The sequence below is a fragment of the Sceloporus occidentalis genome, unplaced genomic scaffold, assembly GCF_023333645.1.
Source record: "Sceloporus occidentalis isolate IW3139 unplaced genomic scaffold, rSceOcc1.0.p SCAF_4, whole genome shotgun sequence".
In the NCBI taxonomy this organism is placed as follows: Eukaryota; Metazoa; Chordata; class Lepidosauria; order Squamata; family Phrynosomatidae; genus Sceloporus; species Sceloporus occidentalis.
The window spans coordinates 113,752,282-113,824,370 of NW_028316984.1; the positions used below are offsets into that span (position 1 = coordinate 113,752,282).

At 40.0% G+C, this 72,089-nt stretch overlaps 1 pseudogene; it reads left to right on the forward strand.

Annotated features, from left to right (window-relative positions):
- The first annotated feature begins 35,422 nt into the window (after positions 1-35,422).
- LOC149314518 (uncharacterized) lies at positions 35,423-43,042 on the forward strand (annotated as a pseudogene).
- Positions 43,043-72,089: the final 29,047 nt, after the last annotated feature.

The following is a 72,089-nucleotide window of genomic DNA, read 5'->3' on the forward strand; positions in this document are numbered from 1 at the left end:
GGTAGAGATGCACTGCAGCACTTCATTGTGACTTCTGTGTTAAGATTATGTTCTGGACTGTGTGAGGTTTTTAATTGTATGCTACGGTATAATATTTATTTACTACATGTAGTTGTAGCAATATCCTTTCAGAAAGGCTTTTTAGGCTGAAAGTCATATCACCCATCCATCCCAAATTATTATTATTATTATTATTATTATTATTATTATCATCCCTCCTCTCCCATAGGATCGAGGCGGATTACATGGATCTGTATAAAAGAAAAGTGTTTGTACTCTTTTGGGGGGGGGGAGGGTGCATTCTCAGCACCACTTCCTCCAAATTGATTATTATTTTGGCCTGGCTTCTTTTGTGTATTATTTTATAATATATAATATAATATTGTTTGGGATGAGTTGCAAGGCTATTAGATAATAAATTGAAAAGTTTTACTAAAACTCACCTCCTTTTCTTTCTCTCTTGGTTCCTATTCTCACCACCTTTTCCATTCTGCTTTTTTTTTTTTTTTTTTACCATCACAGCCACCTCCTTCTCCTCCTTCTTACCCACATTTCTAAATTAATTTAACATAAGATGGGTCCAGAGAAGAGTGGGCTTGTTAGTTGCCTGATCATTAAAACTACAGGCACTACCTTCTGTATTAAGGAACCCTGGTTCTTTCCTGCATGCAGTGCCTGTGATCTACTACTAATTTTTGCAGGCAACTCTTTATGATTGGGAATGGGAAGGCAGAAAGGATGCTGTGATTTGATAGTTCAGAAAAATATCTTGCATATCTTTGCATGTGTCTCTTTCACTTCAAGTCTCCTGCTGATGTATAGCAACCCCATGAATTCCATAAGCTTTTCTTAGGCAAAGAATTCTTAGGCAAGGAATCTGGCACATTTAGGGTACTTAGAAGAAGACTCTCAAAAATTCAGATTTAGAATATCCTACTCTATATTCACTGACCAGTCTTTGTAGTTATCCTCTTATTGTTCTATTTGATGTGGATCAGTGCCTGCTAGCTGGAACAAGTCACTCCTTATGAATAAGCAAGGCTCTTGAAGAGTGAGTGATACATATGTGTTCCTCGGGGTGGAAAGAAAAGAGAGATGCAAATGAGTGACCAACAGAATTAAAAACATTGGTTTGGGACCTCCTTCCACATTTAGAGTGAACTGTTGGATAGTACCATGTATAATCTAGCATGTGACATTAAGATAGTTCTTCTAAATCTTTTGAAATTTGATGCTTAGGCAACAGATTTAGAAGCAGTTACAAATCTTTTGACGTTTGCAAAAATGTATCACTTAAATATCAAAAAATAAATATGCACCTTTGTTCAAAGATTGGCTGTAGAATATATGGCGTGTGGTGGTGTGTATCAAGTTAATATAGAAGGGGAGGGAATGACATTTTCAGAGGAGAACTGGTTTACAAAATAACAGGCACTTCTTTCAAATTACTGGAATGAAAGAACCACTGATGTAGTCTATCCACATAGTTTATTACCTGAATCATGATTTTAAAATGTTTATTCACTTTCTGCTCATTCTTTTATTATGTACATTTTTCTCTTTTTTCTCTTTTCTTTCTTTCCACTTTTGCCTTGCTTAAACCTTTTGAAATAACATAGGTCAGAATTCATCTACATATATTAATTAATAAGATTTATCATTTGTTATTTTTTAATCTTTTTCTCTTTTTTTTTGAGTTCACTATGTGGTTGATGGGGATATAAAAACAAAAACAAAGTGATGAAGAAATCAAATTATAATGAACCAAAAACAAAATCAGACAATGTGAAAAAGGAGATCTAGTAAGAGGGCTCAAAAATTTTATTTGCCTACCAATGTGCTATAGAGACAGCTATGACAGAAGAGGGTCCCACAGTTCTCAATATTGATGAATGATGGTGAGGCAGAGGAATGATGGAAATGGCAGAGATGGAGACATTAATGCATCTGACTGGAGGGAAATGGTTTCTTGAAAGAAAAATAAATGGTTTCTTGAAAAAAACTGAACATTTCTAGAATATGTATAACAGAGGGAGAGGGATACAATGGTAGCAGGTTTTAGATAAAGATAAGAATTGTGTGTTAGTTGAAAGCTAAGATCAAAGTTTGTGGATTAGAAAAGTTATAGATTTGATCTAATTCCTTCGCCCTGTATGATAAGAGATATGATAAATGTGGAAGGTTAACGCTGCAGCCAAAGACAGCTGGAAGTCTTATATTGTCTTTACTGTTAGAATGTTTATTGTGTGTATACTAGCATGTGTTAATGTCTGTCGATATAAGCAGTAATTAGATTTCTTCTTTCTTCTTTCTTTCTTTCTTTTTCTTTTCTTTTCTTTTCTTTTCTTTTTTTTTTTTTTTGGTGATTGTATCTATGTTCGGTTTTAATAATAAAGTTTCAATTTAAAAAGATTATAAAAGAAAATATTTATCATGAATATATTGGGGAGGGAGAGGATGGATTTGCAGAGAATAATTAGGAATATCATGACAATGGAAGGTCTTTGATAAGAAATGGCCTTTATCAGGGCTAGGTAGGCAAAAAGTGTACAAAGGGTTCTATGATTGCTATATCATATCTAAAACTACAATTTTAAAGCCACTAAATCATAGATTAACATTTAATCATTTTTGTTCTATTAGGAAAGAAAACTGCTGTTTCCTTTTCATGTCTACATGAAACTGTTGCAGATGAGTTATCCTCTAGGGAGGTATCTATTTTCCTTGCTTAGACTTGGTTAGAGTGTGCACATAGTACCAGCACACATATACATGATTTCTAGCATGAGATATCCCATGACCCATAGAGACACTTTGTCATTGCAATGTCCAATGAGTAAATAGCTAGCTCCCATGTATATACGGTAAAATATGAAGTGTTTTCTTTGTTGAAAGGCTTATAGGTAAGAAGGCCAAATTTCTGCTATGAGTTCTCTCTTTCTTTCAGTAGGTCTGCCTCTGCATCTGCACTGCAGAAATAATCCATCTTGACATCACTTTAACTGCCATGGTTGAATGCTATGGAATTCTTTGTTGTGGCACCCATGATCTCTGATAGAGAAGGCTAAATGTCTCACAAAACTAGAATTCCCAAAATTTCATAGCATTTGAGTCATGGCATTTAGTGGCGTCAAACTGGATTATTTTTGACTCATCTTGCATGGCTGGACATGCTACTTTACCATAATACAGATGTTATCTACCAGATAAGTGAGCAACTGGCCCAAAGACGAGACATAAATGCTTATTACAGTGTTGTTCCTTTTAATTAACTACTGGCTAGTAGCTATGTAATAATCTTTTAGAGCTCATTCATATGATGAGTGTGTATCACACACAGTAACATCTTCATATGGGTTTATTGTCACTAAGGCATCACCATCTATCTGAGTTTTGTACTTAAATGCCCTGTGTGACATCACTGTGGGGAAAAAACCTGGAAAGAAATTATATTTTAAGAATATAATGACTTGATGAAGGCATCTATAACCAAGCAGATGTAGAATGATGCTCTGGGACCATTATTATTATTATTATTATTATTATTATTATTATTATTATTATGCTTTATTTATATAGCCCTGAAGATTTACACAGTGCTGTACATACAAACAATAAAATAGATAAAGTAAACCTTCCCATGGCATACAATCTAAGAAATAATAGTATAATACCAATGACCAATGTCATTGTCTCACTACTGACTAGTTATATTCATTCTTCTTAAAAATAACTTCCCAAGTTGTGAAGTAGACCCTGGGGAACAACAGGAGCAATAAACAGTTGCTGCTACTATAAGGGAGAATCACTTTAAGATGTTTCTTCTTCTCATTCAGTCAGATAAGATAGTTCCAAGAATTATCCTCAAACCATAAACTGCTGCAAAATTGACACAAATGTTATTTGCTCCGTATTTCTTTCAATCCTACTTTAATTAATTTTGTAAACCCAATGCCTTCTGTTTTTCAAGTCTGTCCTTAACCACTTCCCCAGTCCAATAATACATAAACATGCACCCACAGAGACACAGACACAAAAACAGAGTCATTTAAATTGAAACACACAGAGAGATTTAAGTACATACATGCTCACACAGCACTTTTAAGTTTGCCTATAGCCAGGAATGGTATACATGTGTTCTTATTTCATCTAAAAGTCTTAAATTAATAGATAAACTATATTAATTCCTCTTGTTTGAATTTCAACTTGGCAAAGATGTTCCATTTGATTTCTTTACATTGTAAATTGATATTACATATGAAAAGGAGAACTTTTATGGATTGAGCTTAATCCATTCTTAAATTATTTGGCTGCAGTTCATGTTGGTTTTGATCAATGTCACTATCTTTATTTAGATAAATAGCTGTTCCTACTGCCTATCAAACAGAACATATTCTTGATTTTATCTAGCTGAGCTTTTTTCTTCTTCTTTAAAAGCCTTGTGAAAGCAAGTAACATTTAAATAGTCCCACACATTGTTTTTGATTGGAAAAATATCAGCAAACAGTCACGACATCTGTATAAAAAAAATAGTGCTGTTAAACCTTTCGAGTAAAGAGGAAGATCAATATGTGTTAATTTAAATTGCATTGAATGTAATCTGTTAGACATCTTCAGGGTCTTTGAAATAAATCAGACCAGTAGAAGTCTACCTGATAGAGTTTTTATAAAAGAAGGTCTGCAGAAACCACACCAATCATGAATTTTGGCTCATAGAAGCATAGCACTTTATCACACAGGGGAAATTAGGGGGTTTAAACAAGGATTTTCCAGGGACAGTCATGCAATCATGGCAAAGAGTTTCAGACACATCACACTTACAGAGGATTTGTCCTGGGAAGAACCAGGAATGCTCCAGGAACAAATCATTAACGGGATTTCCCTGTGATGATTTGTTGCTGGGGCATTCCTAGTTCTTTCCAGGATAAGTCCTCTCTAACCGCAATGTCGTGTGAAAATCTTTACAGTGATTGTGCAACTGTCCATGGAAAGTGCCTGTTTGAACCCCCAATTTTCCCCATATGATAAACTCCATAGAGTCACAATCAAAGCACCCCCGACAGATGCCAATCTAGCCTCTGATTAAAAACCTCAAAAGAAGTGTTCCACTGATGAACAACTCTTACTGTCAAGAAGTTCTTCCTCATGTTGAGGTGGAATTTCTTTTCCTGTAGTTTGAATCCATTGCTCCAGGTCCTATTCTCTGGAGCAACAGAAAACAATTCTGTACCAGCTTCAATATGACACCCCTTCAACTACTTAATAATCATATCATCTCTCATATCCAGCTCCCCAAGTCTCTCCTCATAGGACAGGTTTCCAGACTCTTTTGGTTGACCTCCTCTGGACACGCTCCAGCTTCTCGACATCCTTTTTGAATAGGGTGAGCAGAAGTAAACACAATATTTGAGGTGAGGCCTGACCAAAGCAGAATAGAATGGCACTATTACTTCCCTTGATCGAGACACTATACTTCTATTGATGCAGACTTATCACATTGCCTTTTTTAGCTGCAGCATCACACTGTTGACATATATTCAAACTGTGGTCTACTAGAACTCCTAGATCTCTTTCACATGTTGTTAAGCCATGTGTTCCCCTTTCCTATATCCATGCGTTTCATTTTTTCCCTGCCTGTTTTTTTTCCTCATTGAAACTCCTTGTGTTAGTTTTGGCCCAGCTTTCTAATCTATTAAGATCATTTTGAATTTTGATTCTATCCTCTGGAGTGTTGTCTACTCCTCCTAATTTGGTGTCATCTACAAATTTGATAAGCATGCCCTCTGTTCCTTCATCCAAGTCATTGATAAAGATGTTGAATAGCACTAGACCTAGAACAGAACCCTGTGGCACTCTGCTAGTCACTTCTCTCCAGGATGTACAGGAGGCATTGCTGAGCACCCTTTGGTCGACCAATTACAAATCCACATAATAGTAGCCTTGTCTAACCCATATTTGACTAGCTTGTTTGCAAAAATATAATGAGGGAACTTGTCAAAGGCCTTACAGAAATCAGGATATGCTACATCTACAACATTCCCTTCATCTACCAAGCTGGTAATTTTATTTTTAAAAGAGAGAGAGAGAGAGAGAGAGAGAAAAGATTGGTCTGGCATGACTTGTTTTTGAGAAATCCATGTTGTTTTTTATGATCATGACATTCCCTTCTAAATGCTCACAGATTCTCTGTTTAATCAACTGCTCTAGAATCTTTCCTGATATTGATGTTGTAGTATGTTTTTCTTCTGATCTTAAAGCATCCCCTCCTTTGGTTTGAACTTTCCTTTGAGTTCCCGGATCTTGAGGAAGAAATCTCTTATTCTGTTGTTGTTGTTGTTGTTGTTGTTGTTGTCTTCTGTTTCTCTGCAGTGGTTTATGCTTGCACACTAATTGTTGGACTGTTGCATTCATGGTTCTGATTTTGTTTCTATCTTCATTTTATTTTGCTTCTGTTCTTTCCTTAACTGCTTGAACTGTTTCATATTTTTTTTCTCTTTCCTTTTGGCCACTATTAGTGCCTTTTTGCATTCTGCCTTGACTATGCTTTTGGCTTCTGATCATAGTTCTTCTGGTTCCTGGTTGATTATGCTTAATAGTGTAACTCTATTTCTTACATTGTTTGTAAATTCTGTTGTTATATTGTTCATATCCTATTTTGGTATGATGACTGTTTCATTTTCACCCCCCTCAGCTTTACTCTAATTTTTGATGTGATGTGATGATTTGTTCCCCAGTCAGAGCCTAGTTTTTCCCCACAAGTATAGAGCTTCTCCATCTTTTGTTTCCTATTATATAATTTATCAGGTTTTTGTATTGGCCATCTGGTGATGTCCATGGGTATCATTTTCTGCCTAGTATTATGAAGAAGGTATTTGTAATGAATAGATTGTTGGCCTCATAAAATTCTGAATCTTCCTATTGTTTTTTAGTCCTCTTTACTACTAATTTTAGCATTCCAGTTAGCTTTGATAGCTTGCAATCATGTATTGGTGTGTTGTCAATTTCTTCTTGGACTCCTCATAAAGCCTTATAAAGTGTTTAGCAAAATCTTTGTTAATTTTAAATTTATCATACCATGAAAAGGTGTGCCATCCAAATCTCCTTCCAAATATAGCAGTCTTTCTTCCTTTAAGATTATTCATTCTTTTAGCCACAAATAAACATTCATCATAATATAATTTCAAATCTGGGAGTCCCAAACCTTCCTTTGTTTTTGTGTCTTGTAGCAATTTCAATCTAATCCTACGGTTCTTGCCTTCCCAGTGTCTTTTCATTTCCTGAGTAGAACACTGTGCAGTTGTCGGCCTCAGAGGGAGCCATCAGGCAGACCCAGCAACATCAGGGACAGCCTGAAGGAAGAGGCCCCTCCCTCCTCAACTGTCATCTCGGCCTCAGAGGGAGCCATCAGGCAGACCCAGCAACATCTTGGACTGCCTGAAGGAAGAGGCCCCTCCCTCCTCAACTGTCATCTCGGCCTCAGAGGGAGCCATCAGGCAGACCCAGCAACATCAGGGACTGCCTGAAGGAAGAGGCCCCTCCCTCCTTTAACTGTCATCTCGGCCTCAGAAGGAGCGATCAGGCAGACCCAGCAACATCAGGGACAGCTTGAAGGAAGAGGCCCCTCCCTCCTCAACTGTCATCTCGGCCTCAGAGGGAGCCATCACGCAGATCCAGCAACATCAGGGACAGCCTGAAGGAAGAGGCCCCTCCCTCCTTTAACTGTCATCTCGGCCTCAGAAGGAGCGATCAGGCAGACCCAGCAACATCAGGGACAGCCTGAAGGAAGAGGCCCCTCCCTCCTCAACTGTCATCTCGGCCTCAGAGGGAGCGATCAGGCAGACCCAGCAATATCAGGGACAGCCTGAAGGAAGAGGCCCCTCCCTCCTTTAACTGTCATCTTGGCCTCAGAGGGAGCGATCAGGCAGACCCAGCAACATCAGGGACAGCCTGAAGGAAGAGGCCCCTCCCTCCTCAACTGTCATCTCGGCCTCAGAGGGAGCCATCAGGCAGACCCAGCAACATCAGGGACAGCCTGAAGGAAGAGGCCCCTCCCTCCTCAACTGTCATCTCGGCCTCAGAGGGAGCGATCAGGCAGACCCAGCAATATCAGGGACAGCCTGAAGGAAGAGGCCCCTCCCTCCTTTAACTGTCATCTTGGCCTCAGAGGGAGCGATCAGGCAGACCCAGCAACATCAGGGACAGCCTGAAGGAAGAGGCCCCTCCCTCCTCAACTGTCATCTCGGCCTCAGAGGGAGCCATCAGGCAGACCCAGCAACATCAGGGACTGCCTGAAGGACGAGACTTCTCCCTCCTTTAACTGTTTAACTTTTGTATTGTATTACAATTTTCACTGTACACCGCTATGATCATTGCGGAATAGCGGTCTATAAATAAAACGTATTATTATTATTATTATTATTATTATTATTATTATTATTATTAAAATGTCCCATTCATGTCAATTTTAGCTTGTTCACCCCTTAGTATTGCTATGCTTGTGCATTACATTCCATTTCATTAAAAAAACAACCCTATTTCTAGATTCTTATGGCTCAGGCTTCTCAGATTCCATGTTCGTATACTGTAATATGCATAGTGCTGCTTTGGACAACACATCTACTGCTTGACTTCCTATTTTGGGGGGTTCTTTTATGCCCTTGATTAACTCTCTTTTGTGATTTCCCTTCTTTCTATATCTCTGTCTGTGTTCTAGTCCTTCCTTTTATTTCATCTGGGGCTGCCTCTTCACAGGATTTTCTTGATGAGAGGGTGTCACAAAGAGGTTCACAAAGTGCTAACAAGTGTTAGTTATCGTGTTAATTGCTGTTTTCTCTGTGAGATCCTACATCAGAGTCCCCCCATCACTACGACTGAAGCCCAGTAGCTGTTTGTCAATCTATTTCATGCAGTCTTATACATGCATTTGTTCTAAACTAATTTGTTTCCCTGACCCAACCCCTTGTCTCACTCTTTCCTTCTTTTCCCTCTAGTTCTTTCCTCCATATGCTCGTCTCCTTCAAGTCCTGTAAAGTTACAACCAGTCCACCAGTCCTTATTAATTTGCCGCTTGGTTCTTCCTCGCATCTTCCCTCCCCCCTCCCCCAGTTTTTCTCATGCCTTGCAGTGTTTTTAGCTGCTGTGGCAACAATGATAGTGGCACTTGCCCTGACCATTGTCACTTCCCACTGTGATGTCTCCAGTTTATTGCACTGCTAAAAACCCCAGCATACCTCTCCTGAATTGAAGTCTAATTCGAAATGCAGCCGGATTCTATTGCCTGGATTTTGCCGCTGAATCCACCAACCGAATGCAGTCCGGGTCCCAAGAGTGCTCAGCAAGCCGCTTTTCAAAGTCAGGAACTTTACGACTTTGAAAAATGGCTTGCTGAACATGCCTGGGACCTGGGTTACAGCTGGGCTGAATTTGGCCTGCAGATTCAGTGGCAAAATCCAGGTGATGGAATCTGGCTGCATCCCAAATTAGATTTCACTTCAGGAGAGGTAAGCCAGGTTTTTTTTTAGCGATGCAATAAACATTTAGTTAAAAGGGAGATCAACCATATGCATAGCACCTGTTTGTACATACTGGACTCCATCAGAGCTTGGGAAAGTTATTTTTTGGATTACAACTGCCAGGATCTCTTTTAGCACAGAGAATTCTGGGAGCTGTCATTCTCCCCAGCCACACCCCCACCAAGTAACTTTCCCAGGATTTCTTCTCCATTTAGGTAGACACACAAACATGAGAGTCTGCTCCTGCATACCTATTCCCTAGCTGGACTACATTAACAGTGTCCAAGAGGACTTATTCCCAATTAAGTGTGCTTGAGGCTGCAGCTGCAATTTGATTCCACTCTATACAAATTATTGTGCCAAGTGACATCCATTAAGAATGATGTGCTATGCTATTTGCTGTTGCAAATAGACAAAGCTCTAATTTTTGACTGGTTTTCTGATGGACATATGTGTCAAAAACGTAAGTGTTTCTGGTTTGTACCAGCATCAGATGTAAGTCCATAGGTATGATTCTAGACAGTCCGTGATTTTCAAGACATGATCCAGATGGGCTTGTCAAATGAATTCATTGCTGGAAGGAGTACTTGTGATGTAATACCAATTTACTCTGTCATTCTCTAACCACATATTTGAACATTTCATATTCAGAATTGCTTCTTGCTCCCAGAATCATGCCATGCTACTGAAATGTACCAAGCAGAAATGGTACTAGTTGGGAAAGGTGTATTTGTACATTTTCTAGTTGTTAGCTCTCCTTTAGTTAATCTTGACTCATGGCGACCCTGTGGATGAGACCTCTCCAAGGTAACTTGTAACTTGGTTCATGCCTGTGACCTCCTTAATAAAGTCCATCTAGCATGCAGCCTTCCTTCCTTTCTACTTTGGCCCACCTTTCCAACTATTTGGTTTTTTTAAAATGTTATGCCTTCTCATGATGCGACCAAAGTACAACAGTTTCATTTTAGTCATCTTGACTCAAGAGAGATTTCCAGCTTGATCTGTTCTAGGACTCATTTGTTTGTCTTTTTGGCTGTTAATGGAATCCTTAACAATTGATTTTCTTCCTGTCTGCCTTCTTAATTGGCCAGCTGTCACATCCATACTTGGTAATAGGGAATAAAATGTCTTGTATGATTCTACCTTTCATGCTCAGTTGTATATCTGTCTTCTTCTGATTTCTTGGCTGCAGTCCCTGTTCTGGTCAATCTTTGATGCCAGGTATGAAAATCCTTTTATTATTTCTATTTCTTCATTGTCTAGGTTCAATTTATGTAGGCTCTCTGTGGTCATTATTTCTGTTTTCAAGCCTGCCTTTGCACTTTCTTCTTTGATCTTCCTTAGTAGGTGTTCTAGGTCTATGATGTTTTCTGCTAGTAGTATGGTGTCGTATGTAATAATAATAATAATAATAATAATAATAATAATAATAATAATAATTTGTTTTATTTATATACTGCTATTCCAAAGATCATAGCGGTGAACAGCAAGTAAGCTAATTAGCAAGTAAGCTAATTTGACCCCAACAGTCTGGGTACTCATTTTAGCGACCTCGGAAGGATGCAAGCCTGAGTCGAGCTTGGGCCCTTTTGCTGGTCTTGAACTTGCAACCTTGTGGTTTTGAGTGAATGGCTGCAGTACAGGCATTTAACCACTGCGCCACCAGGGCTCCATCTGTATATCTTAAGATGGTTGATATTCCTTCCTCCTGTTTTCACTCCTGCTTCTTCTGTGTCTAAGCCTGCTTTTCATATAAATCTTATGCATATAAGTTGAACAGGTAGGGTGAAAGGATTGCAGACTTGTCTGACCCCTTTGCCAATTGGTAATCATTCCGTTTCTCCTTGCTCTGATCTGACAGTAGCCTCTTGTCCTGAGTACAGATTCCTCATCAGGACTATCAGATGTGTTGGTACTCCCATGTCTTTAAGAGCGTTCCATAGCCTTTCATTATCTATGCAGTCAAAGGCTTTGCTATAATCTGTAAAGCACATGCTGATTTTCTTTTGAAATTTCTTGCTGCATTCCATTACAAACTGTATGTTTGCAATGTGGTCCCTAGTGCCTCTTCCTTTCCCAAACCTCACTTGGACCTCTGGGATTTCTCTCTCCATGTATGGTTGAAGTATGTGTTGCAGAATTTTGAGCATAATTTTGCTTGCTTGGGAGATTAGCGCTATGGTCCTATAGTTGCTGCAGTCTTTTGTGTCTTCTTTTTGGTGGATGGTGATGTATATTGATTATTTCCAATCTGCTGATGATCATTTTGTTTCCCATATCTATTGATATATATTGGTTAACACTCGAGTTAATTCTGTCAGTGTGGATTGAAGCAGTTCGACTGGAATATCATCTGTTCCTGATTATTTCTTTTTCACCATTTCTATTATTGCAGATTCTACCTTGCTTTTTAGAATTTGGGGTTCATTTTCGTATGGCTCCATATTCCATGTGTCCTTCATTTTGTCATCTTTTTTATATAATTCTTTCATTATCTTTTTATTCCTTTCTCGTCTTGAATTATGTTATTGTCCTTGTCATAGGGCATCCTGGACCTTGGTTTAAATTTCCCTTTGATTTCCAGATCTTGGGGAACAAATCTCGTTTTCCCTTTTTGTTGTTGTCTTCTCTGCATATATTATATGTATTTGTATGTATTTGCACATTGTATGTATTTGTACATACAGTATTATACATTTTAATTTTTTCGAAGTTTTTAAAATTATTGAAAATCATTTTCAATCTTCAGCATCTCTTGTAACCCTCCAGACATGGTTGCAGCTATTGTTGCCTTCATCTGTATTCTCAAGAAGCCATATGAAGAAATAAGAGGATATGATGTGTGAGAGAATTGAAGATGTTATGGCTGTTGACTACTTGAAAATATTTTGAAGCAACAAACAGGCTCCCATACATTTTTTCTTCTATAGATTCCAGTCTGTATGTTTAAAGTTCAGACTAGAATTCAGAGCAAATTTACTGCCCTTCTAACTTTGTAGACATCAGCTGCCACCAAAGATGAAAAAATATAGGTAAAAAAAAAGAAAAGAAAGGTTTTGTACAATACATTTTATACCAAAAAGAATGAAAAGAAAAGAACAAGCTATTATCAGCTTTTCTAATATTCACTCTGAGGGTTCCACTAGTGAAGAAATTGGCTTTTGACAATGCACTTGGTCAGGGGCATCACTAGAGTGTGTTGAGAGTGCAGGCTGCACCAATTGATACCTGAGGGGGTCACACCAGCTTTTTGACAGAAAGGGCAGTGGCATTTGCCTACATCCCTTTAAAATCTTGGAGATGGTGTGAGTAGCGTGAAGGTCAGTAGGAGGACAAAAGAGACACCCCCTTTTAGAAAATAGAACATTTTAAATAATAAATTTTGAAATCTTAACTTTTAATTTTTTTATTCTTTTCAAATTTTCTTTAAAACATCACATCTTATCAATTTTTTACTTTAACAAAAAAACTTTGTACATATAAATAAATTTAGGCAGTGCATATGGTATTTAATTTAAAGGCATAATTTTAATTTTGTTAGTTGTTTACTGTATGTCACAACTATTGGGCCTGAATAGACAGGCCAAAATAAAGCTGCTTTGGGTCCCTTTGGGGGTATGATGTTTAAGTGACACATGAATTTTAAGAGGCCGGAAGCTGTGCCTAAGCCATGCTCCAATCTTAAGGACTAGAACACAGCTTTGGCACAGCTTCTGGCCTCTTAGGATGCATCTGTCATTTAAACAGCATACCTTTAAAGTGATCTGAAGCAGCTTTATTTTGGCCTGTCTGTTTGGGCCCTATTATTACTACATTCATTGATAAATGGCAATCACAATTTATGTGTAATAATAGTACAAAAAACATTATGGGAGGAGGTTCATGGGGAGGAGACGTCATGAATTACAGCACCGAATGACGCCAACCCTAGTGATACTACTGCACTTAGTTTAACATTGTCACTTGAGTTAGAATAAATATTAGATTTGCAAAAGCTGATAATTCTCCACTTCAGATCAGATTATGGATTTTAACATGAATGGGAAAATGTGAACAGTATCATCCAAGTCATCTTAAAATCAAAATCAACCATACAGTTGAATTATCCAAATCTGTATCAAAATCAGTGTCATGCAACAACAGATCATTCCGTAAATCCATATGAGTAACTGGAGGATCAAACGACTTTATCTTTGAATTAGCATAAGATAGAGATATGGCACATTGCTTTAAAAAAATCATGATCTCAATTGTTCCTAACACTTTGGGGCCTGAAATTGACAAATCAAATAAGCCAATCTGCTCCATGCTGATCACCATGAAGCAAAGCTACAGCTGCCAATGAAGATTTATTGATCATTTATGAATTCCAATAGATATTTACAGTAGATTAATACCAACTTCACATGCCATTATAGCCAGACTCCACAAGGAATGCCACAGAAGCCATTAAGCCCTGTCCCTAGGCACAATCTGTACAGCTCTTGAATTGGAGTGAAATACAAAGAATCTGCCTTTCTTCTCAGTTCATATATCTGTGCCCATCTCTGCCTGTATTCTGAAAGATACTTCAAGGTAATGTAAAGTACAAATGGGAGGAAAGAGATGGGGCATGCATTGTAGTCAGCAGTTTAGCAAAGGCAGAGAGGCCCCCTGCCTTACAGTCAGAAAAGATTTAGAAATGTGGGTGCATTATTGTAACCAATCTTTAAAATTTGGACTAGAATCCAGAATGGATCAACTAACCAACTTACATCAGAGGCACAAGCCATCCATGTGTATGAAACATACCAAACTGTGTTACATAACCCATTAACATTCTTATTCTACTCATCATGAAAATGACTAATGCCTTTCTCTCCCTTTCCCCACTCATCAAGTCTATACATTTTCCTCTTCTCCTTGATGGATCATCATTGTGTTTAAAAAATAATCCAGAAAGCTGAGTATGAGTTTGCTATGGAGCTACATAATTCATGGTTCTTGAGAGAAAGAGAATATTTTTAAATAATGCCAAGGCAAAACAAAATTGCCCAGTAAGAATCCCAGCCTAGAAGATTAATTGCCTACCACCTAGACTGAACTAATTTGAATAAGGCATCTCCCTCCTTCCAGACATACTTAAAAGTATTTGTATTCTACATCTATCCTCAGGAAAATAATCACCACTTGAAGACAGCTGCTAATGTTGCATAACAGAAAAGTATTCGATTTCCATGCCTAGCTGTTTAGCACATGTTTGTTTTATAAACTGGAAAACCACAGCCAGTATCAATGAGCAGTTTAATCAAACAGAAACTGGAAAGCCAACACAAAAGGTCATATAAACAATTAGAATTGTGTGTTGTAGGATCAATGAACTCCATGGCTTTTTTAAAAAATTAGAACTAAATAAGAAATTGTTTTTACGATTTTTTAAGTCAGAAGCTATGTGTCTGACTTGTTGAATGAGAGATCTCCATGGAGGTTATTGCCCACTGGCTCTGGTACAGTGGTAGGTAGTTACCAAAGGTGGAAACAGCAGTCTACAAGAGGAAGGCCCAATTATAGTTTCTGGAATTCACAGCAGCCAACAAGTCCACTGAAGAAACACATATCTCAGTACTTTCCACATCTATCCAGATGGCACAGTCTTTTACACAGAAAAGGAGACACTGAAGCAAGCATGCTAACAGAAATATCTGGCCCTTTCTATGCTACAAAATTATAGCATTATGATTCCATTTTAACTGCTTTCTGGGCTTTGCAGTTTGGTGAGGGCTTAACTGGCTGAGAATTATAAATAAATTAAGGGGAGGATCTCTTAATTGCAAACCCCAGGATTCTACTTTGTTAGTTAAAGTGGAATTGTATCTTTAACATTGTTTAGTGTGAAAGGGCCTTAGAAGCTCCTCCCTTCATTAAAACTGCTTTTTCCTTACCTCCCTATACAATAATGCCTATATACAGTGGAGTTTCTGAATCAAAGGCTGTGACAAGACACTGGTGGCAGCTTTATAGCTACCACAGAGCAGTTGTGACATTCACCCTATCTAGAACACTGATTTATCAATAAACATGATGGTTAAGGAATAAGATAGACTCCAATGTATGTTCTTGTCTAATGCCTCCAACAGGGATGTAGTTAGCTCATATATGTACTTTAGCAATGATAGATTATATCCAGATCGTTCAGTGCAGTCTACCACTCTCCTTGTATGCCTGGGAATTGCTCCAACTCAAATGTGAAGGAGAAAGACTATGGTGAGCAGGACACACACACAGGTGATCTTGGCCATGTCCATACTTCATGCTGGGGCTTCTGGATCCATGTGGAGTATGAGCTGTTCACACAACTGGCCCCCAGAATGGTCTAATACCAGCAACACTGTCTACACACTGGACAGGTGACCTTGTCCCTCTCTTCACACAGCCAATGGGGATAATGGCCATCCAATGCAGCATCTGTGTACTGTACTGGTGTTGTTGTTGAGCTAATGTGTGCTTGTGTGATCAATTTGCATGTTAGCACTAGAGGAATTATGAAGACCTGAAAGGAAAAGTTCCATAGCAAGGAGTTGGACGTTCCAGGTGGGAGAAAGTCAGCGGCTCTCCAGTCCACCAACACGGCTTCCCCTATCCTTGCACTGGTGCACAGTTTACTCAGTGGATTCTCCAGAGTTTCTACCCTGAATCAGAACAAACAAGGACTCAATTTATTCCAGAGGATCACCTTGGAGTGTAGATTGAGCTCATGCTCTACCCATTTTGCCCCTATGCAGGAATGGGACAGAAGCATTTCTTTTACTCTGTCTAGACCTGACCCTTGTTCCAAAAGATGTGCATGTGCAGTTTAAATTGCCAGCAGATGATGGTGGTTGCTGCAGGAGAAAGGAGGAGAAACTGGACAGAGTTAAATGAAATATCTTGGTCTTAGTGGCAATAAAGAGAGTTTAAGGACACAAGTAGGGTTTAGTCTTTCTGCAACAATGGATTCATCATGTCTGTGACAAGCATGTGCAAATGTGATGTACTGTAATACTTCTTCCTTTATGTGTGTGTGTTCATTGGATATAATTCTTAATAAATTTAATTGTGCTGATTAAGAACAAATAATTTTTCCATTATTCTCCATCTTGTGAGAAAGCTTTTGGAAACTGCAGTTTCTGAAGACAATTTGCTGTTCAGTACCTATTTAGTAGAAACATAACCTGCATGTGAAAATGACATTTCTGTTTAAAAAATAAGGTTCCTGCACAGAAAACAGCATTTTATGCGCAGAAATGTTATTTACTAGTGAGAAAAGGCTGTTAGTTCCATAGGAAATTTTTTCGTTGCAGAAAATCACAATGTCACTTCCCCCTTTGAAAAAAACCTCCTAGAGGCCGAAATATATCTGGGTCAGAAGGGATCTTGACAACATGCTACTCCTAACTTAAGTGGCAAAAAAGAACGAAAAGAGAAAAACACATCCCTCCCTTTCTAACATAGCTGACTGGTCAAACACTTGGCTGCTCCCTCTGTTTTAGCTGGTCAGTTTGAACATCTTCCCACAACTCTTCATTTGACACCAATTGATTTTTTTAAAAAAAGAAAGAAAGAAAGAACCAGCCATCACAAAGAAACTACCAGGTTCCAATGTGTGTTCTTGATATAAAATTTCAAAGACATCTGATATTCAGAGGTTTCTAAGAAGAAAGGCAAAGAAAGAAAAAAGAGCAAACAAGATCTCTCTCTATCTCTATCTCTCTCAGACATATAATTTATTTTATTTTACACTCTTTATTATTACTCATATTTTGTGCTGATTGCAAGTGTTTTCTCAATTAATCATAATTATACAGCATATGCTATTCAAAAAATGTGAAGTCTGATTTATGAGGAATATACAGACACACAAACACACATTTTTCAAGATGGCGCTCTCACCATAAAATATCTCCCCTCCAACTTGAGAGCTGGAGAAGAGGACCTTGGCCCTGAGAGTCAGGGCAGTCTTGTATTTGAAATCTCTGGCTGCAGCTGCACTGCAGAAATAATCCCTTTGACATCACTTTAATTGCTCTGGCTCAATGCTATGAAAATCAGGGAACTGTAGTTTTGTAAGATATTTACCATTCCCTGTCAGAGAGCTCTGATGGCACAACAAACTACAAATCCCAAAATGCAACAGTAGGCAGACACAGCATTTAAAGTGACCTAATCCCATTTTAAGAGTGTAGAGTGATAAGCTCCTGAATTGTGATCTGCTTTAGGTATCATATTGGGAGAAAGGGAGGATATAACTAAAGTAAATGAAAACATAAATGAATAAATAAATCAACCCCATAAAATAGGCACAACTTCCATACTGGGTATTATGGAAGTTGTAATCCAATCTAGACCATGCTGGATTGTGGGAGGTGGCTATATGTGACAGTAGCATGTAGACAGCAGCAGGCAATGTTGTAAACCATGCTAGATGTTACACAATTTCTTGCCATGTGGAAAGCCAGAGAAGCAATGCAAGCTCGGGGTATTTTGCTCAAAACATTTTTGATATGATTGGTTTCATTGAAAGGCCATTCTGCTAGACTTATAAGATTCTGTGGGTGTTGATGTGGGTTGGAAATGCAATCATAAACAAAAAATAGAATAGAGCTTTGTGGATATACTTCGGATAGGCTGTTTAATTTAGCTGTGAAAATGGCTAGTTCTCTTTTTAGAAAGAGCATCTTGTAGAGAATAACAGCATGGCAAATGCAGGAACTCTTGGGGCTGTTACATCCATTCAGCCCCAATAAGAGAGGCTTAGTGATAGAATCACAGCAATCCAAATTTATCTGTATATCCAGCAGACCTGGCAGAGCCTAATATTTCTCCTGCAAGTTGGGGGAAATGAACCCTTCTGATAAAGGTCAGTGATATGGATATGCTATTAAAATTAGCTCCAATGGTGTTTTTAATAAAACAGCTTTACAAAGGTCAGGGTTTTTTTCCTGCTTGTGGTGTGGAGCTAGTTTGGAGCAAAAGGCAGCATTGCCATGCTTATTTGCCTCCTGACTTTCAAGGACAAATAAGCAGTGACCTTCCCCCCAAAAATTCTGTCATAATCTTGGGCAGACAATTGCCAAAGGCAGTACAAAATAACCAGAGCCTTTTTTTTCCCCACATGGTGTCTGAGCAAGCTCTGGCTTTGGAAGGTCAGCAGGGTGGCTTCTGTCTGCTTTAACAACTGCAGGAGAGGGGACTCAAGGGGCAACACATTCCATCCTGTGCCCCTGGCACTCATTTTATAGCAAGTACAAACAAATCCTGTGGGTACTGACCCTATTGGTTAGCCCTTTCTGTTTCTATTTCCTCTTTCTTTCCCCAGGATATAGGCAGCTTAAGCCATCAGCTATACTAATCATGAGCTCCATTCTTTCCATCCTTTTCCTGAGCTAGCCAAAACAGAACCATCCAGTTATGCCAAGGGGGCAGCAACAAGCTTTAGGAAGACAACAAACCTTAAGAAAAAAGTCCAAAGTGGAAAGAAGAGAATTGAATCACCCTGTGAAGACAACAAACACATAGGCACACAATGTTGATTTGACTGAATGGGGAGGCTGTAAGCAGCGATGATGGGAAAAGGATGAGTTGGAGCAATTCAGGCTGCAATAGTTTGTCACAGTCCCTGCTTACTAGAATGCATCCTACATTTTATTGATGCTAGATGCAGACTCCAGTTTGAAATTCAAAATGCCCATTAGACCAACAGTTCTCAACCTTTAGTCACAGAATCATAAAACTAAAAGGGCCATTTGATCCAACCGATTGCCATTTAGGAATACAAATTAAGGCAATCCTACCTAAAACCTATAGTTAATCCCAATTAGAGCAGACCCAATAAATCAATGGGAACTTGGTAGGACAACACTTATGTAAGTTCCATTTGTTCACTAACTTTATTGTATTTGGGACTAGTAATGAAATCTAGGCCTAAAAGGGTCTTACTCTCACTCAGCAGTTTATCTTTGGACACGATACAGTAAAGTTCCCTATTAATGGATATATTGTGCCAAGTCTTTAACAGAAAGAAAGAGGGAGACACATCTATTCAAGATAGAGGAGATATGCCAGGTATAGTGCCAGTAGTGGATGGTGGATTACACCTCAGTGGAACAATGAATCTACTCCAAACTTTAGTCCAACTCTATTCTCAAAATGAGAGCCAGCATGGCATAGTGGTTTGATTCTCCACTCAGCCCCACTGGGTGACCTTGGGCAAGTCACATGCTCACAGCCTCAGGGGAAGGCAATGGCAAATCTCCTTTGAACAAATCTTGCCAAGAAACCCCCATGATACGTTTGCCTCAGGGTTGTCATAATTTGGAAATGACTTGATGAACACACCAGTAATAACAATCCCCCAAATAAATTCAGTACCACCAACAGCTCCTTTAAGGTTTAAAGTAAAACTGAAAGTTGTTTCACCATCCCACTGATATGGAAGCTGCCCCTATTATCTACCATTTCCCTTCCCTAATACTAGAAGTACCCAGTTTGGGTAGTGTTGCTAGAGTACCAAGGTCTACTGTTCTACAGCTCTCTAAGGTTTAATCTGCATGAATGTAGTTTGACACAGTTTTAACTGCTATTGATCAAAGCTATGGAATTCTGGGATTCGTAGTTATTTCAGATATATAGTCTTCTCTGTCAGAGAGCTCTGATGCCACAACAAACTACAAATCCTGGGATTCCTTAGCATTGAGCCCTGACAGTTAAAACATTGCGAAACTGCATTATCTCTGCAATGCAAATTCAGCCTAAGACAGCTAAACAACACAACACAACATTTAGTTCTTATAGCATCACTAGCTTGTTGGAGCAATATGCCTGCAACCATAAAAGAAAATATTTTGAGTGACAGGTGACACATATTGTATGGGACAGCCACAGAATGCTGAATCAGATCACTTGACATGATACAGTTGGACCTTCTTCTACACAGATTTTTTATGCACGGATTCAAGCATCCACGGTTCGAAAATGTTCAAAAATAGTATAAATTTCAAATATCAAACCTTGATTTTCCTTTTTTATAAGGGACACCATTTTGCTATGTCATTATATTAAATGGGACTTGAGCATCCATGGATTTTGTTATCCACAGGAGATCTTGGAACCAAACCCCAGCGTATAACAAGGGTCCACTGTACAAACTTGCTGCAAGGTTGCATCATGCTGTGTGGCACCAGATGATAACTCACAGCCAACACACTATATAAGTGGACCAGGAGACAGATCACTTTGTTGGGTTGTTGCAATTTGGTTTGCAGCTGTTAGTTGGTGTGAAGCAGAAGGTGAAGCTGATTAGTAATTGGAGAGGAGTGTGTATATATTTTGTATTATATTGCAACTGACAAGAAAGCCTCCAGGACTTTGGATGAATCACCTGTTCTGAGTTCTTCTTTAGGTGTAAAAAGTGGTCACTGTATTGCCAATACCAAGAGATGGGCATTTTTGTTTTCGTACTCTGCTACGTTATTGTTTTGGCTGCGTCTGGGTGCATTGTCTTCAGACTGCACTGTCGGTTGGCTTGTTGCTTTAGCCAACATAGCAGTCAATCTGTTTCCAGCTTTTGTTCAAAGGGCTTGAGTATTACCTTTAAAGATGTATATGGCCCAGTACAGACAGGCCCTTTGCAGCATGCCCTTGACATGCTAGGGTTGCTCAGGGGCAGGGCATGCACACTCCTCACAATCCTACCACATCATGGGCGCGCCGCAGCTGCACAGCACCATCTAGATGGTAAGTGCAGTGATGACGTGCTAACAGCACAGCGTCCAAATGGGGCTGCGCCGCTGGCACATCATTGCACCATCACTGGCGCTTTGGTTTCCACATGCTCCTTTCTTGCTGCACAGCAGTGCCACACAATTTGGTTGCTATGGCGCTGCTGCAGAGCAAGGAGAGGCACCTCCCCGGCCCCTCTTTTTGGCGTTCTGTACCACGCCTATGTTTTGGAACCAGGGTATTTAAAGCACTGTTTCTTCATGGATGATCCTGTGGTAAGGCTGGCCTTACAGTCAGGTAAGGTGAAGGAGCTGCATGAAGCAGCACAAGATTTTGATTTGATAATATGGTTTTAACTATTATCTATTTTATATTTTACTGTACTAAATCATTGTTTTTATTGTTGTGAATTGTACTTGAATATTGTATATTGATATTGGGTTGTAATCCCACCTTGATTCACCAGGGAGATGAGGGAAAATATAAATAAAAATTTCATTATTATTATTGTTGTTGTGAAATATCAAGTAATGGTTTAATTATTTAATGCATTGTTACAATATATTTATTGCCAGTGGTGGAAAAAGCAACTTCTCCGTCTCCGTCTCTCTCTCTCCCTGTGTACATGTACATGTGCATAAAATGGAGGCCCAAGAGCACATGTTAGAGGGTTTGGGGATCTACAGCAATTATTAGAACAGAAATCTCAAGATGTAAATGCCTCTAATTATATAATTTCTCAGCTCACATCTATTCTATGAAGAGGAATCCAAAACTTTCACACTTTCTGATTGTTCCACTCACCATCCTCAGGTTTTCAATATATAGTTCATATCCATTAGTTCTTGAGCTTAACCAGCAGTGGATCCTCTACTATATCACATTCTCTGTTATGTTATAATGTATTACTCTCTTATTTTGTCTAAATCTTTTCAGTTTAAATCAACCAATTGCTGCTGGTATCAACAACACAACAACACAATAGAACTGCTTTTTGATGCCTCTTGTTTCTTTTTTTATTCTGAAAACCCAGCAGAGCATGTTCATAACACTTGCAACCCCTAGCTTTAGGATTCTGTATTGCACTGTGGCTGCTACCACACTACAGAATTAATGCAGTTTGATACCAATTTAACTGCTATAGCTCAGTGCTATGGAATCCTATGATTTGTAGTTTGTTCTGGCACCAGAACTCGCTGGCAGAGAAGGTAAAATATCTAACAAAACTACAAATCCCAGAATTTCATAGCATTGAACCATGGCAATTGAAGCAGTGTCAAACTGTATTAATTCTGCAATGCAGATACAATAAAGAAAGAACTGGTTAAGACAAAGGAAAGAAGAAACAGGAAGAGGGGGAGACCTCAAGTTATTTTACCATCGTCATATATAGTGGGGAAAGAAGTGATAAAACTGAGGACTTTTGCTTATCTTATAAACCCTTCCTAAACACAATAATTTAGGATGGGGTGGGGAATGCTTGCCATTCCAGGTGTTGCTGGATTGCTGCTCCCATGATCTCTCACTAGGTTCATGGGAGTTTTTAGCAAACATCTGAAAAGGCAAGCCCCTTCCCACACACAGAGATTAGGACATGCAGTATAAACAAGGCTCTCAAACTCAGCAGCTGAAGTGGTGTGCTGTGTATCATGGGTAGGATACAAAGAATGTTCAAAGGCCATTTATGTGGCTTCTAGAATACCACCCTCCTGCATGACTCCAGAATTAATCAGAAAACATGCTATTGAAATTTGTTGGCAATTCACCAACAACCATTTAAACAAGCCTCTTCTGTTTGGTTTAAGGCTTTTCCGTGCTGCATAATTTAAACAGCATACCTCCAAGTGACCCAAAGCAGCTTTATTTTGGCCTGTCTTTTCGGGCCCTCAGTGTGACTTTCCTCAGTTCCTTCTTTCTTCCTGTGACTAGTCAACCTTGAATACATTGTTTTTTTTTGTATGTTGATTTTTGTCATCTTTTATCCAGTATTAAAAAAGGGAAAGAGTTTGGTTTTTGTAGTAAGCATCTTCTGACTACACAAGGTCATTTCTAGGAGAGAGAAAACCCAATCTTAAGTGAATGTAATAGTTAGGATTTAGTAAGTATAAGAAAATTATAGGCCACAACAATGAGAAGAGTAGGAAAATCTGTCTTCAAGTTAATTACATCTCAAGTATCTGCTGTTGTATTTTATTATTTTTAGCTTAATCTAACTTCTCTTAGTCATTGCTGTTAGTCATACAGCCATAATGACTAACAAAACTACAGGATAAGTATTTTATGAGAGTGGAATAGAAACAGTGATACATTTGGGTTGTTCTATATTTTGCCATCTTACCGTGTTGTCTATGTTTTAAACTTTGCCTTTTAGAGTGAAACTAGCCTTATTCCAGAGATCATCACTGATGAGCAAAGAGGCCAATGGTGGCCATATCTGCTTATTGTTGGTAGTGGTGGTGGTGTGCCTTCAAGTCATTTCTGACTTAAGGCAACCTTGAGGCAAACCTGTTGGCTTGGATTTCTTGGCAAGATTTGTTTGGGGGGGGGGGGGGGGGTTGCCTTTGCCTCCTTCTATGAGTTTGAAAGTGTGACTTGCTTAAGATCTCCCAGTGGATATCCTTGGCTGAGTGGGCATTTGAACACTTGTCTCAAGCCATAGTCTAAATACTCAAATCACTACACAACACTTGTTCTCCATATCTTCTTAAGCTTCCACAATTCTGAAGCAATAATGCTTCACTGAAAAAAAAATGGCGAAAGAATGCTACTTAAAGTCCAAGGTGATTGTGTAATTTGCAATTTGAATGCCATCTCAAGCCCTGCTAGGACTGTTTCAGATCAGACAAAAGCTATTTTAAAAACCAGAAATGAAAGGATAGCTGTTTCCAGTTTCTGATAAGGGTTTTTTAGTACCTGAAACAACTTCCTAAAATAGCTGCCCAGTGCTTGAGCATAGGCAGAATTCCCTTTACGCAGGGGAGTCCGAAATGGATCCTCCACATAAAGGAAGGGCAGACTGTACATTTAAATGTATATTAGAAAATATTTTTAAAAGCATATTTTGAATATAATTTTCCTATTCTTCCCCCCTCCCCCAAATTATGGACAGCTTTACTATTTGGCAAGGTGAGACAGCCAACTCAGCTAGTCAATCCTAAGGAGTATAAAGTGGTGATGGGCAGCTGGAAGGTACAATTGCATGAGCTATATAGATGCCATGTTTTTCAAGTCACCTTGCTATCTGCAGCCATAGTACAGAACAGTTTCATATAACAAGAGCTTAAAGTAGATTCACTTGTAGATATGGAAATAATTCATTGCTGCTCTAGTCTACTCTACTCTATTCTATTAATTTGGCTATTTTGATCCTTGTACCAGACAAGAAAATTTTTGGGATTGGTCCAATTCAGCATGTATTTTGACCCCAACATGTATTTAAACACATTGTGAAGCCTTGTTACCTTATGTTCTTCTCCCACCAAAATAGTGTTGTTTTCTAAAGTGCTATGCAATCAGGAATGTTCTCTTCCCTATTATACCATCATAATCTTTCTGGAATTTCAGCCTTCATTCTCACTAAAACTTTGGCGTGGTACAGACCACCCAAATGTGCCATGCTCCCGGTGATACTAGGGTTAGGGAGCACACACCAACTGCATGCTCCCTAACCCTCGTATGTGCGGGGAGCACCATTATTGTGCAACCCCGCCCACACGTTGTACGCATTGGTGATGTCGCAGCTGTGCAGCATCCAAATGGCACTGCGCAGCTGCAACATAACCATGTCATCCTATGGCGCTTTATTGCATCGCAGCTACGCAGCAAACAGAAGCTGCTTTTAAGTGCTTCTTTTTTGCTGTGCAATGGTACTGTACCATTTGGTTGCTGTGGTAATGCTGCACAGCAAAGAGAGGTGGCTCCAGACCGCCTTTTGCAGGTGGTATGTACTGGGCCTTTATTACATAAGCATTTGGGACTGCCCACCCAGGATCACCCAGTATTGCCCTTTTCCCTAGTTTGGCACACATCCTCTCACATACACAGATCCCCCCAGAAAAATATAAATTAAAAGCAGTCTTACATTTTAAAAATGCCCTTATGGCAAGAGAGAACTTCCTGATTTGGAATAGACTTCATTAATCACTGGCAGATGAAAACTATTGGCTAAAGTAGTGATCAATCTGCCGGCAATTAATTAAATCTGCAAAGGGAACCTATGCCACATGCACAGCATGCCTACTGACCACCCAAAATCAGCATAAAAGTGGAACTGAAATTTTACCTAGGAAATCATAGCAGAACAAAAGTGGGAAAGGAGGTCATTAACATGTTTTGTTTGTTTATTTGTTTTAATGAATTGTTTCCAAACAATCTCCCATGGGAGAACAACAGAAAAGCAACAGTGTCGTGTGATAAGGTTGAGTGGAACTAATGTGTCACTATGACACTATCACACCCTGATAAGGCTCTTGGTCTGTCAGGTTTATGGGGTGTGTGGAAGATTAACGACCCAATATTTTGAGAAGTATTAAAACTGATGGATAATTACATTCTGATGTCCAGATTTGTTCAGAAGACGCATCTCAAGTCAATCTGTTTGCAAAGATCCTCAAGCACTCCCTAAAATATGTGTCAAGGATCATGGGCTAAATGCCTTTAATATTTCTTAGGAGCATCTATCTGTCTCTGGGATGTGCCCTGCATTGTTAATAAACCAACATGGTGTATAATAACAAGTGGGTAGAATGCTTCAGTGTGGAATGCTCCATTTCAAGAATCCAGCTACTCAACCATGTGCCTTCAAATTGACTCTAACTTACGACAACCTTACCATAATGTTTTGAGGAAAGCTAGTCATTCATAAATGAGATGCTTTTAGGAAGTAATTGAGATGCAGTTTGAGAGGGATGAACTGCTAATTTTAACCACGTCAAGATTGGATCCAGTTCCAAGACTTAGAAATGCTGTGGTTTGGTGTGTGTGTGTGTGTGTGTGTGTGTGAACAGGACTGAATTTTGCTTTAATTCAAATAAGCCATCATAGATAGATAAGCTGTTGAAGACCCAGGAAAAAGACATTCAAATTACGCTATATATTATTGAAGGAAAATAAGTTACAACAAAAGTAATACACACACACACACACACACACACACACACATTTCCTTACAGCAAAAAATTAAGAGGTGCTAATGCCATTGTCAGCAACTGATGTTTCAGAAAATATTAAGCTCTATGCTGTTATATGCATACCTAACTGCATTGCACTATGTGGATGGCAAATTTTTGCCTGTGTATGTGGCTTTTATTTTTAATGCCCTGTGGTTAGAAACTAGATGACACTCTTAATTTAGCATGCACAACTGCAGATGCCATCAAATTATGTGATGCTTCCTAACCATCCATCCATAGGAAGCCTGGGGCTGCTATCCACAAATTACTAAAACAGCATACCTAAGACAGCCTAGTCCTGTTGACTTAGATACGTTTAAATGGTTTGGGAATTGCATTGTCCATCATGTTTAACTGTAATAATAATATATGGCATTTCTTTCACATTCTAGTATTTCTTTCACATGCTAGTGAACTTCATTGTTTTCCTTTATTTTATTTTACAATTTCATTCTAAACCTTGCACCATTGTCTCTTTGGATATACATTTAATTTTTTTCTTTGGATATACATTTAATTTTGTTTAATGTTTGCAGTAAATAATAATAAACATTACTTACTTTAAACTTAGGCAGGTTACAGACTGAAATTTAGGATGCACTCCACGCGTCCTAGGGTTAGGAAGGGGCGTGCTAGGGTTAGGAAGGGTTGCCCCTTCCTAACCGGCCCTGTTCCCAACACGTGTGGAGCGCGTCCTAAATGGCAGCGCCCATCCACATGGGCGCTGCCATTTTTACGTCTTGAATGCACAGCGTCCAGACGTGGCGCACCGGAAGTGACGCCGTGAGTGCATGCCTTGCGCTTCGTGCGCCACTTCTGGGGGCCAAAAAGGAGCGCCATTTCGGCGCTCCTTTTTCTCTGCGGCCGGAAGCCTCGCAGTCTGGCCGCTGGGGCTTCCCACTGCAGCTAATGGCGGCGGCGGCAAACCACCCGCTTTAGGGTAGTCTGTAACGCACCTTAGTGTCAAAAAGCATATTTAGTATATGTCACTTTCTGTATAAAATCTTGGCAAATTTTCCCCCCTTTCTTCCTCTTGTTCATATAAATTGTTTGTATCTTCCACCCTCTTGTGGTAATTTGGAATATTGCAGTGGAAAATCATTAGATTGCTTGGTTTTTTGGGGGGATTTTATTATATAGTGATTAGGTTCAGCTAAAACTCTGATGTTCCCTGTTCTGGAAGATAACAGGGAAAGATATACTGAAAATGTAGGTATTGTGCAAACGTGAGCACAAAGCCCAGTCCTTTTTCTTGTTCTTTTTCCTCTTCCTCCTCCTCCTTCTCCTTGTCTTTCCTGCATGTTTGTGAATTTACCATTGCCTGAATTTGCATGTGAACCACAACATAGTTACATAGAAATTTGCTAATGTTTCAAAATGTTGCAGTGCCATTTACATACCAAAATCTGAACCCCAAATGTGTTTAACGACGAAGAGTGTGGAAAAAAAACCCATGTCAACGTTGGAGAAAAGAAAACACAAAACCCAATTATAACAGGGTTATGTGTGATAAAATATGTAAATATTACGAAAATGATGTACAAAAATGTGTAAAAGGGCAAAATGGGCATATAAAAATATACAATTTTGTTGTCCAGACTTCTTAAACAGAACACAACCATATGCTGATGCAGAAACAGGATGGTATGAACTTAATATAGATTACAGGAGAAGTGAGTGGATTTGAACATATTTGTTCATGCTTATTGGCAGTTCTTTTCTGTTCTAAATGCAACAAAGGCCCGAAACAGGCGGGCAGTAAAGTGCAGTTTCTGGTCACCCTGAGGTCATGGTGTTTATCATGGAATCATAGACTTGGAAGAAACCACAAGGGCCATCCAGTTCAACCCCCTACCATGCAGGAAATCACAATCAAAGCATACCTGACAGAGGCCATCCAGCCTCTGTTTAAAGACCTCCAAGAAGGAAGACTCCATTACTCTCTGAGGAACTGTGTTCTATTGTTGAACAGCCCTTACTGTCAGGAAGTTTAGATGACACACACCCCCAGAATGGCTGGAAGCTGCACAGAGAATACACCTGGCCAGGAAAAGCCAGCCACAAAAGGAGAGGACAAAGTCTGGTTTTTGCTGGCAACCCCTTTGGGACTACAGCAGCAGCCTGGATTGGAGCTGGCCATGTGCAACTGCAGTGGTCCCATGCCAATCAGGCTGGAAGCAGCCTCTGGCTGCTCCTTTTGCCCCATCTGTTAGAGGCAAAAGTGAAATTTCCAGAACAAGCACTAGCCACAGAATGCTTGGGTTCCCTTACCCCCCTATTTCACATTTTTCAATGTCAATTCATCTGAGTCCAAGAAAGGGAGCTGTTCCTCTGTGCTTGGCCTATGGGCCACCAGTAATCACTCACAATCCCAGCCTGACACTTTTGTGTTGTGGCAATGTTTGTTCCTTGCAAAGAATACAAGTTTCAAGGTTTGATATTTGAAATTTGTGCTTTTTGTGAACATTTTCAAACCGTGGATGCTTGAATCCATGTATAAAAAATCCATGTATAAGAAGGGCCGACTGTAGTTTGGAGTATTTCATGTTTAAAGTGTTATGCTTAACAGTGTTATGCCTAATTAAAAGATTGTATGTACAGCGCTGTGTAAATTTACAGCGCTTTATAAATAAAGGTTAATAATAATAATAATAATAATAAAAAGGAAAAATAGTAAAAGTTCCAAAACTTCACCATTTAAAATTATATTTTTTTCTGTTCAAATGAGACAGAGAGACTGTAGAGTTTGAAATATGTACATAGACAGTTTGAAATAAATACATAGAATAAATATAATAAGCACAAAATAAATATATATATTTAGTTGAAGTAGTCTGTGTACCTCCAGAAAAAATGTAGTGAACTTTGATATTTTATTGCCATATCCAATATGCTTTCTTCTGTTGGACTTTCACTGTTCACCACCCAACAGCATTAATAAAAATTGAAACAATTCAGCATCTTTGCAGTGAAAACTCATCCAACGAAAAGGGAAAGGGGGTTATTTCAATTATTCCTGTTTCTCTGGCTAGAATCCTATTAGAAGCATGCATATCCATATTGGAATGGGGTGCAAGACCTGTGGGGTCATAGGGAGAGGAGAAAGGGAGGTGGATGGAGGTGAGTTGGCATTGGGGGCTGCCTCTCCATCCTCCATGCCATTTGCATACAAGGAAGGCTTATGAACAAAGGCACTGATATTCTGCTTCCTGTCTCTGTAGTAAATTGCAGGATTTTTAAATATAGCTTTAATGGTTAAATGAAAAATTGGTGTGTGTGTGTGTGTGTGTGTGTCTGTATATATAATAAAGTAAGTATAAGGAGTGTATGAAATGTTCAAATAAATGTTATGTGATGTTATAAATGATTTACGGACAATGGTAAGTATAGAGACTGGTAAGTTATTTGGAAATGAGATATCATTCTCATTGACACACACTACCTAAAAAGGAGCTTGTATGTGCCAATGACTTCTTCTTACAGGGAGGTGTTTGAAGAAAAGCAGAATTATGCCAGGTTAGCAACAGCCAATCAGGACTCAGCTGGTGACAGCCAATACAATTTTGGTTGATAAGAGGAGAAGAATTCCATTGCTGACAGATGGAATCAGATAGGGTTTTGGTTTCAGGCAGTAAGGGTCTGGTTGTGGGAAAGTCCAGAGGTTAGGGACTGTGAGAGCTAAAGTTTGGAAGGAAACAACTTAGTTCTGTGACAGGGTCTGATAGGGAAGAAGTTCAGAAATGAGGGACTTGGTTCTAATACAGCCCTCCAAGTGAGAGAGTTGCTGGTCTGATAACCTGAGGGATAGGGTTAGCCTGAGGACTAGTATAGAGATAAGGTCAGAAGGATAACAGTAAATGAGGATGTTATGAGGGTCCTAAGTGAGAGTAACTGGAGTCCTCTAGAAAGAGAGAGAGGGGGAGTAACAAAGTGTAACTGTGTGCAATGACATGAAACAATAACAAGTGAATGTACCAACTAAACAAATGAAACATTGTTAAATGGTTTTTTAAATAAAGTTTTATTGTTAATTACTTACAAGCTTGTCTGGGTCTGAAATAATTAACCATGCTTCTAGGTACCATCTGAAAGTAAATTCTAAATGGGAAAATAAGCAGATTTTTTTTGGGGACCTGTGAAATCAGGGATCAACACGCCACATGCAGAAGATATACACCAGGAAAAGGAATGCCACAGGAAGGTCTCTGCTGTGAAGCTCTGTGCAGGCTGCAGAGAAAAATTCCTCCCACGCAGAAGCTACCGGCAAGACAAAAAACTGCTGGACTGCTGAGTACTCACACAGAGGCTTTAATCTTGGATGAAATATATACAACAGACAATCAAAGTGCTTTGCCAGACTCTTATTTACAATACAACCACCACACTGAGTATTCAGCTCACACACTTATATATAGTTTCCCCTCCTGGGATTTGAGTCCATCCCCCTACTGGTACGTCACCCAGTTTCCTGTCACCTGACAGCTGTGACTCTGGAGACATGAAGTTTGCTGACTTAACCTCCTGCTCCTCTATCATCAGCTTCTTGTAACTCAGGACTCTTCAAATGTTGAGTCATCATGTCTTCCAACTAAACTCAGGTTACCCCTTTGCCTTTGTTCCAGTTTCTCTGCAAGGTCCTATGTTTCCAAACAAAAGTAGAGTTTCCACTCTCCATCATCACAGAAAATGTCATTTCCAAAGCAGGGCTGCCACACTGAAAAAGCAGGTTTAAGATGGTGGTTTTGAGTACCGATGATCAGAACCAATTCAGTGACCCTAAAAGTGTGTATAATGACATATATTGGACTTATATCACTATAACTCAGTAACAGGATGTCAGTCATGAAAAAAAAAAGGAACTGACTAGAAGTTTCTCATTCTGAAAAACATGATTTTTAAATAATCATTAAGCAAGACATTTACTGATCCTAACACCTTCCAGAAATGGCAATTCACCTTCCTTCTTAGACAGAAAGAGGTGGCCCAAAGAGTCTGGAGAACTGCAGATACAATACTGAAGCAGCCATAAGAGTATGCTGTTTTACATGGAAGACCTTTTCATCTAGCAATTATGAAAATTACGTAAAAGTTGAAACTCTTCTGCCATTTTTTTTTCATCCATATATCAGACAACGAAGCTTGTGCAAGAAAATTTCAGAGGCTACAGTGATCTGAGTCTCCCATAGCTTATCAAAGTACCCCAATTGGTATATAAATCAAAGAAAGGCAGGCAGTCTGGCTGACTGATGGAAGTTATAAGGCATTGATACCCCACCAGGAAATATAGAGACCAGATACGTAAATTGGATGAATAAAATGGGCCACTTATTAGATATAAAATCTCTTAACTCAAACATTCTTGTGGGACAACAACTAAAGAGGGAAGAAAACTTGATGTGGGTCCAGCTGAAGCCAGGTGTTGTTCCCAGACCACCTCAAGAGCCCTCTCATTGGGCAACACACACAAACCCCAAGGGCAATCTGAGAAGTCAGGTTGTATCCTTGGCCAGTCATTGGAAGGCAGACAAAGGGCACATTCCCCCAAACTCCCTTGAGTTTGTAAAATGAGGTAAAACCCCTATGTCTTCCTCAAAGGCTGGTTTCTTCGTGACCCCCATGTCCCCAAAAATGTAAAGGCCATTCCAGAGCCTAACCTTTCACCACAAGGGGGTGCCAAAGTGTACACCAAAAGTTCTCCATACCCCCATTATGGCCATGTATAGGGGCAAGCGTCCACTTAGCCCCTTTCCGCCATCAGGGTGGCCAAAACAGCCTTCAACCCCTGTTTAAGATCTCCCAAGAATAAATTATTAACTTCCTCAGAAAGGTGAACCCCATCTGATCTCTAAAGTTCAGGTCACCTGAACAGTATAGTGGGATAGTTGATAACAAAATCAGAGGATTTAAGCAGCAACATGAAACTCAAAATGGCAGGCCCCCATGCAGCCCCACTATTTTAAGTTTTAGCCATTGCCCATTTGGAAAAACAACAAAATGGTACCCAAGCACATCATCAAAACAACTGTGCCAAGAAACAAAACAGAGGTGCCCAATCACACCACCTAAAACAGCCCTAACAAGCCTTCCCCCCCCCCACAAAAAAAATGTCCTTAGAGAGAGATGAGAAGTCACCCCACAGTGCAACAAGAAAGGGCGCCCAAGCCAAGACAGAAGGAACCAAATTCCCAAGGTGTAGGGAGAGTGGAATATAAGCTCCCAGGCAAAACCCAAGCTACAATAAGGAGCCGCCCACCGGCTATGGATGCAACCCAAAATTTGCTGCACAGAGAAAGGGACCAAAACCACTCCAATTGGGACAGAAAAGGAAAAGTCCCAGGAAAGGCACAAGGCAAAGCTGGCTGGGAGGGAGCTCAGGTAGGAAGAAGGGAGGGAGGCTGCCAAGAAGCCCTGACAGACATGGTAAGCTCCAGCAGTGCAGCCAAGTGTAGCCCAGCTGAGAGAGGGAACCAGGATTGAAAAAAGGAAGGGAGGCTGCTGATAAACCCTGGCAAATGCAGAAAAGAGGACGCAGCAGAGACAGGGAAATAAGGCAGAGACACAAGAATGGACAGGGAAACAATATAGAAGAGGAAGTCCTTGGTGTGGACAAAGGCAAACCATCACCTTCCAAAAACACCAAGAGTCAATCAACCCAGGTTCAATACTCAGCCAAAATGTCCACTCTGCTCATGAAAGGAAAAGAGACCTTAGAGAGAGATGAGATGGTTTACAATAACCTTGATCCACCCCTCCTCATATGCTGAGGTTTGGCCTCAATTCTTGGGCAACCTCAAAGGCACACCCTCCCTTAAAGCTGCATGCTGCTTTGTTTGGGTGTGGAAAGTATGCACACATGAGCGTGTGACAGTGTGAGAGAAGGAGACTAACTGACCAATCAACTGACTGACCCTGTGTTGATAGTGTTGTTTTGAAGTTGTCCACAGGTTAGACCAGGAATCTGCATCTTCTTGCAGGTCTGGGAGGTGGGTTCATTACATGATTGAATTTGCGCATCAGGACCACCCACATTTCCCTTTAAGAACAAGAGAAGTAAGGGTCTGTACCTTGTTTAAAAGTGAAATTATGAAGATCTTCACAGTTGCCTGCATTGCTGCAAAATCGTCCTCCAAACGGAGCTAAAAGGGAAAACAAGCCCCTGTATGTGAAAGCCTGGAATGCTGGTGAATCGCCATGGAAACATGTCTCCCTCCTTTGCATGCCTGAATCATTCCTGGGTAGAGCAATTCTTCTGAATGCTAAATCCCTCTGAGGCGATTCAGGCATGCAAAGGAGGGAAGGATGTACATAATGATATACATAAAGGATGATATACATAATGCTTATATACTGGACACCCAAAGAGTGACTTGCCACTATAGGCTTGGGTGTGATGTTTGAGACTGTCCATGAATAGAGCCCAGAATTTTAAAGGAGGTGAGGCTTCAGGGGCCCAACCTAGCCAACAGGGGGCAGACCAAAGCTGCCTCATCGGCCTCTTTTCCAAGACTGTATTCAAGATAATTGGACATCATGGTCAGTTTGGGGTTGGTTTTAATTTGGGGAGGCCCTGGTTTGTGGTCCCTTACTGTTCATTGTTGGTCAATGCCATTGGTTTACACCAGGCCTGAGATAGACTTTTGGTGATAAATCTTATGCTCATTATATTTTGTTTTTTCATTTATGGGTCTTTTCAGGGGTTTTGGGCCTATTTGGCTCTTGTGGTTTTGGGAGGGTGGGCACTGCTTGTCTGGGTGTGTTTTTAATTTATTTGGAATATCAGATGGGCCTGTGTGTGTGTGTGTGGGGGGGCTTTTTCACATTCTTTTTAGACGCCCGTTAATTTTATGTGGGACAGGCGTTATTGTGCTTCAGGAGGCTTCTGCCGGGGGTGTGTGTGCCTTTTTACACGCTCTTTTTTGGCACACTTAATTTTAATTTTAAATTGCCCAGACTCACCACATGTGGTGGGTGGCCCTGGGCGGCCTTATAGAGGATCTCTGCAGCGGGCACCTTTTTGTGCCCTTTCTTGGGCGACCATTGGTTTTGCACCTGCATGTGTGCTCTTCTAGTTGTGGGCTGCCTGGGCAGCCCTACAAAAGAGCTCCTGTGTGTGTTTTCCCCCTCCCTTTGCTTGGGGCTTTTGCGGGCACCAACTTGGGTTTGGGTGGGTGGCTCTCCCAGTACCATCTCAGGTGAGGGCTCGGTGGCCATTTTATTTAGCCAGGCGCCATTTTAACTATGGGCACTACTGGCTTTTTAGCTCTGTGGGCACCATTTTGAGTTAGGGCATCATGAACATTTTGTTTTTACAGGAGCCATTGGCTTTAAGGGCATGGTGGACATTTTATGTCCTTGGAAGCCATTTTGGGTCTTGGCAAATGCAGCAGCTATTTTATGTTTAATAAATAATAATTAAAAAAAGGAAAATAAAATAAATAACAAGAAGAAGAAGAAGAAGAAGAAGAAGAAGAAGAAGAAGAAGAAGAAGAAGAAGAATGCAGACTTCTATATTGCTTTGGGTTGTTCTTTCCCTCACCATGGTGGCTGGTTTTGTGGGCCCACATGTCTTGAGATTTGCTTTAATGGTGTGGGCTAAACAGGGTCAAATTTGGACATTTTTTGGATGGGAGTCTGACATAACAAACAAAACAAAACAAACAACTTCATTTTTATACCACTTCATACTGAACTAGCAGTGTCTAAGCGGTTAACAACTGTAAGTTAATTGCCCCCAACAAGCTGGGTACTCATTTTAGCAACCTTGGAAGGATGCAAGCCTGAGTCAAGCTTGAGCCCTGGCTAGCACTGAACTCGCAACCATATGGTTTTGAGTGAGTGGCTGCAGTACGGGCATTTAACCACTGCGCCACCAGGGCTCACTATTCAAAATGTCCAAATACACACACACACACACACACAACACAACACAACACATATTTACATATTGTTCCTGGGTTGCCAGACTTGCCTTACGTTATATTATGTAGATGGTTCATCAGGACAATGTCACCAAAGAGAGCTGCCAGGAAAGGCAAACGAAAGGAGCCTGCCAACAAGATGCCTACGAAGAAGCTGCTGCCGCAGTCATCTGATTCATCCAATGAAGATAATGAGGTTTTGGCCAAAGTGGCTATTTTGGCTAAACTGGACAAACTGAAGAGACTATATGCCGACAGACAAAAGGTCAAGCGTAAGGATACTATGAGTTTGGCTGATACCAAATGCCTGTACTGCAGCCATTCACTCGAAACCACAAGGTTGCGAGTTCAAGACCAGCAAAAGGGCCCAAGCTCGACTCAGGCTTGCATCCTTCTGAGGTCGCTAAAATGAGTACCCAGACTGTTGGGGGCAAATTAGCTTACTTGCTAATTAGCTTACTTGCTATTCACCACTATGATCTTTGGAATAGTGGTATATAAATAAAACAAATTATTATTATTATTAATGCAATGGTTCTCTCTCATCTAAATAACCTTGATAAGGCTTTGCAAGCCCAGCTGAGAGAGGTCCGTGATACAGAATCGGCTTGTGAGTCATCTGTGCCACAGGATTCTGTGGTTGAAGCCACTGTGGGACCGTAAGGGGTCACTCTGGCTCCTTCAGTTGTGGTCGAGCCTTCAGGTATGATTCATCCGTCTGCTTACATTCAACAGCCAGTTCATGGACACCGGGGATGGCATGGCCCTGAGAAGTCTGGGGCTCAGCTTGGGGCCACGCACCTGCTTATATTCAGTCACACTGGCCCATGGGGACAGCTTGTACTGTCACTTACCCGGCCCCTCTTGTTCAAGCCACTTCTTCAACAGCAGCTGTTCAGGCCACATCTTCACCTGCGGCTGTTCATGCCTTGGTGTTGGCACCAGGTAGTGTGCCCCTCATTGCCCCCTGTGGGGCAATTTTCACCTCTGGGGGCTGAAAATACGCCCTATCAGGCTATTCCTGGGGGTGAACTAGATTCTGGTTTGGGAGAGCACCTCACCCCTGCCACTGTTGAGAAAATACTCAAAAGGGATTTTGTAGATGTGTTCTCCCTTCTATACAGAGAGGTAGAAAAATGGGACTGGGAGAACATGGACAAAAAGGAACGGGACAAGGAAGATAGAGAGAACTGGCTCTCTGGGATGTTCATTTATTCAGGGGTCATTTCTAGGACACAGCCAGCTAAAGCCTACACTCTAATTAGTTATATGGATATCATACATAGGGCATATGCCGACTTTGCGGGTTCTGCTTGGCTTCAACATGACGAAGCATTCAGAAGGAAGTTTGCTAGGACACCTTCACTGCACTGGAATCAGGTTCATCCACAACTGTGGATGTAATTAATGACCCCCGTGCGGCCCATTCTGAGGGAAAGGGCCCATAGTGGTAACATCTTACATAAGTCTCCGCCTCCTTCAGCGGCTAAAGGCCAATCAGCCTTATCTGAGCAGGCTAAAATATGTTGGGATTTTGGGGTGCACAGTGCCTGTAATTGGCAAGCATGCAAATTTAAACACGAGTGCTCCATCTGGAAAAGGTCACACTCCTTTTGCCATTGCCCAAAGGTTCAGCCATCAACCAACTTTAGAGATTCTTCAGGCATGAAAGAAGCGGGATCCCCCACACCTACAGTTTCCAAAGGGACCCAGCTCCATTAAATTTGACTATTTACCTCGGTTACTGTTTATTTATCCCAATAGGTGGGCTGCAGGTTATCTTTATGATGGTTTCAAATACGATTTCCATATTCCCTTTGGTGGGCAAAGGACTTCCTTTTATTAAAAAAATTTAAAATCCATGTGTGGGGCTGATGACATTGTTAGGGATAAGATTCTTAAGGAAGTTAGAGAAGGTTGGGTGGTCAACCCTTTTTCTTCTCCCCCAGTAGCAAATTTCAGGGTGTCACCACTAGGGATTGTTCCAAAAAAGACCCCTGGGGAATTTAGGTTGATTCATCATCTGTCATTTCCCTGGGGTGGGTCAGTTAATGATGTTATACCCCCCTGGACTATGTACTGTCAAATGCACATCTTTTGATGCCACCCTGGCCATGGCGCACAGCAGGGGTATAGCCATGGAGCTTGCTAAATGTGACATTCAGTCTGCATTTCAGTTGCCTCCTGTTCATCCCCTGGATTTTGAGCTACTAGGGTTTTATTTTGAGAGCAAATTCTACATGGATAGAGCACTACCTAAGGGTTCCTCCATCTCCTGCTCTGCTTTTGAAACTTTTAGCACCTTCTTAGAATGAACTGTTAAATTGCAATCTGGGTCACAGGTTGTTGTCCATTATCTGGATTATTTTTTATTTGCTGGATGAATGGCAAAAGAGCAGTTTGTTTTTCACATGCAGCAATTTGCCTTGCTCACTGAAAACATGGGGGTACCATTGGCTCATGGAAAGATGGAGGGTCCAACCACTTGCATCAAATATTTAAGGATTGAAATTGATATGGTATAACCACGCTCCAGGCTACTGCTGGACAAACTGGTACAAATTAAGGATCGCATAGTTAAGTTTTGCAGGCATGGAAGGCCACCCCTAGAGAATTCCAACAGCTGAGTGGACACCTTAATTTTGCATGCAGAATGGTGGCTCCAGGGAGGACCTTTTTGAGACACCTCTGTGTGGCTACAGTAGGCATAAAACTTCCCTACCATAGTGGCAGAATTACTACAGCAATCAAAGAGGATTTGCGGGTTTGGCTTACCTTTTTGGATTCTTTTAATGGTATTTCCTTCTGGCGTGAGACCTTACATTTACAAAGGGCTTTGCAAGACAGTTCTGATGCTGCTGGTTCCTTAGGTTTTGACCTTTACTTTAACAATCATTGGTGTTTGCGCACATGGCCTGCAGTTTGGAAACAGCTGGGGTGACCACCAACTTAACCTTTTTGGAATGTTTTCCTATTGTTGTGGTGGTATACATTTGGGCGGAACAGTTTTCCAATTCTTTCATTCATTTTTGGTGCAACAATGCAATGTAGTGGACTCATCACTACAATTGTCATCTCAAGTAGATGCGATGACCAGGAGTGCCTGGTACCAGCTTCGGCTGATATGCCAACTGTGTCCCTGTCTGGACAGAAAGGACCTTGAAACTATAGTACATGCACTGGTAACCTCTCGCTTGGATTTCTGCAATGCGCTCTACATGGGGCTACCTTTGTACCAAGTTCGGAAGCTACAATTAGTGCAGAATGCTACAGCCAGATTGATCACAGGTACCCCTAGATGGGACCATATAACACCTATTTTAAAATCTCTTCACTGGCTACCTATCAGCTTCCGGGCGCAATACAAAGTGTTGGTTGTTACCTATAAAGCTCTATATGGCTTGGGCCCAAGTTACTTAAGGGAGCGCCTCTCCCTACACAATCCGCCCCACACCCTCAGAACAATGGGGAAACTTCTTCTTGATTGCCCCAATGTAAAACTAAAAACAACTCACCGGAGGGCTTACTCATTGACAGCCCCTACTCTCTGGAATGTACTTCCAGAGAAGATCCGACTCTGCCCCACAACAGAAACCTTTAAGAGGACATTAAAAATGCACCTCTTTCAAGTAGCCTTCCCCTCTGACTCAGCTTAATTGATGAAGCCTCTCACCCACAATTCACGTTTTTTAACTGTATGTATCTGCCCCGGGTTTTTATGCAATGTATTGGATGAATGTAATTGTGATTGCATTATTTTATTGGTCTATACTGTGACATGTGTCTTAATTTATCTAATTGTAAACCTCTTTGATCTAGAGGAAAGGCGGTATATAAATAAAACTTTTATTATTTATTATTATTCCACAGTCCAGGTAATTAATAATTTGACGTCAAGGTCCCCTTTAGTAATGAATTTGGTTAAAGTGTTTGTGCTTAAGTGTTTCGATTATAACATCCTTTTCACGGCTTTCCACATGCCCAGTGTGGAAAATAACAATGCTGATGCCCTCTCCCATTTACAGATGAGTAGGGATGTAAAGAATATTCTCCAAAATTCGAAAATTAGTAGAAATATGTCTAATTCGAAAATTTTGAAAGCATTTTATAGAGAAGAAATTCTGATCACTTCTCGATCATGAGTAAGAATTTTGATTGAAGAGAAGAGAAGAAACTTTCAGCTGACAAATTCGACCTACAGGATTTGGGTATTTTGCGTAAGAAAAGCTACCATTCATCCTGGGTTTTACCAGAGGCTATTTCCTTTGTTAGGGTGATTCCCCCCCCCCATCTTTGCTCACTCACAGCTTTACTTTGAAAAACAAAAGAGAACAAAAGGGGAGGCATTTTGTGTGTTGGTGGTAGATAAGAAATTCTGCCCTTTATGCCATGCTCTTTTTTGGATGCATCACACACTCTTATTCATGGATATTTTGAACTCTCCTTGCTATATATATATATATATATATATATATATATATATATATATAAAATGCAAAATAAAAGTAGGTTTGCCTTAGCATCACCTTGAGAGAGCTGGAGAGAGGTTTGTCATGCCCTGCCCTGCCTCTGAGGCTGAGAGAATGTCCTTGCCTATTATTATTATTATTATTATTATTATTATTATTATTATTATTATTGCATGACCTTAGCATCACCATGGGAGAAGTGCAGAGTTGGTCATGCCCTGCCTCTGAGGCTGAGAGAGTGTGAACCTCACAAAAGATAAGAAGGGGCAGGGTGGGGTGCAATGGCAGGAATTCTGCCATGATGGATAAAACCTAGCATTCGAAGGGATTCCAAGAGGTCATCCAACCCCCCCCCTTCTACCATGAAGGAATACCTAGGAGTTGGAGTTGAAGCTGAGAGCATGTGACTTGCCCAAGGTCAGCCAGTGAATTTCAATGGTGAACTGGGAGGCTAGAGTCCTGATCCCAGCTCAGCCATGTAAATCCACAGGGTGACATTGGGTAAGTCACACTCTCATTCATGGATATTCTGCACTCTCCTTGCCAATTATTATTATTATTATTATTATTATTGCATGACCTTAGCATCACCATGGGAGAGGTGCAGAGTTGGAGTTGAAGCTGAGAGCATGTGACTTGACCAAGATCAGCCAGTGAATTTCAATGGTGAACTGGGAGGCTAGAGTCCTGATCCCAGCTCAGCCATGTAAATCCATAGGGTGACATTGGGTAAGTCACACTCTCTCATTCATGGATATTCTGCACTCTCCTTGCCAATTATTATTATTATTATTATTATTATTATTATTGCATGACCTTAGCATCACCATGGGAGAGGTGCAGAGTTGGAGTTGAAGCTGAGAGCATGTGACTTGCCCAAGGTCAGCCAGTGAATTTCTATGGTGAACTGGGAGGCTAGAGTCCTGATCCCAGCTCAGCCATGTAAATCCATAGGGTGACATTGGGTAAGTCACACTCTCATTCATGGATATTCTGCACTCTCCTTGCCAATTATTATTATTATTATTATTGCATGACCTTAGCATCACCATGGGAGAGGTGCAGAGTTGGAGTTGAAGCTGAGAGCATGTGACTTGACCAAGATCAGCCAGTGAATTTCTATGGTGAACTGGGAGGCTAGAGTCCTGATCCCAGCTCAGCCATGTAAATCCATAGGGTGACATTGGGTAAGTCACACTCTCTCATTCATGGATATTCTGCACTCTCCTTGCCAATTATTATTATTATTATTATTATTATTGAATGACCTTAGCATCACCATGGGAGAGGTGCAGAGTTGGAGTTGAAGCTGAGAGCATGTGACTTGCCCAAGGTCAGCCAGTGAATTTCTATGGTGAACTGGAAGAAGGAAGATCTACTGAACTTTTCCCCTTCCCCACTGCCATTCCCTTCTCCTTTTGTCTCTTGTCTCTTTAGATTGGAAGCCTGAGGGCAGGGAAATGTCTAACAATTTGTAAACTGCTCTGATAGCCTTTTGGCTGAAGAGCTGGGCATTAATAATAATAATAATAATAATAATAATAATAATTATTATTATTATTATTATAGTGCTAATCCCAGCTCAGCCAGGTAAATGCAGAAGTGTCCCTGGGTAAGTCATATTGTCTCAGCCTCAGGGACATTCTGAACAATCCTTGCCCAAAAGAAAACCAATCATAGAATAAATAAATAAATAAATTGTAACTTTATTATTTAAAGAGGCTTTCTTGAAATGAAACAAAACCAAAGGCCAGAACCATCAGCATTCATTCATGAAGGAGACAAAAGGAGAAGGGAATGGCAGTGGGGAAGGGGAAAAGTTCAGTAGATCTTCATTCTCCCAGTTCACCATAGAAATTCACTGGCTGACCTTGGGCAAGTCACATGCTCTCAGCTTCAACTCCAACTCCTAGGTCCCCTCAACTCTACCATTTCTTGTTGGGGCTTCAATCACAGTTTATTTATTGAGACTGGGCTTTTTTTCCCCTTTTGTGTGTGTGCCTTCGGGTTTTTTTAAGCATAGGAATGTTCTTTAAACATCTGCCAAACTTCCTTTCGACATGGCAATTGAGTTTGAAATGCAAAGTAATTAGCGTAATTATTCAACTTGTCTTTTATTGTCATTCGAGAAATCTGTGAAAAATATTTCGCTAGCTGCTGGAAGGGAGAGAAGAAATCACCTTTTGAAAGGGGGTTTTGTGGAACGAATATTTTTTAAAGAAATTCTCTTCAAGTTCTCAATGAACGAGAAGAAAAACATGGGTTTCTCCAATCACTATTGAGTCACTTCAGGCAGCTAGCTCTAGGAGCAGATATCAACCCAGTTCCAATGCCAGAGCATCTGTGGAGTCTTGGAAGGGTGAGGTCAAAAAGGCCATAAGTGCTTCACTCTCTTCTAGAACTCAGGCTTGTTATAAGAAGGCCTGTCTTAATTTGAACACTTTTGGCTAGACAATGGTCTTAGGCCCTTATGGCCTATTCCAGTTTACCATTGTCTGCAATTTTGTGTAGTTTTACACCATAGGGTCCTCTCTCCACAGTCTATTTGTAATAAGCTTGCCCTGGCTTTTTCAGCTAAGTCTAGAGGCCTTGCTGGCAACATTGGGGACTTTTGAGTGCAGAGGGCGATTGATGGCTGGGTGCGTTTGCGTGGATCTATATCCGATTCGCATGCACCTATTTCTCTACATATCTTATTAGGCTTAAGACAGCAGTGGAATTTGCTTTGCATGTCTCAAGTTGAAGCTGTACTCTTTCATGCAGCAGCCCTGACTGCATTCTTTGGGTGTCAGCGAATTGGTGGCTGTCTCTAAGAGGGATAATTCCAACAGGGCTTTGCTTTTTTCTGATTTGGACTTGTCAAGCCAGTCAGCTGTCCTCAACATTCATAAATCTAAAACAGATCAAAAAGGAAAGGGCTCAGTGGTCTCGTTTGGACAATGTTCTATACAAGACCTTGGTCCAGTATGGGCATTGAATGAATATATCACCCTTCGGGATGGGCCTCCTTTGTTGTCACTGATTTGACTCCCCTGACTAAATTTCAATTTTGGGCAGTGGCCTCAAGGGCTCTTGCCAATTTGGGACTTAAAGGTATGCAATTTGGCACTCACTCGTTCCGTATCGGAGCGGCTTCCACTGCAGCTGCTATGGGTTTTGAGCCACCAATGATCCAACATATTGGATATTGGAAGTCAGTTGCCTACAAAAGGTATGTTCAGAGAGTTCGTGTTTAATTCCTTTACTAATGTGTGTTTTTGTGAGTTCGCAGATGTCATTCCAAAAGGGTGAGAGTCCTGATTTGTGGTCACAGCATGATTTACTGGCCAGCGTGTCAAGGTCGTTCCAGCTATTTTGGGCCCATCTTTGCTGATAAACAAGACAATGTTTCAGTGGATGGGCAAGCGAGTCCTGCATTGGAGTGGCCTGCTGCCCCTGTCGTTTGATTGCTTTAGACCCGATACTGATGTTGTTGTTATTCATCTGGGTGATAATGATCTTGGCCTAATGAAGGGCAAAGAGTTCATTTGGCAAGCTCAGAAGGATTTTGAAATAATCAAGAAGAGATGGCCCGGTGTGGTCATAGTTTGGTTTGAAATTTTACCTCGCATAATGTGTCGAGGTGAAGGAAACCTGCGTAAATTGGATGTGGCAAGGAAAAGGGTCAATAGAGAAATATAGAATATGATATGAAGGTCTTTCGGCCATGTTATTGGTCATGCCACCTTTGTATTTTGTAGACCTGAATTATATCATTCAGATGGGGGTCACCTGTCAGAGGTAGGTAATGAATTGTTTTAGGGTGATATTCAGCTGGGGGTGAAGTCTGTGTTGGAGATCTTGATGAGGAAAAGGGATGAAGCTGACTCTTGTCCCTTATCTGTGGTCTTAATGGGGGTGGGGGAATGGTTGGTATGCATCTAGGCACCCCATTGAGGTGAAAGGTCTGGATCAGGGCAGCCTTACATGTCAAGGGCCATGGGGGCTGCTCATTGAAACAACCTTTGGGGAAGATATGGGGTTTTCCCCCCTCTCTAACAAACTCGAGAGAGTTTGGGAGAGCATGCCTCATATCTACCTCCCTATGACTGGCTGAGAATACAATCCGAGGATTGAGTTGCCCTCAGAGTCTGGTGTTTTTGCCCTATGGGAAGGCTGAAGAGGTAGTCTAGGTAAAGACACCTGGCTTCAGATGAACCCACATCAGGATTTCACCCTCAGTTGATGTCTTGAAAGTTGAAAGTTATTCGTTGAGGTTTAAATAGGTTTAAGGTCTAATAAAGGCCCATTTTATGTGTCTGGTCTCTTTATTTCATGGTAGGGGCTCAAATATTTTCCCATTCTATCTCTCTTATTTTTATATTCCTGTACAATATGGTTTTGGAGCACAGACTTCAAAGTCATTTATTATCTTGCCGCTCTCTCTCTCTCTCTCTTAACAAGCTTGCTCTTTTCATCATTAAAATTCTTTTTATTGCTAATGTTTAGCAATCTTTTTTGTACTCAACAATTAAGAAACTGACAACTAAAGATACTGTTAAACTAACATTCATCTTTCATATGGAAACAGGGGGAAGTCTATGTTGCTATGAATAGGATTTCTGATAAACTCTAAGTCTGGGAAAGAATGGGAAATGGGAAAACATTTATAAAGCCAAATAACCAATCAGGAACACTGCAAATTCCAAGGGCTATTGTATATACCCCAACAAATATAATAAATTGGCACTATCACTGACAGATACAAAGCCTTGTGCTTCAGTAACTGAGTGAGGTGGACACTGGTGAAGAAGGAGAGGACCTTTCTTTAACTTCCTAGTGTATACTGGTTGAAATAGAAGAGGCTTCTGAGTATTCAGTAAAGAGAAATCCACTGAGTTATGAGCACATGAAAAGGGAAGGATTATGCTACATTCTGTGTGCACAAATGTCTGTGGTTTGAAAGCCCCTGGTGCTAAACAATGGGAGAATCCAATCTTCAGAATAAACTGCTGCACATGAATAGTTTGTCAGGTAGAAACAATAAATGGTGTGTAGTGGATAAGAAGGCCAGCCATCTTCTGCCATGATGAGGACATCATAGGAATGATGCAGAATTTTATTCCATTCACATTTTGATATGAGCCTACCAAGTCTACATGCCCTAATAAGATAGAATACAATTATCCCTCAGTAGTCACACACTCAGAGTTTTGTGGTGCAGTACTCTGGTCAATAACAAAAAGTCAAACAAAAATATCATACATTGGGGAAAGGGCATACAGTAAAATATGTGTGTGAGAGAGAGTCAGTACTAAAAGTCTTGATTTAAGAAATACTCCTTACACAAATGTATAAATTAGACAAAGTTAGACAAATGTATAAATTAGACAAATGTATAAATTAGACACACACACACACACACACATATTGTGAGAAAGAAATATATTGCATGCAGACAAGGAAGAGGGCTTTCTCTGCTAAGGCACCCCAGTTGTGGAGTGTCTTCCTGTTGACAGCCCATCAGATGCTGAAGCTAGATCCATTCCTTTGGGAGCCAATGTTATTGTCCTACTCTATACATGTGCATGGTTTAAACAGCTTTAACTTCCTTTAGAATTTATTATTTACTATGGTTTTAGACCATTTAATTTTTTTAATTGCTTAAAATTTTAAGTTGCTTATTTATATGTTTATGTATTATGTATTTATGTAATCTGTACATAAATACAGACTTACAGTTTAGAATGAAATATTGATATTTTTTAAAACATTAGGAAAATGTACTAAGCAATGCTTGATAAAATAAACATTAAAAATATATGAGGGAGGAAATAAACAAGAGAGAAAACAAAATGCACAGAATTGTCTTAATATCAGTGGTAGTATCAGTCTTGAGACCCCTTGGGTCTACTGGCTTTTAATGGACAAAGCTAAATTTGAATGCCATAATTTTAGCTTGCAATTATAATTTTAACTTGTGTGATCTCTGTCTGTCTGTCTGTCTCTCTCTCTCTCTCTCTCTCTCTCTCTCATACAGACACAAGTGCACAAACACAGATTTATCATCTATCTATCTATCTATCTATCTATCTATCTATCTATCTATCTATCTATGTCATCTTCCTGTTTTTATTGTATTGTGTTTTAACTTGAAAATGCTTTATTGACCCAAACCTAAAGCACAAAATGAAATCAAACACCAAAGAATAAATGGAAGGAAATTTATCTCTTTGCGAAATATTTTCTCTCTCTCTTTAAATGTGCTTTTATACTGTTCATTCATATTCCTTGTTTTAATGAAGTTTCACAGAAAGTACTCAGACCTTTACAAGTATTTTTTCCCTGTTAAGTGTTGTCAAGAAGATGGAAAAAAACCTGCATTCATCAGAAAAAAGCATACCCTCTCCAGCTCATTTAGAGGTCTGAAATAGTCTCAACAGTGACAGAACAGTGATTGTTTTGTGGGATCACAATGAAACTTATGAGTCAAGGAAGAAGATGTTGTTTCAATTGATCTCCTTTATTGTCAGGAATTGACTCTGCTGTCCACCATCTAAATTTAATGTTTTTGTTTCCCTGAGGATTTATCACAAGTTTTCATACACTGCTGTTTCAGTAACTAACCTGTCACTTTATAGACTTTACTCTCGATCAGAATGAAAGAATATCATTCATTTAGCTTTTATTGAACTTCAGTTGAGACCAAAAGAAATACAATACTGTGACCCTCATCTTTTGCTTGGCAACACTTTCTGCCTCCAGTCCTCTAAGCTTGGGTCCCTTTCAGGGAAGTTTCCCATGAGATGCATTATGAATAGCCTACCACCTCCAATTGTCTAACCACTCCAGTAGCAGTCTTTCTTGAAATGTTGCAGAATGGATATAAAGAGTCACTCTGACCATTGGAGAAATATCCCATTTCTACTTTCATGATCTGAACAATTCTACTTGCACTCCTACTCATTTTTATAGCACTTTTAAAAACTGGCACAAAACCTCACAATAGACACTGAGTTTGTCCTCTGTGCAGCAATTTTATAAAGCAAGCTATCTAGACTCTCCTTTTTTTGTCTCAGGAAAGAGACAGTGATTTGGTATGTTACCCCCCCCCCCTCTTTATTTTCCACCCTCACTGGATGAACTAGAGATGCTTGGACACGGCTATAGGCTATGCACTCCAACTGTTCAAGAGGCTTTCTTCATGGAACTGCAAACTCATGACAGATTATTTGTATTCTGCCCATTGAAGAGATATAATACTACCCAATGAGATGACTGACATGTGAGCCCCTACAGACTAGGACATATCCATTAATTTTACTTCCTGCTGCATTTGCATTTTGTGATTTCTGTTTTGTTTTGTTTTTAACTAAATGGGGTGAAACTGTCACTGATTCCTGAGAAAGAGGCAAATCTGTTGCCTATACTTTCTTCCCATTCAAATTTTGTGAATGTTGATCAATTCTGATTTAAAATATGAACTAAACCCAAAGTGTTTCCTGTTTTTCTATAAATCAGCACTGGCCAGTGATTGACAAGTCTGAGGAGGACTTTTTTCCCTATGAAGTACTCAGTTAATAATGATGAAGGGGAAAATCCTTTCTATTGGTTTATTTTGTCATTTGTTTCTTTTTTGCTTCTTCTTCATTTCTCCATTCTTCATTTTGAGAAGGAGATGCTTAAATCCATGGATGGCAAATCCGTGGATATGGAGGTTTCACTGTATTTATTTTTTTTAATATTCTTTCTTTAGAATATTACAGGATAGTGCAATATTTAGATATTCCTGCATAGTGTGGGAATGTAAGTCCAGTTCACATCAGCTCGGATTTGATCAAAATCGACTCCTTGTTAGACTGGTTTTTCCTGGCTTGACACAGCCTCAGCGTAGCTTCTGGCCATTTTGGGTGTGTTTGTCATAAATATCATACCCCAAAAACAGCTGGAAGCTGCCCTATTTGCCCATCTGCTTGGGGCCTCAATGAAAATTCATGAATAGGGGACTTGGAGGCATATACATATACCCATGTCATTTATAGGATTCTCACCTCTGTAGGCCAAATTCGTAGCTGTACTACGTGTGTTTTTTAAATGTTAGCAGAAATGTTTTGTTTTTTATGTTTTTTTAGATTGAAGTATGATATCCATATATTTAGGAGGTATCAGCTCTCTTCCTTACTTTCTCAAATACATCTTGAGGGGGAGAGAAGCCAGGCCTGGAAGAAAAAGAGCCCTCCTCCAACCACCATCTTGAGGGGGAGAGAGGCCAGGCCTGGAAGAAAAAGAGCCCTCCTCCAACCACCATCTTGAGGGGGAGAGAGGTCTGGCCTGGAAAGACAAAGAGCCCTCCTTCCGACCACCATCTTGAGGGGGAGAGAGGCCAGGCCTGGAAGAAAAAGAGCCCTCCTCCAACCACCATCTTGAGGGGGAGAGAGGCCAGGCCTGGAAGAAAAAGAGCCCTCCTCCAACCACCATCTTGAGGGGGAGAGAGGTCTGGCCTGGAAAGACAAAGAGCCCTCCTTCCGACCACCATCTTGAGGGGGAGAGAGGCCAGGCCTGGAAGAAAAAGAGCCCTCCTCCAACCACCATCTTGAGGGGGAGAGAGGCCAGGCCTGGAAGAAAAAGAGCCCTCCTCCAACCACCATCTTGAGGGGGAGAGAGGCCAGGCCTGGAAGAAAAAGAGCCCTCCTCCAACCACCATCTTGAGGGGGAGAGAGGCCTGGCCTGGAAAGACAAAGAGCCCTCCTTCTGACCACCATCTTGAGGGGGAGAGAGGCCAGGCCTGGAAGAAAAAGAGCCCTCCTCCAACCACCATCTTGAGGGGGAGAGAGGCCTGGCCTGGAAGAAAAAGAGCCCTCCTCCAACCACTATCTTGAGGGGGAGAGAGGCCTGGCCTGGAAAGACAAAGAGCCCTCCTTCCGACCACCATCTTGAGGGGGAGAGAGGCCAGGCCTGGAAGAAAAAGAGCCCTCCTCCAACCACCATCTTGAGGGGGAGAGAGGCCTGGCCTGGAAGAAAATGAGCCCTCCTCCAACCACCATCTTGAGGGGGAGAGAGGCCTTGCAATTTTTTGTATTGTATTGCAATTTTACTGTACACCGCTATGATCATTGCGGAATAGCGGTCTATAAATAAATATTATTATTATTATTATTATTATTATTATTATTATTATTATTATTATACTATATCCTTAATCTCAATATTTTCACAATGCATTAAATTGTAAATGCATTGTAGGCAAATATGTATGACTTAAACAAGAAGGATTCTCCAGCCACTCTCCAAACACAGTGATGTAAATTGAATGTGGTAAAGTGAAATGAACCAATGTGGTCAAGTGCAACCTAGCAACATGTAGAAGGCTGTGTGCTACCAGCCCTGATTTAGGCATATTGCCAGCCCTGTACTTCTTCAGTTATAGAGATATCAGGTCAATGAAAACTTCATCTGTTGGATTTTTGTCCATCAGACCAAATAAAAAACAAACAAAAAAAATTGTCAGAAAAACATTCTGACTCTGGAAACTGACAAATGGAAAATAAAAAATAAGCATACTTCAATCATGATATATCACATTGGCTACATTCGTTGTCATATTTCATCCCCGAGCAGTTCAAATTTAAAAACCTGAGAACAAAGTGGCACATGGAAATGTTGCTTATACATTCTTCCTTTGACTTTTTATGCCACATGGTGGCAGTATATAGTAACTTATCAGTATAACCCGGGAGGGGAATCCCTCCTTTCTCAATAGTTGAGTTTTAAAGAAGTTTGCTATCTATATATGAATACACAGACATGACAGCATTTGTAAACATAGAAAAAGGGGATATGTACCCTGATAAATATTTTGAAATGAATGACATTTGTGGCAGTTATTGGTTCTTTGTTACCATCCTTTGTGAAACTAATGGGCAAATACAGGACTTGTTCATAAAAGTAAACTACATATAACACATCTTTACTCAGTCTCAAATACAGCCACATTATAAATACAAGTTGTTAATAAAACCTTTGTAGGTCATTATTGGCTTAACCATTTTAAGCTGATAGAGCCACTGAATAATAATTACATTCTCTGGCAGTGCAAGGGACTATGAATGTGAATGTATGTGGGGTCCAAAAGAGGCTTTTAAAGCTCTATGAGCAATTCCAAGTTAATTGCTTCATTTAAAGTGTGAGTGTTGCAAGCCCAAGCAATTGTTGAACCATAGTTTTACACGAGGACCACTGAAAGTTGCATTAATAATAATAATTTTATATAGTACCATCAGTGAGACAAGTTGTGGGTACCATAACCAGACATTATTGATACTGATAGGCATCAGATGTCTAGGTTATGGAACAGGCCTTCCCTTGATCTGCCTAAACATTCAGGGGATTGATTATGTGACCTTTTATACACATACAGCTCATACAATTTGTTTATGCCACTTTTCTCCCAACACTGGACCCAAGACAGCTTACAGTATAAGATTAAGTCAAAATACAGTTAAAGCACCATAAACAGCATTTGTTGCTGTTGTGTGCCTTCAAGTCATTTCCAACTTACAACAACCCTAAGGTGAACCTATCATGGGTTTTTCTTTTCAGATAAGGTTTGCCATTGTCTTGCTTTGAGGATGAGAGCAAATAACTTGCCCAAGGTCACCTAGTGGGCTTCATGGCCAACCTGAGAACTGAACCCTGGTCTCCAGAGTCCTAGTGCAATACTCAAGCCACTACACCACACTGGCTTGCTATAAACAGCATAAAACTGTGTAAGTAGTAGAAAAAGCCTTCATACTGCACAGTTATAGAAGTTTAATTGGCATAGCTGCATTATATGGAATACTGGCATTTTTAATTTCATGAGGTATTTAGAATTATCTCTGTCAGAGAGCTCTACTGTCTCACCAACCTACACATTCCAGAATTCCCTAGGATGGCAACATGGCAATTGAAGTGCTACCAAAGTACTGTAATTGTGTAGTTTGAATAGAGACGTACTGTAATTCTTTAGTAAGTTTTTTCTTGATAATAATACAGAGTAATGTCAGCAATTTTCTTCCTTCTGCAAGCAAATATTACAAAACAAGCTGTTTTTAAAGGCTATTTGTAACTCAGGACTGTGGTGATTTTGTGCTGAAAATAACATTTTCTGCATGGAAAATAATATTTCAGTGCAGAAGTATTAATTCTTTCATACAAAAATGAATTTTCTCTGCAGGAAATTCTGTTTCAACCAAACACACATTTTATGCAGAATAAATATACAGAATAAATCCCCAATTATAACATTTTCTATGCAGAAAGCCTCATTTTCAGCACATGAAGTAATATTTCTTCATTGGAATATTATTTTTCACAGGGAAATGGCTATTTTCCATGCAAAACAACCACATGTAAAATTTGTGCAGTATAAGCCCTGAACTGTGAAGAATCTCTTCAGTCCACGGTTCTTGTCAAGATTTTTCAACACTCAAAAAGCATATTTTTTTAAAAAAAATGCTTTGAATATTTTTAAATATATTTTTCATCCCAAGAAGAGAGTTCTGTCATAAGGACAATATTATTTAGCACCTAAGGTATGCAGTCCTCAGTGAGATTATTCAGTTTAAATTGTTACCTTGCCATCAATATTATACCACTCCATATTTGGATCACATCTGAATAATTCTTTCAGTTCCAACAATGATCTAGAATTTAGGTTGTAATCTTATTTTGCTTTTTTTCCAAGCTGAACACACCCCTCCTTAAGAAAAAATGATTACAAAAAGACAGTATGTGTGACATTACTTTAACTGGCATAGCTTAATGTAGATTGCAGTCAGGCTGCTGTATGCCATTAAAACTTTTTTTAAAAAATAATCTATAAAGTGACTATAGAGAGACATTTGTTTATGAAAAACTATTAATGCCCACAATAGGACAGCTATTTTTATAACCTTCCATGTCATCTGTTCCAGAAAATAAATTGATGATATTCAAAAAATAAAAGAGGCGAGAAACCACAGAAAATTGTTACTAAAGCTAGAAGATGCAATTTCTGCAACTCCCTCTGTTGCTGTTTCTCCTGACATTCTTCTATATGTTTGTTGTTCTGTAACTTCAAGTCTTTTCCAACTTATAGTGACCCTAAGGCAAACCTATCCTAGAGTTTTCTTGGCAAGATTTGTTCAGAGGAGGTTTGCCATTTCCTTTCCAAGGCTGAGAGCATGTGACTTGCCCAAGGTCATCCAGTAGGTTTCATGGCTAAACAAGGAATTGAACCCTGGCCTCCAGAGCTGTAATCCAACACTATTACATCATAATGGCTCTTGACGAAGGTAATAAGGATTACATGAGTTTGCATGAATTCATTATAAAATATTGCCAGGTAAAGCTTTGCATGTATTCCAAATGAACACATGTAAAGCCTTCAAGGTTTTACTTGAGAAGCAACCATTCCACTCTTGCCATCAACTATGCCTATTCAGTCTCCTTAGAAGCATCCTGGGATGGGAAAGAAGGAGGAAAGGGGCTGCAGTGGCTTTGGATAGGACACTTCCATCTAGGGATAGGAGATAATTTTATTTGAGCTAAATAGTTAAGCAAACTGATGATGGCCTGATGTGTGAAAAACTGTGTAAATATGAGGAAAACTGCATGCCAATTGTTTGGGAAACTACAAAAATAAATGCAAATTGGAAAAAAGATTATTTTAAATTGTTATGGAAAGTGGGTAGTCTCACTGAACACATGCAAAACTGGCATGGACCAGAAATAGACTGATTTTATCTATCCCTACACCTCAGAGAGTGAGAGTGGTATAGTGGCTGAGCATTGGATTTTGGCTCTAGAGAACAGAGATTGAATCTCTGCTTGACCATGGAATGCTTTGGGTGACTTTAGGTAAGTTGCACTTCCTCAGCCTCAGAGGAAGGCAATGGCAAACCCACTCTGTACAAATCTTGCCAAGAAACCTCAGAGATAGGTTCACCATAGGGTGCTGTAAGATGGCAAATACTTGAAGGCACACAACAACAATAACCACCATAGACTCCAGTTGATTCCCTTTACCCACTAATGATTCAAGAATGCATAAACCTGAACAGTCCTTTGACAGCAGTCAAAGAAAAAAGAGGAGGAGGAGGAGGGGAAAGCTCTATTGGGGGATTGGAAGGAGCTGCCCTCTAATGGCCCTGATAAAACCTGATCATGTGACTTCTGTGACTGAATATTGAATGAGCTAGTGAAAAGTGTTGGATACAGGCATTGCTGGAGGAACTGATGATAGCCCTGTTTTAATATTTGAAGTCATACTGAGGCAGAAGCAAGCTTGTTTTCTGCTGCTCCAGAGAACAAGACATAGAACAATGGGTGCAACCTACAGGAAAAGAGATTCCACCTCAACATTAGGAGGAACTTCCTGTCAGTAAAGGCTGTTTGACAGTGGAACATACTTCCTCTGAGAGTGGTAGAGTCTCTCTCCTTGGAGGTCTTTAAGCAGAGGCTGGATGACCATCTGTCGGGTAAGCTTTGATTAAGAGTTCCTACATGGCAGGGTGTTAGACTGGATTGCCCTTGTGGTCGATTCCAATTCTACAATTCTATGATTCTATGATTGATGGGGCATATGTGTAAATTAAACAGTATGTGGGTTTAGGTGTGCAAGAGAGAGAGAAAGAGAAGTCCCAACAAGTAACTTTCTGGATAGAATAGAAAACAGAGAAGAGGGAAGAGACAAAAGAAGAAAACCCAAATTGATGAAAGGACTTGGAAATTGATGAACAAATGTACTGACAGGGGTGTAATTGGATTGTGTATGTATGAGAGAAAGCTTACAGGTACACCACCCTTAACTAGACAGGAAAGTCGAGATGATGCTTGACTCATCTTCCACAACTGTTAGATTGTAGGGGAAGTTGTCCATCTCTGCAGTAGAACAATAGAATAATAATTTGGAGAACTTCTAGACACATCTGTATGGTACCTTTTTGAGAGAGACAAAGAATTCTGGATAGATTGATCGTAGTCTGACTAAACAAGGATTTTATTGTGCTCTGAGTAATAGGGAGACTATGAGCACATATCACAGATGGAGCAGGCACTGAAAATGACAAAGGCTTCCTTCCTCTTTTTGGCCTAAGCTCTTGAGACAAATCTTATTTGTAGAAACTCCATGTCATCACACATTATGGATACAAAGTATATACTTCTTTTTTAAAAAAATATCTCATAATATGCTACATATGTTGTGGATGGCCCTGACATAGCTTTCGTTTTCTACTGCTGAATCTAAATTCATAAATGGTTTATGAGTTAGTCACAGTAAACAAGAAAAGCTTTCTCTGATATTTTAATTAGCAACAGGAAACTTCTGACATTGGAAGGCAAGGCATATGGGTTTTTTGAGTCATCTCCTCCTCCAGAATCCAATTTAGATTGAACCCCAGGCCCTCTGGAATCAATCTCTACCTGCATCAGGCCTAAAGTGGGGGCTTTGGAGCCTAGACACCTTCAAATGACCCTCTGAAGGCCTTAGGTCTTGGTTATTGTTACAGATGCTTAAAGTGATGTTGAGGGATGCTAGGAATCACGGGAATGCAGGGGCAGTACACACTGGCATTTTGTGCTGGCCTGACTGCATGCTAGGGCTTCACATGCTCAAAGCCCTAGTTCCACTGCATGTGTGCCATTATGGCACACCCCTGTCCACAGGGGGGCATGGCATTATGATACATGGGCAGCGCAGTGCCCAAATGGCACTGGCCAGAAGGGACACGTGGTGCACATGGTGCACGAGCACGACTATGGCACCTCTTCCAGGAAGCTGCTTACAGCAGCTTCTTTTTGCTCTTGAAAGGGAGTGGATCATTGCTGCGATGTGTGATTCCTGCGGCAATGATCTAGGGATAAAAGAGGTGGCCTTTAGCTGTCCATCTCTCAATCCCTTCAGTTTCTTGCAACTGGTGAGCATGTTCAGCAGTATCTAGAGTCCAAGAACCACTCAAGAACCCCTGGAGCCCTATCTGCTGTCCCTTCCACCTTTGTAAAAGGTAAAGCAAGGAGAGAAATGAGCTAACTACTCATTAACAATTTCTCAATATTCCAGTAATAATTCCTGTGATAAATAGTCCTTAAAGCATAGCAACTATGTGACTGTCATGTCAGCCAATAAGTCCAGTCCATGGACAGGTATGGAAAGAAAATCTGAAAATATTCAGAAAATGTTTCAATGTTGTTGTTTTTTAAATGTTGACAGACCCCAATACAAAGAATCTGTATATGGTTGCTTTGTGGAAAAGGCATTTTTCCATGCAAAACAAAACAAAACAAAACAAGCTGTTTCTCTGGGGAAAAAATACTGCAATTACAGCAAATATTGCTGTAAATAGAGATTTATTCGGCACAGCATTTGTCTGTGCTTGATTTTGATAGAAAACAACATTTTGTAAAACATTTTATGAGCAAGAAATAATATTTATGCATAGAAATTAAGTGTTCTGCACAAATAATAGATTTCATGTGCAGAAAATATTGTTTTCTCTACAACAACTATGTGGAATTTTGTGTACCATAAATTGCAAATTGCTAATAGACTTTGAAAACTACATGGTTTTTGGAGATTTTTCTGCAATGGAATAAAAATTGTCAAATTCACTCATTGCATCCTTTGAGAAGAACCATTGTGAGAAATTACATCTCATCTGGACACAATATGCCAAAAGACATTAGGCAATTTTTGTGTTGTTATGTGCCTTCAAAGTAGTTTCCAACTTGTGAAGATTCTTAATCTTTTAATCATTTTACTTATAAGTATGATTTAAATGCTTCAACTTTTTAAAGCTTTGTTGTCGTTTTAAAAAATAACATTGAGATTTAATTCTATTTTAATTTTTGTAAATCAATATTTTAGCTTAATGTTTTTAAATATATATATTGAAAACTCCCTTGAATCCAATCTCAGGAGAAAAGAGGGATAAAATTCAATAAACAAATAAATAAACAGTGGGACTCCCAAGACAAGCCTACCACTAAGGGGCTCTACAGACTGCCCCAAAGAAGTGGCTCTACACTGCCCCTTTCAGTGCCAGATTGGGGCCACAGAAAGCTCATGCCACAGCCCCTATCCGGTGTGTTGCCAATGATAAAAAGAATGATAAAATGCTGCTCCTTTTAGTGGCAACGAAAAGGTGTCCTTGCCGCCGCAGCAGCTTTTTGGCACTCCTTTGGTACAGTGTGTCTAAATGCTGCACCAATGAACTGTGATGTCCCCAGCTGTGCAGTTGGGTGCATGGCGTGATGACAGTATCAGGGCGGTGTTGGGATGTACAGCATGTGGACATCACACCCCTACTCTGCCCCCAGCATTATGCACCAGTCTGTTTAACCCCTAAGTTTTCTTGTTCACAGGGGGATTCCCATTGCATCCTCTAAGACTGAATGAATGTGACTTGCCTAGTGGATTTCCATGGCAGAATTGGGCCATGGTCTCCCAAAGTCCTAGTTCAGCATGCAAACCACTACACCAAGCTGGATCTCTGTACCTGCTTGTCTTGTGATACATGCTTTTAAGCCCCAAGTAACTCAATTTTACTCCTATTTTTTTCTGGAGTAGATTAGGACAATTTTACTCTTCAGTGATTTTAATTTCGTATGTTTCTAAAATTTGCTTTACTGGAGCTATTTGATTCTTGCAGATAAGAATGAAAGCAAAGCTAGTCCCTGTGAGTTCTGAAGTACTAAGCAATAAATAGTTCTGAACTATATAGTTTATGCAGACCAAAATATCCAGTTGCTTGAGGAGACTGTCTTCAGAGGGGAGCTTTGTCCAGGCTACAATCATCTGTTTCATTTGCTGACTTTCATTAATCACTTGGGGAAAGGCGGAAGGTTAAAGTGACCTCCCCCTCCCCTCCCATAATGTGACACTATAAAACAATCAGACAAGAGTAAGTAGGTGTTTACAGAGGATGGCATTGATTTTGGTGTTTCACTATTGTTCCTGGTGGGTGGAAAAATCAATTGTAAACACCCTGTGTTGTTTAATACAATTTTGTTAAATTGAAAAGGAAATCTCCCAAAGAAAGGAAGGCTTTTAGTGTCTTGTCGCTAAGCCATAGAGCATATAAAATCTTTGGATGAGAAATACAGGCAAAGCCTGAGCTCAAAAGTTATCAAAACCATTTTTAAAGAGCCCTCCGCCAATACTGCTCTAAGCAGGAACTTTATTCACTTTCAACCATTCACAGACTTGCTGGGTAGACTTCAGAAAGGCAACTGATTCTAAGTTTCAGCCTCCCAATTGCTCCAGCACAGAAGTGGAAATTTGGTGTCCCTCCAGATGTTGATGAACTAGAACCCCCAGAAGACCCAGCCAGGATCGCCAGTCAAGGGGAATTTTTCTGAAAGAGCTGCAGAATTGCTACCCTTGCTCAATGAAAATATAAGAACACTAACATACGTAGCCTTTTCAAGATTTACATAACAATAACAATTACAGGCCAGTTTCGCTTTTAACCATTCATAGGCAAGATAATCGAGAGGGCAGTCACCATTCAACTCCAAGCAGTCTTGGAAGAAACGGATTTTCTAGATCCATTTCAAACTGGATTTAGGACGGATTACAGAGTTGAGATGGCTATGGTCGCCTTAGTCGATGATCTCCATATAGGCATCAACAGGGGAATACCTGGTGCTCTTGGAGCTCTCAGCAGCCCTTGATATCATTGACCAAGGTATCCTTCTGGAACACCTGGGAGAGTTGGATATCGGAGGTACTGCTTTACAGTGGTTCCAGTCCTACCTCTTGGGCAGATTCCAGATGGTGTCGCTTGGGGACAGTTGTTCAGCCAAGAGGGAGCTCAAGTCAGGTGTCCCTCAAGGCACAATTCTGTCCCCAATGCTGTTCAACATTTACATGAAGCCGCTGGGTGAGATCATCCGGAGACATGGGGCGCTGATGACACCCAAATATATTTCTCTATGTCTCAGACTGATGCAGTGATTAAGGATGGCATCTCTCCTCTGAATGCCTGTCTTAATGCAGTAATGGACTGGATGAGGGAAAACAAACTCAAATTGGATCCGGTAAGACGGAGGTACTTGTAATTGGGGCCCCGAATCCAGGAATGGAGTTATGCCAGCCAATTCTGGATCGGGTCACACTTCCCCTGAAGGACTCTGTCCGCAGCTTGGGGGTGTTCCTGGACTCGTCGCTGGTGGATGCAACGGTCAGAGCACTTGCTATCAGCTTCTGCTGATATGCCAACTGCACCTCTTCCTGGAGCGGGAAGACCTAGAAACAGTAGTACATGTGCTGGTAACCTCTTGACTCAACTTCTGCAACACGCTCTACATGGGGCTACCTTTGTGCCAAGTTCGGAAACTTCAACTGGTACAAAATATGGCAGCCAGGCTGGTCACGGGCACATCCAGAACTGCCCATGTTATACCTGTACTAAAATCTCTCCACTGGTTGCCTATCAGTTTCCGGGCAAGGTACAAGGTGTTGGTTCTAACCTTTAAAGCCCTACATGGCTTGGGTTCTGACTACCTGTGGGAGCACCTACTTCCATACAATCTTCCCCGCACACTTCGGTCCTCTGGGAAGAATCTGCTACAACCTAAGAATACCAGGCTCTCTGCAGTGACCCAGAGGACCTCCTCATCAGCTGCCCCCTGGCTCTGGAATGACCTGCCAGAGAGATCCACCATATTGCCACCTTGGAAGCCTTTAAAAAAGCTATTAAGACCGATATCTTCCAGCAGACCTTTCCAGACTAGGTTAGATCCATTAGATCCATTAGATTTGCCTCCTGCTCTATTGATACCGATATCAAAATCAAAATTGATTGATACCATCATCCCCGTCCCCCCTCCTCTAGAGGAAGATTCATTTCTAGCACTAATCTACTCAAAATTTTAGTGTATTCATATTGGACAGTTTTAAATTTTTTGACGTTTAATAGTTTTTTTATGGGTTTATCACAGTTTTTATGATGGGGGAGGGGTCGGGTTTTGGGGTTTTTTAATTGTAATTTTTAATTGTTTGATGTTTTATTTATACTGTTGGAATCTGCTTTGATTCCTTTGTGAAAAAGCAGAATACAAATAATAATAATAATAATAATAATAATAATAATAATAATAATTAACAGACCCTTGAACCACTATTTTAAAATCATATAAGATATTGGAGGTTAATGAATATATGTTGCTGTCTGGGAAAGGATGTTGCGTTCTCTAGCTGCCTAATTTAGATACATAACATCTAAAACTAACCAAGTTATTTTGGTGTGTAAGAAAGAGATTGCCATAATCATCACCTCACCTATCATGGAAGTGAAAATACAACAATGGGGTTTATTGCAAAGGCCCTGAAACGGCCCTGTCATGTTACAAAAGGGGACATGATGGGAACAAATGGTGGCATAGAACGCATCTTACCACACAGGAGAACGCCGTCGCTGCCACAAGAAATTCCCATCGTGTTCCGGATGTGTCCCAGAGGGGGCGATTTTCAGGAACATTTCTAAACAGTTCTTGAAAATAGCCTCCTGGGGAACTTATCCAGAATGCAATGAGAATTTCAGGTGGCGGCGGCATTGTTGAGCTGGAATCCCTTTCTCTGTAGTTTGAATCCACTACTCCGTGTCCTGTTCAAGCTTGCTCCATCTTCAGTATGGCATCCCTTCAAGTATTTAAACATGGCTGTCATGTCACCTCTTAACCTTCTCTCTTCTCCAAGGTAAACATACAAAGCTCCCTAAGTCACTCCTCATAGGACATGGTGGGCTTTTGGTGGCCCTCCTCTGGACATGCTCCAGCTTGTCAACATCCTTTTTGAATTTTGGTGTCCAGAACTGGACACAGTATTCCAAATGAGGTCCTATTATTCCCCTTGATCTAGATACTATACTTCTATTTATATCAAGCCCTGTATGAGGCCTTTACTGCTGTCATTTACCAAGGGGGGGGGGAGGAGAGACAGGGGATTTAGGCCAGGAAAATCAGGTTGCTCTGAACTCTTGGTGGAAATAAAAGGTTGATGCATGCCATCTGAGAGCACACTGTCATTTCTGCCCTTCCCCCATCAACTAAACCATACCAGGTGGTTCTCCAAGGTCTAAATTACCTCTCTCCTCTCCCCATTGAAAGGTGATAGCAGTAGGGATCTCACCCCATCAGGGCTTCAAAGCTGCCACATTGTGCTTGAGGGGGGGACAGAACTCAGAGCTACACATAGATGTAGGATCTTGGCTCAAGTTGGGTCACTGATCAAGCATGTTGATTTGTAGAGTGGGTGGAGGAAGTTCAAATGCTAGTATAGACTAAGTGCCAGATGTTAATTATCCCTATTCTGGTTGATGCATTAATTTTTTGTGTACAGAGAATTCTAATCATGAAAGGCTTCACCAACTTCTGAACTGGTACATCTCAGACACAGGCTTGCCACCTCAGGGAGAACTATGCAAAAAGACACAAAGGGAAAATGCAATTCTTCATTCTTGTAGTTCAGGACAAGCATGCTTGAGTGTGAAAGTTGCTCTCCTAACTGGGCTCAAGGTGTGTGTGTGTGTGTGTGTGTGAGTTGTCTTGTTTCACAGGAATCTGCAAAACATACAACTTATGATATTATAGGACTGATGCCAAAACCAATTTGACTCAACAGTGGAAAGATATTGCTGTAAGGTTTACCACTGGCAGCAAAAAAGGAAAGAAAAGAAAATTGGGAGGGAGCGGGAATTAGAGCCAATTGTTTACATTATCTTCTTGTTCTGAAGAAGTTTGCCCAGGGCCACAATATGGTATGCTTGTACAAATTCACTTCCTTAGGAACTCAAAGGAAATTGGCACTGAGGTGGCATCCTAGAGCTTAAAGCACCTGCTGATTCCTTAAAAGGAGATGAGCACTTTAAGCATTTCATGCTTTGCCCCTTCTTTTAATATGTTAGCCCTGCGTGAGAAATTAATTGCTCACTTAATATAATTCTGACAGCATCTTACGTTGGGTGTGAAATGCTCCCACACATGAATCCTATTGCAGTGTTTTTCATCAGGCACGAATGCAAAAGAGAAGGCAGAAAAGTATTTTTGACTCCCGTGTTTCTTCCCCAGCAGGGGGCACAGCCTGCACACAGCAAGAGCTTGCCATTCCAATCTGTAGGTGGCAGCACCCTAGAGATAATTATTGGCTCTGTAAAGAGATTTCAGCAATGAAAATATTTTGTCTTTTCCCCCACCCACTCATTGTTCAATTTAGATGTTTCAGCAAGTGTCTAGCTTTAATACAAAATGATCCCTGCAGAGATCTGTTTTTCAGTGATGCTTGTCATTTTTTAAAAAGTTCTTTTTAGTGGAAACTTTCCAGAAGTATACACCGGTACACAGTAGACCTGAATTGTATTTTCACTTTTCCCTCTAGTTCTGTTTTACACTTAAACATTCATTTCAAAAGTAGGGTGGGAGGGGTCTTCTACATGTGAACATACTACTGATAAGGAGCATGATTGCATGACACAATTTTTGTCTCTGTGGAAAGAGAGAGCCAAGAAATATTGATGAATTGGGATTAACATTAACTAGCTATGATTACTTCAATACTTTACAAAAGATTCCAAAGCAATAGCTCTCACTTCCTTATTCTGTTATAATTAATAAGGTAAATCCAATTGTTTGTCCCAGTTAGAATGAACCCACAGAAACAAAGGGATATATACATTTCATTCATTAAATATATTTACCTATGCTAGACAGGAGGTACAATTCAGTTTAGTTTATTTTTTAAGGCTATGGTAAGTTTCAAAATAGTCAACCCTCTGTATCCACAGATTCAACCAACCACGGTTTGATAATATTCATTGTGTGTGTGTGTGTGTACACAAAATAATCTTCATTTTGCTGTTTTATATAAGGGATGCTATTTTACTACACCATTGTATAGAATGGGACTTGAACAGCCACAGATTTGAGTGTCTAGAGTGAGGAGATCCTGGAACCCAATCTCATCAAATATTAAGGGCTCACTGTAAACAACGTTGGAGTCTCTGTTCTTTACATATTGTAGTCCTCTTTGCACAATATTTCATGTAAAAATAATCCTTCCTTGGGCAAGTGATGCTAGGTGGCTTCCATGTCAATGCAGTCCACTATGTCATTGTTTATGTATTTTTGTAAACCGCTTTGATCTGTTGGAAAAGCGGTATATAAATAAAAATTTATTTATTTATTTATTTATTTATTTATTTATTTATTTATTTATTTATTATTAGTTTTAAGCCAATGTTTAAATGAGTAAATGAATATCCAAGGTGCTCAATACTATCCCAAAAAACTCTATCCTCAAAACTGTATAGTTGATGGTAAAGGTTGGAGCAGATCCAGTGCCTCATTGTCAGGGGAACAACCAGCCCTTCTGGCATACCTAGTATTGCTTGTGTGAGTTAGGGGGTGTATGACAGAGAGGGAGGGAAGGAGGGAGGGAGGGAGGGAGAAGGGGGGGGTCTTATCTGTTGGCCCCAGGATCTCTAAAGCAATGTTTGCAACCTGTGGTTATCCAGATATTGTTGGACTACAAGCCCCAGAATCACTACTATTGACTACACTATTCTGGGAGTTAAAGTCCAATGACATTTGGGGACCCAAGACTGGAAACCTTTGATCCAAAAGATTTTCTTTTCTCATACCAGCTTGCTTGAGCCCTAGTATCTGATGAAGAGTATTTTCTCCATTTTCCAACAATGGCCAAACAAGGCTTGATAGAGATATTTCATGGCTTCACCTAGGCTGTAGAACATCTTATCCAGTGAGATTTCATAACTCTCCTTATTACTATGATTTTCTTCCTGAATAAAACTTTCCCTCTTCGTTACATTTATTTAAATATTTATATCCTACTTCCAGTTAAAAAAATCTCATGGCAGCATTTAACCTGTCCAGTTGAAGATTTTTCCAATGTCACTCCCTTTCCTGGGATGCCTCTTTGCCTGATTGTTACTGTCCCTATAGCATTATCTGTAAAATATTATCACTTGTTGTGGATTGGTTTTATTGTTTTATTTAGAAACAGGACAAGTTCTTTTAAAAACTGAAAGTAACTTCTGGATTTGAAGGAGTATCCTACCATTCTTTTAAAAACAAACACCTGGCAGTTATGGCTACATTGTCCTTGAAGAGTTGAAAAATTATTTACTCTTCAGGAAAATAATTTAAATTTCAGAAATAGCCTTGAAAGAATGCATGCAGTACATACTCTGCACTTTTCTTCATCCCTCTTTTACCTCTATTGTAAGTAACCTTCAAATGCATTGGAGTAAGTTTGGGTGTTTGGAGAAGTTACTGTTACTACTTTGCACAGCCAGTGACAAGGCCACTGGCTGTGTTGGCTGGTGAATTGTGGCCATTGTAGTCCAACAAAGTAACTTTTCTGTTTCTTGTGGTAATGTGGGATTTTTTGGTAAAAGAGATATTAGAGATACTGTAATAGAGATATTAGGGAAATGTTTATAATAAATATCTATAATAGATGGAACACAAATGAAAAGCATACCAATAATGTTCCTTCCTTGTCTTCCATGATCAATAGCTCAAGCAGAAAATCAAATGGATGGGACAAACTCTCCCAGCCCAGAATAGCTTGGCTATCTGAACTATTTATGATTATCCTTATATTAGGATATGTATTCTGATATACTACAGCCAGTATAGCCAATGATGAGGACTTAAGAGTGTTGCAATGCAACAAAGGCAGAGGCCCTTTCACTTTACAAGTTGTAGTACAGATTCCACTTTAACTGCATTGGGTCCAGCCTATGGATTCCTGGAATTTGCAGTTTAGAGAGGGGCATTTTGACTTCTCAGTCAGAAAACTCTGATGCCTCCACAAACTGCAAATCCCATGATTCCACAGGATGAGCCACAGCAATTAAAGTTGAATAACATCACTATAATTGTGCAGCATGAAAGGGCTCTTGGACATTCCTAAACTACAGGCTCAGCATTCATGTGCTGTGGGTTTTGAATGACTAAAGGAATGAATAAGAATTTGGAACCAGAATGCTTTATTGTGAAGATTTTAAAAGTGAACTAAATTGATGCAAACCACCATTATAAACCAAGCTGGTTTCAGTTCATCCTCCCACCCTTAGTGTTAGTGTTGGGAGGGGGATCTGTGGGAAATTGGCTGCTTCTTCAGTCTTCTGGGACAAATTACTGCTTTGATCAGAGAATAAATTATTTCATTAGCATCAATGGAGACAGGGGAGGGTGATACAAATGGAATATTTAAGTAGAAAAATTAAATTATAAGAAAGAGCTGATAGTGGGAAAGGGAATCCTGACATTTGAAAAGGCTTGTTAATTGCACAGCCAGAGTTTAATAAAAATGTAATTGGAAGCGTGGAATGGCAACTGCAATGGAGTCCAAATACATGCATTGTGTGAAAGAATGAATAAATATCAATGATAAAGTTATAAAACAAGGTGCTTTCTAAAAGGCATAAATACACTGATAACAGTTTGAACATCACATGAGACCAGTAAGGCCATAACTGAGTAACAGGAGATCATTTCTTTGTTAATTAATTGTGTGTTTTTGATGTCAGCTTCAAGTGATAGTTAAGACTCAAAGACAGGAAGATGGCTGTGCAAATACAAGGCCAAATAGGGACCAAGATCCCAGACCTGACACTGATGGTTGTGTACTTGGAACTATCCAAAGTGCTGACACTCTGATTGTTGATTTTTGTTGAGATCAAGTGCCCTTTCACACTACACAATTATAATGCCATGATTCCACTTTAACTATCATGGTTCCATTCTATGGACCTCTGGGAGTTGCAGTTTAGGAAGAAGCATTTAGAATTCTCAGTCAGTGAGCTCTATTGCCTCACCAGTCTACAAAACAGTCTATACTAGTACTAAATGTGGGAGGACTTCTACAACTGGATAGGGAAGTTAACAGAGAACACAGCAGGGGGAGGTAGGAAAACTGGTCTTTAGGTAGGAAATTTGGTGCTATGAAACCTCCTTTTTCTTTCAGTGCAGGTGGATATGGAGAAAGCCTGGAGCAGGACAAAGCAATCAGGCAGCCTGTTTAACTTTTATTTTGATATTACCTAGAACCTTCAAACGTTTTTAGGTCCATGTTCCTTTCCCATGGGAAAGTTCCCTGTGTTTCAAAGGCCTAGATATGAAAAAATATGAAAATATGAAGAGGCCCTTATACAGCACAGGGGTGTTGGGTGTGCTAAAACACACACACACACACCCCTTCACTGTCATGTTCATTTAATAATGAAGAGCTTCAGTTAGTAGCAAGTTCCTTATTTTCTTAACCAAAATGTGGACATGCATAACTTGAGGAAACAAGTGACATAAATCTTTTCTGTCTCTAAGGACATTGCCACTAAGCCAGAATAGTCAACTAGCCAAACTGAACTTTATTATATACAATTTGCTGTATGGTAAGCCTCAGGGCGGGCTGCTGTTAATTCCTACCACTGCTGGATAGTGAAAGAAGATTCCAGACACACACACCCCGGTCAAGATCTGTATTTTTGCACATTTTTCAAATGTATGCATTTTTAGTTGTACACATTTTCAAAATATACACATAGTTTTGTGTGCATTTCCCTCTCAACATGCATTACAATTCTCAGCAATGTTTATATTTTGAAGACAAGATGTGTTCTGTACCACTACCAGTCTAGGAAATTGCAAAATGAGTATTTTCACAGAGAAATATGAACCCAAATAGTTTTTTTTTCATTGCTAGATAAGAAAAAAGACTCTCTCTCTCTCTCTCTCTCTCTCTCTCTCTCTATATATATATATATATATTTGAATGAATATTTCAATTATGTGGGAAATTACTTCAACCCATGCCTCCCACCAGTGACATGATGTCCATATAATTTACATGTACATTGTAAGCCCTCAGAAATGATTACTTAACGCAAGGCTGATTTTGACTTGTACACAAATATGAAATAATAGTGTGAATTAACATTAATGAAGAAATTCACTGTTGTTTTTTTACAAATTAGAAAGTAAGATTTCTCTTTTGTTTCAAATACTAAGATTATTCCTCATTGTTATACCAACTATGCACCAAGAATGGACCCCAAAACCAAGTAGAAACTGAAAGAATTTTTAACACCAGCTACATGGTCATGAACAATTTTTCCTTTAAGCATTTGCCAAATATTTCCCAAAAAGTGTTATACGTCTGGTTTGTTTGAACCATTAATACCCAGAGTTAGCCATATATAAAGGTATTTCAGTTCAGTATAACATGTTAATTGTTATTTCTTTCTGAGTGCTCAGGACAGATTTTAAATGTTAAATAATATGCTAGAATTATAAGTTGTTCTGCAGAATTGTTCCTTTTCTTTTTAAAGCTAATATATATCAATTGTAATTTTTGAACACAAAATAATTTTACTTTGTGGGATCAATGGTCCCTTCCTTTGTCTCATAATCTTATTTCCCAAACTAATTAGTATCAGCAAAATAACTCCTGCTTATAGGCTAGTGACATCATTGCAAATTAACACAAAGAAAATGGTTAAACATTTTCCTAGCACATTGCATATTGTTTATTAAACATTCATAGATATAAGTAAAAGCTAGCAATGACATCCAAGATTTTTAAAATAATGCTTTTCAGTGTCTCGTGTGATTTGTATTTTATGACAAAACCATCATTCAGTACCATCTGTTATCCTGAGACCTCTTGCAAAAACTTTATGCAGACATGATTTCATTCCAGATTTTCATAGAATGGTATCTAATTAATCCCTCCAGCTTCATTTGGGCCTCATCCACACTACAATTTAACCTGGTTTGCAAACTGGGTTATAGGTGCCTCGTTCACATTCAAGTCAATTATACCCACAAGTGTGTTCAGGGTGAATTCACACAAGCCCACCTGAACGAGTTCTTTTGATTCCAGGTTTTTTATCATTTTTTTTTTTAAGATGCAGGTTGCCACAAATGTGAACGTGCTGCCTATCACATTTGGGGCCCATTTTGAAGACCCAGAGGGCTGGCATTTAGAGAGCGTTCTTGCATAGGTGGCACTAGAGGTGAGAACTGAGTTTGAGTGTCGCATCACAAATTAGGCAGCAAACAAGTGAGACAGTTGCCATCCCATGCCATATTGGTGGCAGATGTTGGATCAAAAAGACCCGTTGGGCTACCATACAAGAAAAGTAGTTGGGTGGGTGAGTCTCACCATGACAAATTGGCAGCAGAGGTGGCATACAGTGGGAAAAAGAGAAAGGTTTTAAGAGATTTTAGGGAGTACCATCTTGTTGCCAGTGTTATAGTAATAAATAAAGATTCACACAGCCAGAGCAAAAGAATTAAAAGCAGTTAAAAGTTTCTATAGCTTCATTAATTTTAATGTTGTTTTACATTTTTTTTCCTGGCAGACCTTCCCAGAATAGTTCAATCTAATTTCTCTACTCTCCCTACTTTATGTAACCACTGCCTCTACTAGAAAATTGCTGTCATTTGAACAGGTTTAATTTTTAAACTGTATTGTATTTAATCCTGTTTCAAAGGGAGGGTGGTTAATTTATTTATTGAAAGTATGTATTATTCCAACATATTCTAGTCATATAAGCTGCCTTGATTGCTGCAGCAGAAAGGCGGGGTATAAGAATAAAGTTTATTTGTTTGTTTGTTTGTTTACATTTGTCATTTTCAGCAATATTTGACCAAAATATGCCTTTATAAAGAGAAAGAAGTCATTGTATTTCATTCTAAAATTTCCTTCTAACTCTGACCACTTTGAAATCTTGAACATCTGTAGACCATCAAGTAGATCAGGATGGGAATTATGTAGCTATTCATCTGTTGCTGGTCTACAAATCTCAGAATTCCTCACCACTGGCTATGTTGGCTGTGCCTGCTGGAAGATGCAGTTAGAGCACAGATATCAAATTACAGATTATTAGCTTAATGTTCACCATTGCTATGAGTAAAAGAATATTGAATATTCCCTCCCTCTTTTGCAATTTACCTTCACTAACAAGCATTTCTATGACCATTTATTAAAAGCCAACATAATATTGGATCTAATAGTATATATACTGACATATTTGAAAGCAGCAGTTTTAAGAGATATATAGACATTAATTTTCCATGAGCCAATACCTACCAAATTGCTCTATAGGAAACACATCAAAGAGCTAGCATGGTGTAGTGGTTTGAATGTTGGAATGGGACTCTGAGGAACCAGGATTCAAATCCTTGCTCAGCCATGGAACCCTCTAGCCTGGGACAATTCTCGTTTTATCAGCCTCAAAGGAAGACTATGGCAAACCTCCTCTGAAGAAATCTTGCTAAGAAACCATATGATGGAGTTGCCATGAGTCAGAATCAAACTGAAGGCACATCAAGAAATTTGAAAGCTAGGAATATAATTGGTAGTGAAACTGCTTCTTAAATCAGGGAATTTGGCTATCATGTGTAAAGTAACAAGTTGCTAAATAAAATAAGTAAATTACAAAAAGAAAACTAAGCATCTGAAGACAGTTCTAAATGGTTTATAGCTCCATATAAGTTGGTGTTAAAATAAATACTTTCTCTTTAGAATTTTGATTACTGGTTTCATAACCTCTGTCTCTAAAGCTTGGACTGATTGGCTTCTTCTGTATAAGGCTGTGCACCTGTTTCAACTGTCTCTTACATGATCAAGCATCCCTAGAAAAATATTTATTCGCGATGAACAAGAGATCTTTTTCTATGACTGCCCTCAGGCTGAGGAAATCCCTTTTCACAGGCATATATCTTGTACTCTCTTGAATGGCCTTGAAGACTTAAGAAAACCTTGTCTTTTGTAAAGATGTTCAGCAGATGGTTATCACTAAGCAAAGCTGTGATAAATTTTAACAGGGCTCTTGTTTTTGATGGTTGCTGTCTTTCTTGCTGGTGGGTGGGGAGAAGTGGAAACCAGTGGAACAGACCTCTTACTGTGGCGGCTGCCTGGTGAAATAGATTTGAGAGGGCATTTGCAATCATGTCAATAGTGCCACAGTCATAACTAAATAGTATTAGTGATTACAGAGCATTTACAGATCAGTAACTTTAGGTTACAAAACCATAACAGCAATACAAAATGTCAGGCAATATCTTTAAAATAAAGTAAAGTAAGTCCTTCTAAAATTGTTGTTGAAACATTCATTCCATCCAAACACTTTGAACAATTGAAGTCCAGATATAGATTAAAAAGTTCTAAATACATTAGGTTAAAATCTTAATATTTCACATTTTAATGTTGCATATTCAGTTTCTCTGAAGAAGATTGATTTTAGCTTTAGGAATATATTTTATTTTCTACTTCAAACATTGTGAAATAGTTACTCAAATAATAGTGTTTCCACAGTATATGGGTTGAATCACACTTGCATACAGTATACAGTATTTGGGAAACATTTACTGATGTTAGTAAAGAAAGTTTTGGGATTGTAAATAACATCAAAGTCTAAGTTCACTTTCTTTCTCTTTGCAATCAACTTTTTTTAAAAAAAAAAAAAAGTCTAGGTAGAAAAATAGAAGTCCCAAGAAATCATTTTAATTTCTATTATAAAATCATATAAGGTGAGAAGATTATTGTATGTAATAGTACCTTAATTGCAGATCTAAATTAGAGATCCAACACATCAGCCCACTCTCCCAACCCCCTTCCCAGCTCATTTTTGGCATGCTGGCTTGACAACTATAAAGAGTTAAAAGTGTTTGTTTCACAGGAAATTGGAAGAAATTTATGTGCGCAAGTGAAACTGAAAGGTCGAATGTGTGACTCATATCTATTGACAGATGGAATGAGCATAACATAAGCAGACAGTGACTAGAAAACAAGCAGGTTGTGTGAAAGTATTTTTAGAGACTAATTTCTACCCAGCTGTGTCATCTATGAATGGAAGAAGTTTGGGAAAGTTACCTAGAAGCTGCCTAATCTTTTACCAAGAGGAACCTGATAATACAATTTGGTTTCAAGAAGCATCTGAGAAGCGGACATGAAAAACAGAAGGAGACTGTTAGAGGAACTTCCTAGAAACAGGGAAGCAAAGAAAGAAACAAGCATGTATTATATCCTAATAAGAAACTCATTGTTCAGGTGTAGGTATTGTTATCAGCTATGCTTTGTCTCAGGTAAACTGAAATCAATAACTCACATTCACAAGAACTCTCTCAAAGGGGATTTTTATTGAACATACAGGAGCAAAGATATATATTGTGACAGAGCTTCATAAAAGGCAAACAGTAATAGAGTACATATGGAGAAACTCAAGTGAGAAAACCTGCAGGACTGCAAGAGTTTGTAGTTAAGCAATGTGAGGCCTTAAAGCAGTGGTTCCCAAACTTTGGTACTCCAGATATTTTGTACTTCAGCTCCCAGAATTCCTGTTCATTGGCCAAGGTGGCTGTGACTTCTAGGAAATGGAGCCCAAAACATCTGGAGGACAAAAGTTTTTTAATTACTGCTTTAGAGATTGCTAAGAGAAAGGGCCTTGGGCAAGACACATTCTCTCAAACTCAGAGAAAGGCAAAGGCAAACTGCCTCTGAATAAATCTCACCAAGAAAACCCCATGATAGGTTCACTTTAGGGTCACCATAAGTTGGGAAAGACTTGCAGGCACGATAGCCCTGTTTAAATACTTGAAGGGATGTCATATTGAGGAGGGAGCTAGTTTGTTTTCTGCTGCTCCAGAGACTAGGATCCAGAGCAATGGATGCAAGCTACAGGAAAAGAGATTCCACCTCAGCATTAGGAGGAACTTCCTGACAGTAAGGGCTGTTCGACGGTGGAAGAAACTCCCTTGGAGTGTAGTGGAATCTCCTTCCTTAGAGGTCTATAAACAGAGGCTGGATGGCCATCTGTCGGGGATGCTTTGATTTAGATTTCCTGCATGGCAGGGGGTTGGACTGGATGGCCTTTGCAGTTCTTCCAACTTTATGATTCTATGATTCTATCAACATCAACAAGAGGAAGGACGGGGGCAGAAAGAAGTTCAAAAGTAAGGAGAATAAAATACTTTTTCTTAATCTACACATACACACACACACAAAGAGGGAGAATTGCAATGTGCAGGGAAAGTACTCCCCAAAAGATAGATTTTATAGCAAACAAATGTTTTCTCTCTTTGGCCCCACTGGACATTTTGAGGTGGAGGAGCTAAGGAATGCCTGCCTTAAATCCTATTGTGGAGAAAGGTTGATTGATTGATTGATTGAAATTTTATTTCTATACCGCCGTTCCCACGATCACGGCGGTTTACAAGCAATACAAATGCAGTACAATACAAGTTAAAAAACAAACTTCACAATAAAAACACCCCAATTAAAACCAGCATAACTATACATCATTAAAATCCACATAGAATCAATGAAAAGTTCTAATCAATCTAAAAATCCATACAATACAACACACAGTACATAGGGGAAATACAGTCAGGACATGTGAGGGAAAGCTTGACGGAATAAATGAGTCTTCAAGTTCTTCTTAAACGACTCCAGGGAGGGGGCTAAGCGGAGCTCCTCAGGGAGAGCGTTCCAAGATTGCGGGGCTGCCACAGAGAATGCCCTTTGCGCTGTTGATACATATTTAGTCTTAGGGACGCTCAAGAGATTTCCCCCCCTGACCTGAGTGTGCGGGGCGGATTGTATGGGGAGACGCGGTCCTCCAAGTACTCTGGGCCCAAGCCATTTAGGGCTTTATAGGTCACAACCAACACCTTGTATTGGGCCCGGAAGCGAATTGGCAGCCAGTAAAGAGCTTTCAGTATCGGTGTTATGTGGCTGGCCCTGGAGCTACCAGTGACCAGCCTAGCAGCCATATTTTGAACCAACTGCAGCTTCCGAGCTTGGTACAAGGGTTGCCCCATGTAGAGCGCATTGCAGAAATCAAGTCGAGAGGTTACCAGTGCATGCACCACTGTTTCAAGGTCCCCCCGGTCAAGGTAGGGACGCAGCTGGCGTATCAGCCGAAGCTGATAACAGGTGCTCCTAACTGTCGCATCCACCTGAGGAGTCAGGTGAAGCGACGAGTCAAGGAGCACCCCCAAACTGCGAACTGAGTCCTTTACGGGGAGCGTGACCCCATTCAGGACAGGTGGACAGACCTCCTTCCCAAGACCAGGAGAACCTATCACAAGCACTTCCGTTTTCTCTGGATTCAGGCTGAGTCTGTTTTCCCTCATCCTGCCCATTACCGACTCCAGACAGGCATTGAGCGGAGAGATGCCATCCCTAGTCACTGCATCAGTTGGAGACACAGAGAAGACTATTTGGGTGTCATCAGCGTACTGATAACACCGCGC